Here is a 72,089-nt window from a genome sequence, read left to right as displayed (position 1 = left end):
TATTATCCTTAGAGAAATCAATTCTTTAGTTTGGGAAAGTACATTTTAATAAAACATTTATTTATACAAAAAACAAAGTGAAAATTCTATCCCTCTATGTAAAATGTGAAATATTAAGGAACTTATTTTATTATACAAGAATTTTCATATTAAAAATTAATAAACAAGTCATTTTTGCAGAGATTATTAGGTTGATTTATTGCTTGTTTACCAACCCTAAGACTTTTGGGGTGATAATAGTTACTGATATATTTAGTTATCATTCAGTGATCCCGAGAGAAAAATATTGAGACTTTAATAAAATTGACTTACATGCATGCATATAATCTTTATGTTATGTTCTCACACTGCTTTCACCAAAGAATTTCTTTGTAAAATAAAGGTCCCTTTCTTCTCCAACCTGCACACATAAGCACAACTAAGCCCACTTCACAACGGAAAGTTCTCTGTGCAGGTCTGAGAAGGAAACGTTGGGCCTGCCACTGAAAGCAGAGTATCCTGTGACAATTGCTCATTGATTGTCCTTTGGGACTTGCACTCTTTATGGGTCAAGATGTTATACGGGACCCAGTAGGACTGAACCTGTGAGAACAAAGACAGACCAAAGATACAGAATGCTCAGTACTCCTGGATCCTAGAAAATAGTGAATGATTGGTCATTTTGATTTATCTTGTTAAGGAACTCCTGGAAAACATATAGGGAGATCCTGTGTAGGGAAAATTTGGCTTTGTAACCAAGATACAAATACTACATGGAATCTGACAAAAATTGCAAATTCACTACACTAATGGAGTGTAGAGTGCTTCACAGGACAGCAGAGGAGCTGAGCTTGTGCTTGTGTTCGTATTTTTATTTCATAAACATCTATAAGTACATAAAATGCACATATTATTTCAAGGTAAAAGAGAATAGGTATCATGGAAGAAATGTAAAGAAGTTGCTATGAGATTTCAAGACATGGAGAGATAATTCTAGATTGTGGAATCAAGGTAAGGGTCACTTCAAAGGTCAAATTTATTTTGAACTTAAATGACAATCAAGAATTGAAAATATGATTATGGGGCGGAGGGTGGGAATATTGCAGACAACATTGGTCAATATACACACTCTCTTCCTTGCTCATTATGAAGGGCCAGTGTTTTCTTGGAGCAGAGGGCAGCAATGGACATTTTAAATACTTAGCTTCCTAGACGCCCTTACATGGATTACATATAGGAACTATTTCTGAATGGGCTTCTGGAAACTTTGTTGGATAAAATTTCTGGAAAAGCTATTATTTTCTTAGTAAAAAAAGACAAAGCCAACTAACATATACATTTTGCCTATTTCAGATATCCATAATAAATTAGAATAAATATGTAAATCCAAGATCAAACTGTGCTATATTTTTATACTAAATTCATTTATGCTCCACTATTAATGTGGACATCACAGCTACTTTAGATAGAAGTCAGTTTGCTTGACAACTACTGCTGATAAGCCTGCCTCTACATCTATATGAATTAATATTCTTAAATGAAAATAAAATATTTAGTTTCTGATTATTATAAATCTGTACTTAGCCAAAATTAGTGATTAGTGAATCAATATGCATCATTTTTTCTTTATTTTTTGTTCCTTTATATTTACTTTTAAAAATGTGTAAGCAATGTGATAGAAAGTCCACTTGGAAAAAAATAAATTCAGAATTCTGAAACAGAAATAAAAAATGTTGATAACTGCCCATACAATACACTTCTTAACTATGGGACTATGGAGAAACTTCCATCACAATAATTTTTCATTTTGCCACAAAAAGAGAGGTGGCTCCTACACAGACATGACCCAGAAGGTGCTTCATGAGAGAATACATTTCTTCTACACTGTCAGTCCAGATGGAGAATATCATCTGCTTACCCTTGAATATGTCTGCAGAGTGATTATAACTTTGCATGGCATTATTTTATATATATATATATATATTTTTTTTTTAAATCTTCAGATGATAGTGCTGGACATGCATGTCAATTAAAAATGATAGAAACAGCATCAACAATTATTAACTAAGAATATCACATATTATACTAATACTCAGTCAATTTCTCTAAATCATTAAATTTTAAAACAAAATGAGCCCTGGCAGGTGCATCTCAGTTGGTTTAGCATCATTCCATGCACCAAAGGACCACCATTTGGATTCCTGGTCAGGGCATACGCTCAGGTTTCGGGTTCGATCTCCAGCAGGGGGCATGCAGGAGACAGCTGATTGATGTTTCTCTTCCATGTTTCTCTCTCTCTCACCCTCTCCTTTCCTCCCTCTCTAAAATCAATAAAAACATTTTTAAAAAATTAAAAAATAAAAGAAAATGACTGTATTTATACAGAAATGCTTTTTTCTTAAGAAGATAAAACAAATACAGTTAAGAGATTATAAACCAGTAATCAGAAAATACATGCTCAAAAACCTATTTTCAAATTTAGGAAAGTAATCTACTTGTCCAGGTTAAATACATATCATTCATGACTTAACAAATGCTAGCAATTAAATAAATGTGAAAGTTGATAACATTTTAGTGAAAGTATTTTGAAACAAAAGTGTATGTTGTTATTGCCTCACAAAATAATAGAAACAGCATATTTCTGTGTTGTTCAAAAAAATCCTATTTAAGCAATATAAATATTTCAAAAATATTTTAATCCCTGCTACTGATGCAATAAATTAATAGACTGGCACAAGAGGTATAACAGATTAATAGTTTCTGTGCAAGAAGCCAAATTGAGACTGTTCTTTTCAGGGATGAATAATCCTGCTTGATTACTTCTATGTATTTCTGATGATCAATGGACTATATTCTTCAAGGTCATGATCAGATAATCCCAAACAATAGAAAATAAGTAATTATATGGATATATATATACACACACACACACACACACACACATATATCCCTATGTTTTTCCTTGTATTCCTGTTTTCTAAATAACTTTTTTATATACATTATATTATACCACTTCAGATTCAGTTTCTCTCATATTTTCATTTATCTTCTGAATGCAGTCTAAAATTTATATTTTTTTCTTTATCCATTTATTTCTTAAATATAAGCTTAAGGTCATCTGTTCCTTTAATTTCAGCTACTTTTTTTTATCATCACTAAGTATCTTGAAGGTCATTTGCGTTTTGGTTATGCCAATCAATACATTGCAGGGGCAAACGTAGCCATAAATTAATTACTACATATCTTGAATTTGATTATCTGAGGTCTAGCATGGTGTATTAGAGATGTCATAGTACTGAGAGTTAAATGACTCAGGTTTATGTCTTTTATAGCTTTATTGTCACATTCTAGGTATACTATTTGGGCATGACATTTAAGCTTCCTAAGCCCTAGATGTGCCAACTGATAATAATGCCTAGCTCAATGGGTTAGTATGAACATTATAACTGTCACCATATGTCTACGGGTTTAGCATAGAGTTTGATTCATTGAATTATTTATTCATTCATTAACTACATAAATTACTGTGAGTCAAACTGGGGAGTATTTTTTACTAAAGCTCCTTCCTATACATTCACAGTTTTGAATGGTAAATAACAGAATTAGCTTCTTTCTCTACATTATGAAAGTAAGAAAACTATATAATCAAGATACATAAGTTCTCTTTTTAAAGAATGTTCTTGTTTCACACTTCAAATAATCTATTTTTCATAGTCACATTTGATAGAAATCAAAGCAGTGCATAGGTCAAATATATTTTTTAAGCTTTTCAGTGTTTTAAAACAGTAAACTGTTTCTTATTTAGCTAGGTGAGCTTGACATGAAACAATGCATTTATGAGAAATATTATTATAATAAAATAAAATAAAAACTTCTAGTAACCTCAGGAAAATATTTTCCCACCTATTGGAAAATGAAATTATTTTTAAAAACCATCATGCATACAGAGAATACAATGCTATCTAGTTATTTTATTATTAGAAATTAAAATTTAAATAATAGAAATAAATCTAGAAATGTGAAAAAATTCATTAAAGAATAATTTACCAAACAAACTTGTTTAAAAAGTCACATCAGGCATATAAACTGCATTTAGCTTGAATGCTCTGACTGCTTAAAATAGACCATAGAAAAGTAAAAAAAAAAAACAAAAAAAAAAGTTGAAACCAGATTTTAAAGAAATCTCACTTAACCCATTAATCCATGGGAGCTGAAGAAAAAGTTTCTTTGAATTTGTTTTCTACTATTGTAGACATATTGTAGGCATTGATTCACATCAAGTTTATAAAAGTTCCATACAGTTGAAGAATTAACAGGTTGGGCATAAAAAAATACAATTTATTTAGAGAAGATATGCTGAAAATGATTATTACACTGGTTTCAAATTTACAAATCTACCTGTGACACTTTAAAGTGATAAATTTAAAAGTTACTACATTGAGAAAGAAGTAATCCTATGTCTTCAAAACATAATTTCCTGGTATTATCCTTGACCTAGTCATATGCAAAGTAAAATTATTTTATTATATCTTTTTTTCCCACCCCACCTCCAGGCTTTCCCCATACCAATGTCTGTGCCCATGGGTTATGCATATAAGCATATAAGTTCTTTGATTAATCTCTCCCCACGCCCTCCCCCGTCCCCGCCTTCCCTCTGAGATCCCTCAGTCTGCTCCATGCTTCTATGTCTCTGGATTCATTTTGTTCATCAGTTTATTTTGTTTATTATATTCCACATATCAGTGAGATCATGTGGTATTTGTCTTTGATGTGATGTTTTGGACATTTTGGAGAAGATATTCTTTTTTGCTAATCACAAATGAGAAAAATTGGCCAAGAAGTGTTGTTAAAACTATGATCCTCTCAAAACATATTTGTAATTCTTGTGTTCTCCAAATATAACTTATCAAAACTGACAAATACCACGAGACACAAACACTCCCATACTGAAGATATAACTATAAATTAATCCAAGAACTCTGGGTATACATAATGTGTATAAAATCTTCTCAATGAGAATAGTAAACAAATTTTTATATTTTCCTCCCTAAAAGAAATAATTAGAAATAGAAAAGGAACTCAGATAAAGATACTCATTATAGCACTATTCATAACAGAAATTAAATTAAAAACCCTGCAAAAATCAGGGAATGCTAAATAAGTAATTGTGACACTTAAAATGGGATTGTATACAAATTAAAATTGTCCTCTTTGGCTTTTATAAATATAGGGAATTAGGCTGTTACATCTACTGTGAAGATATATTCAGTATCTTCTGTTATCAGAAAACATTAGATATAAACTCATCTCTAAGTGAAAAAGAAAATTTTAAAAACCTAGAAAATTCCCAGTGATGCAGAAATGATATAGAAAAAAATGGAAATGACATGCACTGTTGATGAAAGTATAAACTGATGCAGCCATTTTAAAAGTTCGAGACAGTCAATAATAAAATTAAATATGTTAAAATTCCATATATTGGTACCATAACCCCACTTGTGATTATATGTCAATGTAACTCTCAGGCACAGAAAGAAAGCTGCATAAAAATGTTTTCAAAATTGTTATGAAGGAATTGGAGGTAACATTGGTGCTTAATACTGGATATATAAAATTAGCAATGATTAAGTAAATTGAAGGAGTATTAAGCTTTTAAAAGTTGTAAATTGGTTGTATAATTTAATAAAATAAGTAGACTTTAATATAGCTTTGAGTGTAAAAGTAACAAATAGAATTATATCTACAGAACAATAACATTTTTGTAACTTAAAAACATATCCCCACAAAAAGCATTTTATATTTTCAAATATAACATTTATTTTTTTCATTAATCCTCACTAGAGGATATTTTTTCCGTTGTTTTTCAGAGAGAGTAGAAGGGAGGGAGAGAAGGGAGGAGAAAGAGAGAAAGAGAGAGAGAGAGAGAGAGAGAGAGAGAGAAACATTGATGTAAAAGAGACACATGGACTGGTTGCCTCCTGCAAGGGCCCAGACAAGGCAGGGAGGGAACCTGCAGCCAAGGTACTTGCGCTTAACTGGGAGTCCAACCTTCAAGGACATTCTAACCACTGAGCCACATTGGCCAGGGCTATAATGTAACACACTTTGAATGACAGGTAATACGCACGGCTGTTAAAGAAAATAAACCCCGGTCCCAGTCAGGGTGTGTGCCCGAGGCAACTGGTGGATGTTTCTTTCTCTCTCTCTCTCTCTCTTTTCCACTCTCTCTAAAAATCAATGGAAAAAAGTCCTTCTGTGAGGATTTAAAAAACGGAAGGAAAAAAAGAAAAGAAAATATAAAGAACCCTACTTTTAGTTATAATATTAATTTTAAAGAAATAAATTATACTTTCTGAAAAGTGGCAGATACAAAAGATAAACATCATACCTCTAGTTATAAATCCTTGCTCTGAGGGTCACCTAAAGTTCATATGCAATAAGTCTTCATCTACTATCTAACTATACATGGAACTTTGTAATTCTTTTAACAGCACTTCATTTAAGCTTCATCATTCTGAGTTAGATTTATGTTGCCCCACTCTTGGTAATACAAATCTAATTGTTTGTAAATGTTGGGATTCTTGCCAATGCTGAGAACAATTAGGTTAATTAAACTAAGTGATGGTTTTCTAATTAATTCAATTAAATACTCATTTAAGTGTATTTGGCTTGGGGAAGGATAATGCTAAAAATCTATAGCTGGACTTGTAATCTGGCTGTGTGCCTAGAAACACTGAACTGTTATATTAAGTAGTCACATGAGGGACTGGGAACAAATGGTAAGAATTGAGCTGTTATGTCTAAGAGCAAAAAAGCTTACCCATTGAGGAGGAGAGTATAAATTTTCCTCTAACTCACAGTTTAAAAGTATAACAGATCTGTGAGTACTGAGGCAAAAGAATTGAGATTTGGAGCTTTTCTTGCAGAATGGAATTTGTTTTAGATCAGGTTTGCTGGGTGTCAAACTTGGAGTTAGAGACTTGCATGTTTATTGGGGCAGTTTTTTTAGAGTTGACACCCATGGGGGAAGGAAGGTAGCTGAGGAAGCTCTGGAGCTCGCATGACCCAACCGAATTGTCCTGCACTGTATGGAGGAGGCCGGACGCCTATATCCCCACACCGAGCAGTCACTGGTGTGGATCATTAGCCCAGGGCATTTCTTGGAGAGGGACTCAGCTGGGGTCCAGCAGCAGTCAGCCTTTCCAGCAGCTAGGGGAATGACTGCTGGAAATCTAGCCTCTAAATACACGTTTTGAAAAGCCTCTAGGAGATGTTGAGCATAATGATAACTGTTAACAATTACTGGTGCATTAAATCAAAATCTACTTTATCAATTTTCAAATTTAAAAACTAGTTTTCCTCAAGCATTATCCTTTTACCTTTACTTATTTTATTTCCAGTTATAACCAGCTAATTAAGCAAAAAAAAATTCTTTATGCAACAGTTTATTTAACACATTCAGAAGGAAAAATAGAGTATTAATATTTTGCAACTTACAATGGAACAATGAATCTAAGAGATGATAAAAATGATAGTCCATGATTAGGTGAAAATTTGGTAAAGAATTTTATAGCGGAGTGAGTAGGTTGACTGCACTCCATCCAGGGATCAAGGTTTGCATTCGTAAAAGTGGAACAATGGACAGTCTGAGTTTTGTAATTTAATACAACAGGAAGCACACAGAGTCATTATTATTCTTGTCCCCAAAATTGACTATATAGCTAATCAGACCTCTAGTTATAATTTCCATTTTACGGGAAATATGGTAAATAGAGAAATCAAGTAAATGACAGCATAAAAACACAATTTGACAAGCCAAATTTTAGTAAATCTGTACGACAAAAAACATGGTATTTCCAACAAGTGAATGGTATTTAATAAAAGCATGGTTGAAAGAGTTTCTCTGTAACTATTTGTAATATATTTAAAGAGTCTGCAGGAAAGTCTTTAGTACTTAAACGACCTTATCTAACAAACGTATGCATTATCAAGAACCCTTGATGTTTTCATGTTAGCAACCACAGTCATGAAAAAAAGGCAAGTGGAAAAGTCACTCTAAAATCAGAAAAAAAATTTAAAACTGCATAGTTTATTTTTACTGCTACAATTTTTAAAGTTCTATAAAACATTCTTGTTTATGAATCAAACAGAAAGACTCATAAAAGCTGAGTGTTCAGAAGTCTTCAAAACCAGTGCTGGAATATAAGTTGTTGGATGGCAGACTTTAAAATCATCATAAGTGTAAGTTTCTATTTCTTGTTTTCTTATAGATTCTGTCCTTTTGGAAACTAATTTTTGATATTTTTTCCGTTGCTATTCAGAGAGTAGGAGAATCATTAATTCGAGAGACACACATTGATTGGTTCCACCCCAACCAGGGCGGGGGATGGATCCTGCAACTGAGGTACATACCCTTGACCACAATCGAACCCAGGACCCTTCAGTCCCAAGGGCTGACACTCTAACCACTGAGCCAAACTGGCCAGGGCAATTTTCGATCTATTATATAATAGATTCAAAGCCACAAATTTGAAACTATAATGGGGAAATAATTGGAACGGATACAATGCAGTGTTTGCATGCTCAGAAACATACAAAAAGTATAGAGTGCTTCTCCATGATAATTTCTGTGGAAAACCAGTCCAAACAATGATATCTCTTCTTTTACGTTGGTTTTAAAACCCAGTTCAGGTTCTGCCAGATCAATGACAAGAGCAATGTGGAAGAAAATATGTTGTTTCCTGGGGATAGATAGAGTAATACAGAAAATAGAAGTTGTTCTTTCTCTATATTAGTGGGTAAAAGTCAAATTCTGCTTTTATACAAATTTCAGGGTACCCAGAAATATAACATTTTGTAAAAGAAAGTTTTTGTAAGACATCCATAGTCTAGTCAGTGTGAATGTACAGCAAATGCTATGTGTTGTCCTTTATGTAAATGAAATGAGTCAAGGGAGATTGTGGCTTGACTCAGATCACAAATATACCACTATATTTTATAAGCATATTTGTGATGTGAAATGCATTCCTCACATTTGAAATATTTTAGGGAATATTCCATGTCATGAGAAAGTGATATTTTCAGGTCATCCGTGATGGAAGGATAAATGTGGACCTCTCTGAACTGTGCCACAGTGTATGAATAATACTGAGCAGCCAGAGATTAAACTTATGCAGTAGAGGTGCTGAGTCACAGTAAAAAGTGATATACGAAACTATTAATGGCCCTCAGCAAGACGATCTCTTTTTCCTTGTGCCAATAACCCAAAAGATGAAATGTAACTCACTGTGAAGGACAGAAATAAATGTGTCAGATATGATATGTTAGTCCTGAGAACGAGGGAAAAGTTCACTTTCTTTGAATATCGTATTAATAAAAATGATTAATTTCTCTCATTCTTTCCCCACCATATCTAGAACAGTAATTTCAATGCATACAAATTCAGAGGTTTGGGATGGTGTCAGTCATTTTTCTTCACATAATGAATTCATTGTCACTGAGTTATTCAGTTCTGGAGGCACTGATGATTCACTGAATTGAGTTTTGTTTGCAAAATGGTATTTTCATCACTGAAAAGAACAGTGACAACCTATTTCTTGTTCATCTTAGGTACTACAAATGGCAAAATGACAAAGAAATATCATTGTGCGACCTTGGAGAAAGCATTCTTCCTTCTGCAAAATATACCTGACTTACAGTTTCCAAATTTAAAAGAAATATAGCTATATAGCTTCTAAACTTAATTATATAGTCATACAATATAGTGATATAGTTCCATAGTTATACAGGTTTCAAATTTAAAGGAACTATAGTCATATAAAATTGATCGAAAGTCATACAGCTAAATAAGATGTATCAATGCTTTTCCTGGGTTGAAGAAGTTTTAACACTACACGAGTGAGTTTGGGGTGGCTAAGGGTGGAATTTCTGTTTGTTTTTTAAGAATATATTTATTTATTTATTAAATTTTATTTTTGTTTAAAGTAGTTAGACTCAAAAGTGTGGGAGAAAGCAAAGCGCAATGGGGAACCCTTCAAAGGAGATGCAAATATTTAAATGCTCCTTTAATACCAATTTACATAATTTATACTAATAATAAATGCTAAAATACACTTAGTGCTTATGGGCAAGGAATTATGTGAATTAATTTCTTTCTTTTTAAAAATCCTAACCAGAGATATGTTTTTATTGGTTTTAGAGAGAGAGAGTAGGAGAAAGAAGAGGAAGCATTGATCGGTTGCTTCCCATACATGCCCTGTCTGAAGATGGAACACAACCTAGGGATGTGCCTTGACCGAGAAATCAACCCCAACATTGTGGTGTATGGGACAATGCTCCAACCAACTGAGCCACCTGGCCAGGACAAGCCATTTGTTTATATTAACTTATTTCATCTTTCAATATCCCTATAAAGGCGGCACTAAATTATCCATGTTTTATAGACAAGAAAATTGAGGCACAGATAAGTGGCTTGACCAAAATCATCTATCTAATCATTGATGGCGCTCAAATTCAACCGTAGGCAAACTCGTTCAAAATGCTGTGCTCTGCATCATTACACTAATTCTATCTGGTATGAGGACAAAACTCCATGAAAAGATAAATTATATTTAGAGAAGGAAGCAGATATAACATAAAAGACCAGGAAAAAACCTTTTTCAGACCAGGTTGCTTAATAGGAAGAAGAAAACAGAGTTAGGGGAGATAGATCATATCAGCCTGTCCTAGTTTCCTCACTTGGAATTTTAGAAAAGATACACGGAAAGCTCAGCAACATTGGGATTTATGCACATAGAATAAGGAACTCTAAGTGTGTAGCTCCTCGCTTGTGTCATGTGGATTTGCCAAGCTTTCTGGAGACCCCTTTAGGAAACAATCAGCCTGAGGGAGTGAGAATTGTGTCTCGCGCTGCGGGGAGACGGATGCACAGAAAAGACAGAGGCAGCGAACCCAGCTTGCCAAAGGGCTGTGTGAAACAAAAGAATTCAGAAACCCCTGCAGCCCTGGTGAGGGAGGGTATAAAGAGATGCTGGCAGAGTCAGGGGCCAGTAAAACCCGTAATGCATAATGAATATGTCATAATGAATATGTAGGGAAACCAAGATGAAGGCAATTTTCAAAGCCAGGGTTTCCAGTGACAGAGGTTAATGTAACACTCCAAAGATTAGATGAGATGAGTCACAAGTCAGAGATCACCAGTCCAAAAGGTGATCATAGTGGCCATTTTGTAACAAAGACTGAACTGGTCAGAAGATACCACAGGGATGCATGGTCTTTGTCTCCTTCCACTGCCAGATGCCTGACCAGTCCATCAAAAAAAAAAATGTGGAGGAAAATGATTAAATCTTAAGTGACAGAGCTCTTACCTAAAAGATGAATCCATCAATAAAAAATGACTTACTCTAGGAGGCGCTAAGATCCTGTTGTTGCAAAGTTAAAGGATTGTATTTACTGTTTCCATGTTCTGAATAGCCACACATTGCTTCATAAGAAAATTAGCACAGCTACAGGCGCAGAGAAGTTATATTTATTTTACACACCTGAGTGCAGTGTGAACTACGGTTTCAGTTGTGCTCTCTATATCTTAGAGAGCTTAACTAGTTAGGTAAATAAATAATTTGAAGCCAGTATGCTTAGCAACTCAAAGCCATTGTTTTCTTCATCTGCCCGAAAGTTGATCTAAACAAACACTAGTACCCTAAGCCTTCAAATTTTAACATTTCGAATTCTTTATTCTAGAAAATTAATAAAAATGATTTCTGTATTTTCATACCAGAATGACCAGCAACCATGAGAAGTAACCCCGTCTGGAAAGTGCTCATCTCTATCCCAAGCAACTGGGAAATAAGTGTGTTTCTCATATTCAGCCCAAGCGGGCATAAAGCACTTCTGGGACTTGATGTGTAAGTATGTGTTCATTTCCGCACACAGCAGGTAGAAAAGGCCGCAAATAAGACAAGATAAGGGAGTAAGGCGTGCTATCACGGCAGGCTCGCATCTGCCATGTCTGGGTCTCTCTACAGGCTGTGTTCATCAGAGGGGGGCAAACGCCGCCTCAGTCCACCAGGCGCGGGCGTGGAGCAGGCTCTGCGCTGAAGCAGGGCCGAGGGGGCACGAGGCATGTGTCAGCGAGGCCTTACCCTCCCACAGACAGGCACTCGCACGCCGGGACACCCTGGACTCACTACGGGGGTTGTCCCAAAAGACAAACCCTGTGTTTCACATTTCTAATTGCTTAAAGCACAAACGGATGCAAAGAGCCGGGGGGGTGACATATTTGAATGGGCTGCATGAAGAACCCTGTTGCAGTCTGGGACTGTGTGCTGCAGGCCCTCCCCACGGGGGAGAGACTCACCTGTCACCATTCAGAGAGCGAGTGCTCGGCTTCATCTGATGGACGTTCCATCCGTATGAATACCAAGTCTTATTCTGCACGTTCGCCAAAGCATTATGAGGACCTCGTATTTCTTACCCTAAGTATAGACAGAAAATAGTCACCTGCATTGCAACAATGATTAGAAATGAGACTAGTAAGTTCCACTCAGGTAATGGAAAAGGTTACTGCATCACTTTTCCTAATTAAAACAAAACCAAAAAAACTACTTAAATTGTACTGCAGTTGAGTAGCAAGAATCTAAGCTCCTAAAAACTAATCTTGAGGGAAAAAGTTTGATTTCTATATTTCAGTCATGGGTTTTCAAATCAAACAGACCCACCTAAGAATGGATATTTTCACTTAGAATTATTAGTTATGTTTATTTAAGCATGATTTTGATCAATTACAAATTAAGGACAGTAATGCTCTTTCAGTATTGTGTTGTGAAATATGAGGTAATTTGCAGGAAGTTTTTAACATGAGAACGTCATTAATGCATTCAATATATGTTGCCTATGAATTCAGAAACTTATCTTCATCTGTCTATATCATTGAAGTATTTTTTTCCCTCTGGATTTTGAGAAAATGTGAATTCACAATCTCACATTGTCTTTCTTAGATTTGATAAAGAATTTACTTTTAGGTCCATCCTATAGGTAAACTATTTTTATTCATAATGTTTCCAAAAAAATATGTTATTTCATCCTGTAATTTTTTTTCCTTGATAACCACCACTTCTTCCCAGACTCATATATCTAGAGGGGAAAATAACTTATTTTCACACTATGAAAAATAATTTCAGGATGTTTTACTTATTAACACATTTGTATATTCACTTAGTCAATAATTTCATGTTAGCCACTTTGTGCCAAGAGCAGAGCTAGATTCCACAATTAGTAGAGAGAAAGGTAGAAGAATTCCTTTTTCAATGTAACTCAAATTTGGGGTTCAAAACAGACATTAAAATAAATTAACAGTTATAATCATGAATATTACAGAATGCTATGGGAATATTAATAAGAGACTTTGTATCTAAATTCTCCTTAAAAAAATAAAATACATTCAAGGTGTGACTTGGAATATGCATGAAAGCTGACTACATAAAAAGAGAATGGGAAAGAGTTTCTCTGGCATAGTGGGGAAGGACCCATGGGCTAAGAACTGGTATTCATTGGTACTTTAGAGATCTAAAGGGTCCCAGGATTTATAAAATAGAAGCGAAGAGGTGGTAGGGATGTTAAAGATGTAGCTGGGAAAGTAGGCAGGGTTTTAACAACTTTTTAAGGAATTTGAATTTGCATTAAGAAAAATATGAAAATTTTGAGGGAATCTGACATGAAGATAGTTACATTCTATAAGGTTATTCTCAACTTGGAGCAAAAGTTGAATCACAGAAGAAGAGCATGCATTTTTTATAGACGAGGCCAGACTTAATTGTGCATTGGAAACAGTGACAGTATAGAGAACTGGAGGTTCTCAAGAGAGATAAGAGGCAGTATTTATAGGATCAATTATATGTGAAGTTTCAGAGCAAGTGTGGGAGCAGTTTCTCAATTTTGAAATAAGGAATGAATGAGAAGTGGCTTAAGGACGGTAAGGACTATGACAAGAAACAACAACATCAACGAAACGACTGGCAAGACCGCAAGGCTGCATCGGCCACCGCTGCACAGAATTTATCGGCCTGTCAAATGTAAAACAATTGCGGCAAAGAGAAATAAGGCTTCATTTCCCGGGAAAGGGTCTTTAAAGTCACCAAGCCTCTAGGAAATACGACTCTGCTTGCGATGTAACAGTCTACAGAAGGGCCAAGCAATGAGGAAGAACCCCGATTACAAAAGGAGGCAGGAGATTCAGCGGCAGCAGTTCTGGAGGAAGCTAGCTTGTTAGGGTGGCCCGAGAGGCCAGCTGGGCTTCTTCACATCTTCCGCTGGAATACCTTAAGGATGCACACACAGTAGAAGCCAGGCCATGGCTCGGCATTACTAAGCACAAGAAATAGCCCCACTAATATATTAATGATAATAGCAATAATAATACCTGTGTGAGGAGAATACATGGCTCTGAGAATATAAAAATGAAAATATAAATCACCGGGGTTGAGGGAATAGTAGGTGGTTCATACACCCACATTTGTCCACTGCACCAAAATAAGAGCCTGTATTTGAGTGTTGGTGTGTTTTTGAGTGTAAGTCAACCCTAGTGTGTCAGTGGGGCTATGGGAAGAAGCTATGTACCCTTGTCCACTTTCTGTCTACACCTACTGAAAAAACAAAGTCAGCCTCAAACAAATCTCCTTTGATCCGATATTGCCCCTCGGCTACCATCCCAATCTGTGCTAAACTTTGAAATCAAAATTTACAAATATTTGCCCACCCTTTTTGTTAATAATTTATTTCAGCAGCTTCTCTCTTGAATACATTTGAATCTGTATTTTATCGATCTCTCTTCACAAAATCTGAAGTTGTGCTGTTTTGTTCTCGTCAGCAGTGGCGCTGACTACCCTCCTCAGAGGTTTCCTTGGTTAGATCTTTATATTCTTTAGAACTTCTGAACATTGGACTACCCTAGACATTTGTCACAAAATAGATGTTCTGTATGTTTTTTATGATTTCATGAATAAAACATGAAAAGATGAATGCATGCATAAATGAGCAAACAAACTCGGTGGTAAATTAGAATAGCCCAACATATACTGTGTTCTATGCAAGATACAGAATTTAATTGTCAACATAAACATGTAAAAGAAATGCTATTATTATTTGTCTTTAAGGTCTGCCATTATAATTTGGTACTTGGTTCAGAACATTAGAATGCCTAAACTTTACCTTAGTCCAATTATACCCATTTTTTATATTCTCTGATAAGATATACCTGCAAAAAGCAATACCAACTTTAAACAAGATACATTTTTTGTTAAACCTGGGATTATACTGGTAATGCAGAATTAAGTTAGAGACTCTGTCATAGATTAGAGCATGGCTGATAGGCCAAGTGAAAGCCAAAAAATGTAAGGCAGGACCACTCCTGCTTTTGCATATATATAAAAACAAGGTGAACAAAAATCCAACCTGCTGGACTTTGTCTTCCTTTAGAAAGGAGTATGTGGAAAGGAAAGTCGTCTGTGAGCTTAGTGCTCCAACTCATACATAGGCATGGTCTAGGTATTGTCTTAGAATCTGATCAGATGCAGATTATTGGATTTTTCTGTAAGGAAAGAGAAAGAGATTTTTCTCTTACAAGAAAAATTTTTGTTTCTGTTTTTTTTACTTAGGAGGTTAAGCAAATCAACTCACATACTTAGTGATTTAGTAACTGCACTCAAATCTGGCTGATTCCAGACCCTGGTTCTCTAACACCTTACAAGAGAAAAATGGCTCATAAAACAAATATTTAAACATCTGAGAGTAGATAATACTCACCATAGAGACATTGTTAACTGAGTGAAGAAGAGGACCTAGAATAGAATCCTAAAGGTGTACAAAAATTTGACAACCGGGTAGAAAGAGAATTGGAACAGAGTAAGTGGTCTGAGGTGTGGGAGAAATACCAAGAGGGCGTGAGGCCCGGGAGACCGGGAAGAGAGATTTTTGAGAAGAGACACTAGTCAAGGCAAATAACACGAGCCAAGTAAGGTAAAGTACCAGAGGTTTGGGTTTTTTTGGTTATTTGTTTTTTGCAAACATAAGAAATATGGAAAAAATATGGTTATAGCAAGTATTGGTTATACAAAACCTTATTAAGTTAAAATTCCTATTCCCATATACTTTAAAATTCTAGTTAATAGTATCATTGTGTCTAAAACAATGCCAATATCTGATACTTTACTAAAGACATATTAATTATTTAATGTATTTATATTAGTATTCTTGTCAGCATTTTAATATACTTTATAGAAAAAAAGTTTGAAAATCGGTTGATTCGAAACTTAACAATAAACTACTCTTTTACACTGTTTCACTTTGAAATTCCAGCCTGGAACTGTTTGTTTGCTCACTGCATTACACTCTTAACCATGGCAGCACAGCATTATCACCTCTCCCACTGATTCTCTCTTATTTATTCTGCTTAAAATATCACCTTACTGTCCTGGAGCTTATGTTAATCTTTTTACACACTTTGCTTACTTTTATAGTCCTCAGGTGTGTATGCATTTTCACATATGTTCAATTGTTACAATATGTTCCCTATAACCTCCCCCCCCCCCCAATAAAAACAATAGGAACAAACACAGAGATTTATTTACTATCTCAAATAAATCTGTCCCAAAATGGAATGTCAAGGGATGGTACAAAGGTGCATGATCACCAGTTATGGTGGGCACTATCTTAAAATTTACTTGCGGCCCGACCGGGCGGGGCTCAGCGGCTGAGCACCGACTTAGGATCCGGGAGATCGGGGTTTCAAGTCCCAGTCAGGGCACATGCCTGGGTTGTGGGCTCGATCCCCAGTGACTCTCTCATCATTGATGTTTCTGTCTGTCTCTCCTTCTCCTTTCCTCTCTCTGAAATCAATAAAGATATATTTTAAAAAATAAAATAAAATTTCCATGGGAGCTGTTGGTTATGTTCTTTTCTAATTATGTGATTCTATTAATTTCTATTTGTGTCATCTATATTAAAATGTGTTCTGCAAAAATTGTTTACTGCTAGAGTTTATGTCCATAATTTTAATAATAAGTTAAATATTCAAAATTCAAAAACACTTTATAGTTACAGAACAAAATATATTAAGGCTTGAAGAAGTAAATATTAATTAGCACCTTTATAAATTTAATTTTTATTTACGTCTTTGATACCAAATTGTTTTCCATTTATTTTAACTTAATCTGAGAAGCATTGAAGTATATGTGCAGATTACAGAGATAGCTGTCACTAATTCTACTTGTGCCATTTTCAACAACTTATGTGACCTCTCTGGGCCTCAGGGTTCACAGCTATAACATGAAAGTAATATTTTTAACTTATAGTGTATTTAGAAAGCTTATACTAGGTCATTTGTATAAAACATGATTCTCAGCATTTTTGATGAATCTTAATACAGAGAGAGTGACCAAAAAACTAGGCAGAGAGTTTTATCTAATACTCACAGAAGCCAGTGGAACATTTGGAAACATGGAGCTTAAAAAAAAGAAAAGAAAATTCGTTTGAGGCAGCTAAGGTAGCCAGAGCCTGCATGGCCAAAATCCCAGGGAGAAGGGAGACACAGGGAAGTGAGCTCAATGCATTCTTAAATCCTTAAACTGTGCAGGTAAAAAAGCAAAGAAAGGAGCAGAAAGTGAATGAAAATTAGAATGAAGTCTTCAATGGCATCTTGGTCTGATGTCAGACTGTCAAAGGAGGAGCACAGTAAACACCCTCAAGCTCTCAACTGGAGGGCTACATGTTAAGGCCCAGGTAAACAGCCTTATAAAAACTTAAGGCAAATGCCCCCTCAGTTCATCTTAATAACTGTAAGTTTGTTGCAAGGATTAGATAACTGCAAAGCATCTAATAACTGGATCTGGTAAACAAAAGCTTGAATAACTTTCTTGTTTTGTTTTAACATTATTCTCAACTTCATGTACCTTTCAGATAAATTGCTCAGAAATTAATGGATGCCCTATTGAATGTCATTAATATCGCCCTTAGGAAAATTCACCTTTCCTTCCTCAAGTTATCACTTTAGCGGAAAGACAAGTTTATTCAAAAAAGAGTTGGCCATGTTGTATATGAGTGATTTATTGTTACATTATAATACCATATAAAATTTCAAAAATATATGTGTTAGGTTATTGAGTATAGATTTATATATTTTTTAATTCCATATTGTTAAATACTATATATTTGACTCTCATTTTTTTCAATGATATATTTCCTGAAGTTTTAGAAAAAGTGACAAAGGTCACATATGATAGTAACTAGGATTCCAGCTAATAAATGGCAGAACTGGGGTTATAGTCCAAGCATTATGGCTTTGCTGTTGTGCTCTTACCTATTCTCAATAACATTGTGTCCTAAATCCTGAATATAAACTAAAAATAATAAAAAGTCTCCATATAACTCAGGGTATTATAAAAATCAGTCACTGTCCTGAGCTTTAACCCAAGACAGTATCAAGTAGCTAAATCTGTAATGGAGACAGAGCTGGACTCCTGGTTGCTCTTTCCCAAAGGTGGCCTGGTTTCATTCTTAACTGGTGTTTATAAAGAAAGTATAATTGGGCTTTTTTGCATAGAAGAATCACTAAAGAGGGCATCAAATACTCAATAATAAAATATCTAAAATCAAGTTAAAGTACATGGTTTTCAACCCAGCTTTACTTAGGAAAATTCTTTTTTGCTTCCTTAAAGTCAACTAACAATTATTTAAATATCTATCATAGTCACTACAATTTAAAATGCTATGCATATGACAGATGTAGTCATTAACCATGGTGATGTCAAGCCATGTATATGAAAGTAAATTTAAGTCAACAAATATAAATGGATGTTTCTGCTATAACACAATATATGCATATCAGAAAACCTTTCATTCTGTGGAATTTTGTACTAAAAATGATAGAAGAAGAGTAGTGCTAAAAGACACTTCTTAAAACTCTACAACTAATTACAGAAGCATTAACAATCTCAGCAAAATAATTTTCAAGTTTTTTTTTAAACATGTATATCAGATTCTTAATAAATAAATTCCACAAAATAGAAGTATATCTTTTAAAAAATGTGAAGGAAACTTGATAAAAGGGAACGTAAGAAATGCTTACATATATTGAGATAGATACAAAGGCATACACTGAAAAGAGCCACCTAGAAAACCCTTCTAAGACAGTGACTCCCTGAGCCAGAAGGGAGACCATAGGGTGCATAGCTTTTATACCATAAGGCATTTTGTCCTGTAAACATTTTATTTCTTATTTGTTACTCAGTATTTCATGACACTGAATTCAGTATTTCAAAGTGGTATATTGTGGAAATAAAGGTTTTAAAACTCTACCCATACTAAATACCTTTCTGATTCCATGTACTTGTACTTGCTGTGCTGATTTTATGTTCAAGACCAGCTTTGGCATCAGTCCCCTGCATCACTCAGCCAGACCGCTCTAACCTCTGACATTGGATTCTGCAGGGAGTAACTCGCAAAGCAAACAAAACAAAAGAACTACAACAAAAACATTTTACAATTATCCATTTCTTTAGAAACCTCTCTCTGGAATCTTTTAGAATGCTATCTATGAAGGCCTGACAGATAAAAGTGAGCAATATAAGTTTAAAACAGACCTCTTCAGCCTGGCTGGTGTGGCTCAGTAGGCTGTGTGACATCCCATGTACCTAAAGGTTGCTGGTTTTTACTCCCGCTCAGGGACATGCACATGCACATGCCAGGTTGGGGGCCTGATCCCCGGCAGAGGCCGCCGATAGATGTTCCGCTCTCACGTGGATGTTCTCTCTCTCCCTCTCCTTTCCTCTCTTTCTAAAAATCAATTGAAAATCTTAACAAAAAATAGACCTTTTTTGTTAGGCTACTTGTGGGCAAATTGTTCCAATGACTCTACCATAAGGCCACATATGGTTGGTACAAGGTTAAAAGTCGACCCCAGTTGGGATAAGAGATCCCTGCCTAAAACTTTGGGGATATGAGATACCTAATCCTCTTTTTCACAGACATCTAAATCTTTTTTCTTTTTTTAAAAAATATATCTTTATTGATTTCAGAGAGAGGAAATGAGTAGGAGAGAGAGAGAGAAACATCAATGATGAGAGAGTCATTGATCGAGCCCGCAACCCGGGCATGTGCCCTGACTGGGAATCGAACCCCGATCGCCTGGATCCTAGGTTGATGCTCAACCACTGAGCCACGCCCGGCCGGGCCAGACATCTAAATCTTTAGGCTGCACATTTAAAAACTTTTGGCAGTCTTTACCAGCCATGTGGAGAGCGCTAAGTTATATTATTTTTTAAAAATGTTTTACCATGAAAAGAGAAAGTGAGAGAAGTATTGAGATCCCCATAATATTTGATTAGTTTTCTCTAGACTTCAGATTCTATAGTAAAGCTTGGTCTTCTAAACCTGCACTGGATTCTGTAGATCAGAGTATTTTTCATTAACCTATATTAGTTGAGTTTCCCTTCTTCTCACAAGTTTGTTCTAAAAGTTAATGGAAGGAAAATTTTATTACATCTCTGAAAAAATCTGAACTTTTGCTCTTCTATATTTTTGATGGAAATCAAATGTCTTTGAGATGAGAAACAAGAAGTATTATTGTGGACCTTAAAGAAAAGACCTTGAATTGTTATTTAATGAGAGTCCAGCTTGGCACCAAAATTCATGGGTAACATCAGGAAAAATCAATTTTTCACAAGATACTTTTGAATATTTTGCTTTGGCAATAAATAAATAAATATCAATGTGACAATTGCATACTGTCTCTCTTTACAAAGCTCTGCAGTTTATATTTTCACAATTTTATTATGTAAAAATGAAGTCATTTGTCTAATATATATCTGTATATACATTTTGCATCCTAGGATTCATAATAACGATTACTGCTTTAAAGGAGAGAAAACAAACATGGTGGAGGCAGTTGGGAGTGGTGCAGTCCAGACATGTTTTTGTCTTGTTTTGTTTATTTCTTTGCAGATGGCTGATCTAAGTGCATGTTTGTATGCTGATGGGGGTGGATGTGTAAAGGGGGAAGGGTGATAGATACATGTAAAGAGGGTAGAATTTGGGGGAGGCATTGCCAGGAGGATGAGATCTGGTGGGCAAGAGGATATTTCCTAGCTTTGAAAACTGTGAGAAAATAACTTCTGCTTTCTGAGCCACTCAGTCTGCGATATTTTGTTATGGCAGCCTGAGCAAACTAATACACAGTTTACTGTTAAATTTAAAAAATGTTAACTATATCAATAGTATGATCACAATTTTCACAATGCATTAGTTACACTTTCCAACTATTTATCAGATGTCAGATTGATGTATAGATCAATGAGTGGAAAGAAGGAAGGAAAAAGGAAGGAAGGGAGGCAGGGAGGCAGGGAGGCAGGGAGGCAGGGAGAAAAGAGGGGGAAAAGGAGAGGTAAATAGATTTATAAACTATGTATTAAGATAGGGAGAATTAGAGGTGGGTTATACATTTGATTTTTCTTCTTCATTTTAATGCATTTCAAGTATAGTATCAATAAAACTATATTAAATCACTTTAGGGACAAAATATATATTTCTTGTGACACAATTTATTTTTTATTTTTTTTAGTAATGTCAGCCTCCACTATGCATCACGTTTGGGTGTGAGTGTGAAGAACTTAAGGGCGGATCACCACAATGATAAAACATAGCAAAACAGTGTTTTAGTTAAGATCATCTAGATGATACCTGGAAAGCATTAAAACCTTTATCATTCTGTGATATTAGCAGAAGGTAAGAATGGCATCATAATATGAGACCTAAACACACCTCCTTACGTTACATTTTGATTGGGGTGAAATATTCTAATCAATGACATTCATACTCCATTTCAGATGCTTCACTCAGCTCAGATTTATCATAATGTCAGTTAGCTCTAAAATATTTGCCTAAGAAAGTGCGAGTCTTTGTGTGTTCAAGCATTATAGCGAGTTTTCCATCAGAGCAAGCTGAGCAGTTTCTGTGTACACTTGGTAACTGAGTAGAACGGTGTTGCTGCCCAAGCCTTCAGTGAAAATGAGCATCTGCAAAGCATTTCTGGGCTGTGTGTCTTTAGCAACCTCTATTCTGACATTTATATTTGTTTTCAGGCAAACAGCTTTGACATAATAGTGAGGACATACTAAAGCACTAAAACTGTCACAAAACATCAAAGAAACAGTGCCATTTTAGAAATTAAAATTCATGTTTTGGAAAAAAGAGGGGAAAAATCATGATTCTTTCAGGGAAAGATCAGGGGAGAAACCAAGGAAATCAGGTGGAGATCTGCAGGTTATTAGATCCATATGTGAGTCTTAGGATGTTATTAATGCAGAAACATCATGCCTTCTAAGAGTACAGTCCAATAACTGAGTCAGTCCCAAGACACTGGCCAGAGACAGGTCATGATTAGAAGATTACTAATAAAGGGAAAAATTAATACCCCTGTAAAAATATCTAGAAATATCGTCTATGAAAATGATACTAACATTCTTGTGAGTATATGAAAATGCTTTCTGATATATGTATGGCTGATGACCATGTTTTTTAATGTGAGAACAGAATTAGGAAGACTTTTTTGTTTTCACTGAGATTCACTTCATTTAAAAAAAAAAATGAAAGAGAAATTTTAATCCTTCCCTGTATTTTGAGGAATCTGTTATTAACTTGAAATTGCCCATCCAATTTTGCATCCCAACTTATTTGAAAAAAAATGTAAAAATATATGGGGAAAGCAAATCACTGAAATAATCAAATTGCATTTCATTAGACATCAAGCAAACATTTCTCTTAATTAGAATAAAGTAAGCACCATAGCTTAATCTAAACTTCCTTTTGCAGAAGTAAGAAGGACTGGCTTCAAAAGTATAGATTGAAAATGTGGCACCTAACAGTCCCATTAGTCTAAAGCATTGTTTTATGATGTGCCTATATTTAATAATAGTTCTTTGGAGGCTCATAACCCTTTTTTGTGATTTACTGCGGTTATCCTTTACACCACCTGTGCATGATATTAATTAACAACCGGGGAGACAGTGTTATAAAAATGAAAAATTTTCTTTGTTATTGGGAAAAAGAAGCACTGGGTAAGTCTTTGTTCATCAAAGTTTGGTAATGCTTCAAATACTTGTCCCAAGGCTAGTGTTTTATATCTCCACATCTTGAAACAGTAGAGCAGATAAAAGATAAAGCTTGCAAGTTCAGTGGTCAGCTTGGATATATAATCATGGGTTTCTGTCCACTTGAATTAAATGTGCTTAGAGACCTGAATGGTGTTTGTGTATCCCTTTAAACCCAGGATCTAAATAAACAGCATGGACCTAGCAAGACACCACGCTAGCTGTTAATCTACTAAATAGTCCATTAGTATCTGTCATTTAGGATTAACTGAGTGTTTTTATGTTCATCATGTTTTTAAGCACACTGACTTATAGATGGATTTATAGATGGATTAAATGTTTCTTCTTAAACTAAATCCCAGAAAGCATCCATCTAGAGAATTTTATAAATTAAAAGTATTTTTCTCCACATTAACCCCCATAAAGTGGGCTTTTCCATGACAAACGTTACCTAGAATGAAGTAACAGGTTTAAATTTTCTAACTTTTTACTATTTAAGAAATAAAAAACTAAAGTAGGAAGTTATTTAGAGAAAATTTTATCAGTTATCTTTTTTTATTTACTAACACTGCTTTTATATGCTTCTGAGCATTTAAACTTCTTAATTCCCCCAACTAGAACACTGTTCACTGTATTCTATTGTTGTTTTAAAAAATTTAGAAAGTAAAAGAAGATTTTGCAACACTTATACATATTAAGCCAATGTATATAAAAATGTAAATAGCCTTTCTTTTCTCTCCTCTAATTTTCTACCATGAAGGTAATCAATGTTAACAATTTGAGGTATACTTTCCTACTTTTTCTATTTATATATAAAAGTAAGACATATATATAACACATATATTGGGCTTCTTTTATTTATAATTTTTTAAATGGGATCAAACTATATATAGTATCATAAAAAATTTTATAGGTAATCTATCTAATTTATTTATTTTAAGAGTATAAAATAGTCCATATCTGGAAACAGCCCAAGTGCCCATCAGTAGCTGAGTGGATGAAAAAGCTGTGGCACATTCACACCATGGAATACTATGCAGCTATAAAGAGGAAGGATCTCTTACCCTTTGGGACAGTATGCAGGGAACTAGAAAGTATTATACTAAGTGAAATAAGCCGGTCAAAGACAAGTACCAAAAATATATGTGGAATGTAATAAACAAAATAAACTGATGAACAAAATGGATCCAGAGACACAGAAGCATGGAACAGACTGAGGGACCTGAGAAGGAAAGTGGGAGTGGGGCAGTGGGTGGGGAGAGATTAATCAAAGAAAAAAAAAAATAGTCCATAAATTATTAATACATTTTCTATTAATATACTATCATATTTATAACAATGCTATAAAATAAGCATATATGTATGTATTTGTGTGTGTGTATACATACACACACACACATATATATATATATATTCATACTTTTATTTATTTCTGTAGGTTAGATTAACCAGGCAGCAATTACTTGGTCAAAAGTATAGACTTTTTTTTTAAAGTATTGATCTTAGAGAGAGAAAAGGAGAGAGAGGGGGAGAGAGACATCAGTTGGTTGCCTTTGGTACGTCCCTCAACTGGGAATTGAACCCATAACCTGGATATGTGCCCTGACCAGAAATTGAACCCACCACCTTTTGGTGTACAGGACAATATTCCAATCACTGAGCCACACTGGCCAGGGAAAAAGTATATACATTTTTAATAAATGCTATCAAAAATTTTCAAATTTACTGAGGCAATTTGCATTTCTACCAGAATTGTACAGGAAACTTAATTTCTTCACATGTATTTCAGTACAGGAAATATTTAAAAAATGTTTCTGCTCTTTAAAAAGTTGAAATGCATGGGTCTGAATTTATGGCAGGCTTGTCCCCCTGGGTCCCTCATAGTGCCTCGTGCCAGGGCGACTGTGGTCTTGAACCACTGCCTGGTCTATGCCTGTAGGCTGCAGGCACTGGTGGGTTACACAGTGTGGGGGAAAAAGTGAAATTATATGGCAGCATGGAACTTATTCTGGTTATAAGTTTAGAAATAATTTAAGAAAAAATATAATAGTTCAAATAATTTTGCATTTTAGAAATAATTTTGTCACACAATTTAAATTTCATCTAAATTTGAGAATTTTACCCTATATTAAAATTTAAGAAAATTAACAAGCAAACGTTGGGTAACTTTGATCACTCTCTGTCATGTGCTCTTGAAAAAAGGGTGGAAAACATTATCTATGATATAAAACGCATCTGAACTGAAAAACGGAAAGGAAAGTATTGATCTGTATCTTCTCACTGTCTAATAAGAGATAGACATAACAGGAGAGGTGGCATTTAAAAGCAGTAAGCACAGCGTTATGTCAGTTAGAGCAGACACTTGGTGAATGTCAATAGATAGCCCAGAAGCAGCTTTGCTGATGCCACTTACTTTATGGAATGATATAGTTCCTGTGGAGCAGCTTTTACAGTCTTTCTTTAAAATTCTACTAGACGGCTTAATTATAGAGCAGTTTGATCATAATTATAGAACTTTGGAACAGGAAAATTCAGACAGAGGTCATCAAACTTATAATTGGAAGATAATTGTATTTGACATTGCATTGAAGTCAATAAAGATAATTATTGCCTTTAAAATGCCATCAAAACCATTAAAACCTTGCAATTTTAAAGGCATAATTTTCAAAATTGAATATTTTGAGTATTTTTCCTGGATTTGAAAGTAACTATTTTCTTTTGAAATTGACATACATAGTAGTAGACACATATTTGTTTCAGGGTACTAAAACTATGCCAACTGTTTTATAAAATTTCAGGTTCCTGGAATCCTGATAGTCACTGGGACCCAAACATTCATTTCTCTACTACAACTTAAATAAATTTGACAGATGATTTTTGTCTTGCTAATAATCTTGCATGCTCTTTTATGTTTATGCTAGAATAGTTAGATTTTAACATAATTAAATCTTTATTTTCATGTGTTTGCTTCAATGTGAAACTCTTTTTCATAGAATGAGTGAATCTTTAAGATAATTAAAATGAGCTAAAATGATACTAGTAGGTATTCTTATGACATTTCTTGGTATGATAGTAATTAAACAGAGATGCTTCTCCAGATCCAATCTGAAATAATCTTCCACCCCTCTCTTTCTCTCCTCTATCTCAGTCCCTCACTCTCCCTCTCTCTGGTGTCCTGGTCCTCTCTTCCTTTGTGTAACGAAACTTTATGAACCATAGGTCTATACTCACTGTCTTCATTTTCGTTTGTGACTTGTGATTTTTGGATCGCAGACTCATGTTAACTAGAGTTCAGTTTTAAAAATCCTCACAGACCTACTTTGAGGCTATAGCTTTCCAGAGTGGATTTGCTTTTTTTAAGTAGCTATCAATTTAAACCCTACAATTCTTCATTTAATTCCATGGATGTGTCCTGACTACACAGCTAGTATATGTTCAAAGCCTATACCATTTCCATAATGTCTGTGATCAAAACTATTTGGGGTAGCATCTTTTATATTCTTTCTGACCTAAAAAAGATGTATAGGCATTTTACATAGATGCCTGTCTATTTAAAATTGAATTATGGTATTTTATAAAAATGCATGTGAAAGGAACAAGTAAAATCTGTCTGTGTGCACACGTGTATGTATATGTGTGCATGTATGAGAAAAAGAAAGTCTTAATATATTTTTACTACATAAAGCAATATATTTTTTTAATCCTCACCTGAAGATATGTGTTTTTTTTGTTTTGTTTTTTTTTCTTAGAGAGAGAGGAAGGGAAAGAGAGAGAAACATCAATGTGAGAGAGAAACACAGATCGGTTGCCTCCCCAATGTGCCCCAGGGGGGCATCAAACCTGCCCTGACCTTTTTTTGGTGCCAACCTTTTTTAAAAATATATATATCTTTATTGATTTCAGGGAGAGGAAAAGAGAGGGAGAGAGAGATAGAAATGTCAATGATGAGAGTCATTGATCGGCTGCCTCCTGCACGCCCCCGAATGGGGATGGAGCCCACAACCCAAGCACGTGCCCTGACCGGGAACCGAACCTCGATCTCCTGGATCCTAGGTCGATGCTCAACCACTGAGCCACATCTGGCCAGGCTGTGCCAATTTTAGATAGTTTTATTTAAGACACTGCATTTTCCACTTTACAATACTGTTATAAAGTGCATTATTTCCTTTCCCTGTGCACGTAGTCCATATTCAAGTATCAGTGCTGCAGGAATAGAACCTGTGCAGGGCAATGGTACAACCAACTGAGCCACCCATCTGGGGCCATAAAGTAATCTTATTTTAATTGAAGTAATAAGCAATGAGTTAAAAACAAATTAATAATATTATTTTTACATAGATTTGAATTTTTGGTGTTATGTGGTCATTTCCTAAATTCTAAATTGCAGTTGTACTGGATCAGGATTAGATGTTTCAATTACTTCATATAAATTAAGGAGAAAAATTATGACTTTATAAAAGCTAGAGATAAAATATTCATGAAGCACTGCTACCTTATCAGATATGAACTGCCTTTTTGTGTCATAATTTTACAGTTAGAATATTTGTTACTAAAATATGGTTAAATAGTGCTGGTATTAAACTGTTATTGATGTAAATTACTTGCTCTCTATGAACTAGGAATTTTAGAGTAATAGAGTTTTTGTGAGATTGCTACTATATTTCAATAATATATGAGACAAAAATGTGTTCTTTGAAAATTTTTGATTCCAAGAATAATAAATATGTGAACCAGATTTCTCTAGACCTTATCTGTCTAGGGTACAAACATGGTCACAATAATATTAATACACAGCTGAAGGTGTAGTAATGGAGTTCTGTCAACAGGAACAATGAAAAAATTAAGTCTTGCAGCTATGGATTTTGAGAAAGTTGTCATAACACACTTCCCTAAAAGACAGGGAAACCAGAAGGTCAAGATACAGTAGCCTTGAGGCAAGTTATTAGTTGAAGTAAATTGAAGATTTCACAAAAATGCCCATACCAAATTCTGCTGAAATTATAGGTAAAGCTTACTGAATGTGACAGGACACAGGTGGCCAATCAAGAAAGGCACCTCCAGGTCACTAGAACAGGATCTTGGGTGTTCTATCAGTGCCAGATATAAATGCTTCATTTGTTGTACTAAGGGCGGTGGGGGTGTACCAGGGCTTGGAAGGACAGAGTGGTGAAGGCAGGCCAGCTCCTGGAGAAACTGAAGGCATGCACTATACTTAAGCTGAAGTAGTGGGAAGGGTTCCAATATTTTCACCCATTATATAGCCTTTCCAGGGCTTACCAGCTGAATATATGTGATTGTAAAAGCTTAACTATCTATGGAAGGACCTGTAAGAAACAGGTAAATGGTTGCTTCTGGGAAAAGGAGATGGCTGGGAAAGAGGGCTTGAAAAGAATATTACTTTTACAATCTGGAAAATTTTAAGGATATTTTATATTACCTATTCAAAATTAAATAACTTTAAAATAAAATAAAGTGAAATACTCGACCCTTTACAAATTAACGTAGAGCAGGAGCCCCCAGACTTTGCAAATAGATACCTTCTTAAAGTCAAAATATATAGTCCATCCCCAAATTGATAGATTTCTTTATTCTGTCTTCATAGATAAAAAAAATTATTGCAGATTTAGAATATTTTAAGTGTATTAAAATTAACATATATTATTTATATGATTATGTGATGTATTATTAATGTAGTCATTCAAAAACACTACTCCTGTCTGGCTGGTGTGGTGCAGTGGCTGAGTGTCAACCCATGAACCAGGAGATCATAGTTTGATTCCCGGGTCAGGGCACATGCCTTGGTTGCTGGCTTGATCCCCAGTGGGGGGCGTGCAGGAGGCAGCCGATCAATGACTCTCTCATCACTGATGTTTTTATCTCTCTCTTTCTCCCTCTCCTTTCCTCTCTCTGAAATCAATAAAGACATATTTTTAAAATAAAAAATAAAAACACTACTCCTTCCTTTCCACTCCTAGGCCCTTGTAATAGATGCTAGAGGAATGGTAAAACAAATATCACTGCTTAACTTTAACTTATTTTCATTTATATAAGGTCACACTAATTTTTTATTCCATAAACTTTAATAGCCACATTTCACTTTGAGACAAAAATTTAATAATCTTAAGCATATAATAAAAATCCCTATTATGAGATGTGATGCTCAGCATTTTATTTCTTTTTTAACAATATGTTTCTTTTGTCATGGGATTTAATGTGCTTACAATCTAGCTAACCTATCTGTAAGGCAGAATTGATAAACTGGATTACTTACTTTTTACTTGTAATGGGCAAGAAATCTAAATCCAGGCATAGATACACTTCCGTTCTTAGGCATGCCTTCTGAATGCAAGGTAAATGCTAAGGAATATGACACACCTGAGGAAGGATCATCCCCCCAAAAGGTGTCACTAATAAAACCTGTGGTCACCATAGAAACATAACTACAATTACCTTTTAATAGACCTAGAAGTGGCAAATAGTCTGTTGTTGTCATGAACAAACCTGGTAGTGGAGGGAAAATAGAATAGAAGCAGAGGACAATGACAGATACTTTCCAACAAATGTATTATATAGAACTTCCACGCACTCAGTCACCAACAAATGCTCACATTTGTCTAAAGTCTGGTAGCATACAAATGCCTCATTATAAGATACTTGCCCAAATAATGCAAACATCAGACTAACCCAAATTGAGGAATCTTTTTAAAAAACTGACCTTGACTCTTAAAACATTTGGTATGACAGATTTTTTTTTTTTTTAAATGGAGGAGAAAAGACCTACATTAAAGCAGACCAAAGTCCGTAATGATTAAATGCTATGCATGAGACTTGATTGGAGGTTAGAGCAGGAAAACGAACACAGGTGAAAGCAAGTTAGAAAGAACATCTGAGAACAACTGGAGGATATTTAAGAAGTGTTATATATTTAGTAATAATATTAGATAATGTTAAATTTCAAGTGGATGATAATTATAACAATATATTTATAATATAGATTATGATGTATATATTAATATATGGGTAATTCAGTGATAATAGAATGTCCCTTCCTTCTACGGGATGTTGAAGTATTAGGAAGTGAACTGTCATGATTTTTACAGATTCATGTTCAAATCAAGCACAAGTGTGTGTGTGTGTGTGTAGTAAGAGGTGTACAACTTATAGGACATCATAAATAAGCCTGCCAAGTATGAATCTAGGTAAAGAGAATACCTATGTTCATCATACGATTCTTTGTACTATTCTGTGGGCTCAAAAATTTTCAAAATAAAATGTTGAGGAATAGATTTCCCCCAAAAAGTATGTGATGTTTCTGTATATTTATGGTCTTTTGCTGGTGTGTATATTTGATAAAAGTCTGTGCCATTCTTTTGTATGCACACAAAACATACAGAAAGTGGTACTGAGGGTTGATCATTTCCAAAAAAGTATTAAATAATTATTGATGGCTTTGTGGTGTGTTAATTTGACAGGATGTGTTAATTTGTACCAAACATTCCAGGATTCTCCTTTTGTCGTATGTTTCTGTTTGGGGTGAGCCACGAGGGAGAGTGTGTGCGATTAGGGAAGTGGAAGGAAAGCAGCAGCCATTCTCTAGCGTGTCAGTGTGGTTGCTGATGTTGGATGTGAAGCGGCAGCTGGGCCTGCACTTCTCTCTCTAACCCGATTCCTTTTGAGCTTCTCTGATTCCTACACCAGTAAGTGGGTTTAGATCCATTGTTCCAGTTGCCGCAAGTTTTCCTTATCACCAAGGTCAGACCAACAAGAATGGACACAGGCTTCAAGTCAATTCTGTTGGGGCATATTCTATAGGTTTCACCCCATGCAGGATCTTCCCTTCCTAACTGCCTTTCTGGAGAGTTCTGAGCTCCAGCATTAGGCAAGGAGACAACAGTCTCACAGAGACAAGTTCACTAGCTCCCATAGTTGGATAAGACAATTCTCTGTAGCATGTCTCTTTATAGAAGAATTATAGATAGATTATAGATAGATTGATGATAGATGATAGATGATAGATAGATATAGATAGATGATAGATAGATAGATAGATAGATAGATAGATAGATAGATAGATGATAGATAGACAGATGATAGATGATAGATAGATAGATAGATAGATAGATAGATAGATAGATAGATAGATGATAGATAGATAGATAGATAGATAGATAGATAGATAGATAGATAGATGATAGATGATAGAAGATATCAATATAGATGATTAGATTTAGATGATATAGATATATAGGTAGATAGATGATGTAGATATAGATGATATATAGATATAGATAATATGGATATATAGGTGACATAGATAGATAGATAAAGATATATAGATGAGATGATAGATATGATAGATGATAGAGATAGAGATGATAGAGATATAGAGATAATAGAGATAGAGATATAGAGCTAGGGATAGAAATATAGAGATAGAGATAGAGATGATAGAGATAGATAGAGATAGAGATAGAGATAGAGATAGAGATAGAGATAGAGATAGAGATAGAGATAGAGATAGAGATAGAGATAGAGATAGAGATAGAGATAGAGATAGAGATAGAGATAGAGATAGAGATAGGTAGGGACAATAGATACAGATAACAGATACATATCTCCTATTAGTTCTGCTTCTATGGTTGAACCCTAACTGATACAAAGGATTTTGAAAATAATAAAACATAACAATGTTGCTTTTATTTTAACTTATGTTTTGAGGATACATATAGCTTTTCCTGAAACATACATCTTGAAATGAAATGTAAAAGGTAGATTATAGTACCAAAATATCTATAGCAAACCCCAAGCCAGCAAAATACTTAGAAATGTTAAAATGCATAGTTGAAAGCCCAAAATTTAAAATTACTTTTGAAACCTGCCTTGCTGTTAATTAAATGGTTTGTGTGTGTGTGTGTGTGTGTGTGTGTGTGTGTGTGTGTGTGTGTGTCTGTGATAATTGCAATTCATCCCTTGCAATTATCTGAACACAAATTTGGCACACATTCGCATCTCTACCTTTTTATACAAAACTCCAAAAAGTTTAATAAATAAAATAATCAAAGGTGTGTTTTTTTACATTAGCTCTGTTCATTTTTTATTTCCATAACTAGTCTAACAGCCTAGACTGCAGTTGGCAGCAGACGTTGGTTAGAAGGATATAAGTCATCAAAGTTAAGCAGTATTTAACGAGATCTAAAGTCTTCTCCATTATCTTCTCACCAGGTATTAAAAGAGAGGTCAGGTGAGGTTTAAGTGAAAAAATTGATCATGCTTCCTAGAGTAAGTCAAAGATAATCTTTTATTTGGTCAGTTTATCTTTCAAATATTTGGAGTAAACAAATATTTAGACTCAGAGATTAAAGCAAAACATAATGTGTAGATATGTACTTCCATGGTAGATGGCTCTCCTGTGATTTTAATACCAGAGTCCTAACCTGTCATCACATTGATGAAATCTTTGCTTTGTGTGTATCATGGTTTGTGAACATAGTTTTATCCTACCCTCTCACATTTATCTCTCAGCATCCACTTTAATGTTTTATAATTTCTAAAATGCCAAAAAAGGGAAAAGTACTTATATTTATTTTGATAAGATGTTTGAGTAATTGAGGTACATTAGTAAAGTTTTAGAATAGACTATAATATTAATCTGATGATAAAAATAGTGCTACTTACGCTTATTTTTACTTGACTAGATTTGTTACTATGTTTTAGATGTTATAATAACTTTATCTATTTTGGAAGCTAAAAGTTTAGTAATCTTTTTTAAGTTTTGGTTCACAATTCATAAGGGCTTTCCTGCTTCTCTACTTTGCATGGTTGGGATAATTCAGATTAATTGTAAACAGAGAATACACATAAGCCATACAGACAAGGGGCTATACAATTACTAAACAGGAGTATAACCAAAAACTTCCCACTGCTCCAAACAATATAAATTAAATGTTAATGTTTATGGAAGAAGAAACACAAACCTAGAACTTAGAGGTGGAATAACTATAATTCAATAGCAAAAACATTGCAAAAAGAATTGTGAGTGATACAGACCTAATAATTCTTCTGAAATGTAGAACTGTGTATCTCTCTGACTCTAATTTCTCTGTTTGAATGCCCAGTAGGCATCTTTAACTGAACATCACACAAATGAATTCTTGATCATCTCTTCACCCCAGCCCACCCCTTCCACATGTTTTCTCTTTTAGTCTTTCCTATTTCAATAAGTGGCAACTCTCTCGAAAATGCTCAGGTCAAAAACACTGGATGGGGGTATTTTGACTCCTGTATTTTCTTTTACACTCACTATTGAATCCTACAGCAATTACTCTTGACTTAATTGATAAAATATATTCAGAATCCCACTAGTTTTTACCAAATAAAAAAATAGTATCTTAGCCCTAAAGCAAAGGCAATATAGATAGTCTTTTCAACAAACGGTGCTGGGACAACTGCAAAAAATTAATTCAGACACAGACCTTTTACCTTTTACAAAAATTGGCTCAGAATAAACCATAGACTAAATGTAAAAAAAAATCCAAAACTATAAAACTTCTAGAAAATAACAGAGGAGAGAATCTATAAAATATTGGGCATAGTGGTGACATTTCAGATACCACAATAAAGGCAAAACCCATGACAAAAAACAATCGATAAGTTGGACTTAATTAAAATTAAAAACTCCTGATCTGCAAAAGACACTATCAAGAAAATGAGAAAAAAAGCCACAGACTGGGAGAAAATGTTTGCAAAAGATACATCTGATAAAGAACTATTATTCAAAACATACAAAGAACTCTTAAAACTCAACAATAACAAAATAAGCAATTCAATTTTTAAAAACAGGCAAAAGATCATAATAGACACCTCACTGTAGAAGATATATAGATGACAAGTAAGCTTATGAAAACAGGGTCAACATCACATGTCATTAGTGAATTGTAAATTAAAGCAACAATGAGATATTACTACATTCCTATTAAAATGCCCAAAATCCAAAACACTGACACCACCAAATGCTGGTGAAGATGTGGAGCAAAAGAACTTTCATTCATTGCTAATCGAATTGCAAAATGGTATAGCCACTTTGGAAGAAAGTGTGTCAGTTTCTTACACACCTAAATATATTTTCACTATACAACCCAGCAATCACATTCCTTGATATTTACCCAAAAAGTTTAACATTTATATCCATGCAAAAGCTTGCACATGAATGCTTATAGTAATTTTATCCATAATTGACCAAACTTGGAAGTAACCAAGATGCCCTTCATAGATGAATGGGTGAATCAACTGTGGTACATCAGACAATGGAATATTATTCAACACTAAAAGGAAATGAGCTATCAAGCTGTAAAAAGACACAAAGGAACCTTAAATGCATATTATTAAGTGAAAGAAGGCAGTCTAAAAAGCCTACAGTGTAACTTCAATGGCCTGACATTCTAGAAAAGGCAAAGCCATGGAGACAAATAGATTAGCAGTTGCCAAGGGTTAGCAGGGAGGAAGGGATGGATAACTGGAATAGAGAGGATTTTTGGGGTAATGAAACTCTGCTGGTACTATCATGGTAGTAACACATTGCTATACATTTATTCTTCCCTTAGCATGGGCAATGCCAAGAGTGAACCTTAATGTCACCTATGGCCTTTGGGTAATGATGATGTGTCATGTAGGTTCACTGACTGTCACAACTGGACCACTGTGGTGAGGGACGTCAATAGTGGGGTGGTTGTGCATGTGCGAGGACAGAGGGTCGTGGGAACTCTGTCCTTTCCACTCAGTTTTCTGTGAGCCTAATACTGTTCTAAAAATAAAGCTTATTAATTGAAAAAATTATTAAGGATTTAGGCTGAATTAACCAGGCCTCTGTTTCTTTCCTATTGTCCTTCAGTGATTTGTTTGATGGGGAAACCAATTTATAAAACAAAAATAAACCTTGCCTCCTAACACCAAGGGCTTTTGTGGAGTAAGACATTTAGGCGCCTTAACGTCCTCACAAGTACAGAATTCTACACTGACACCTGCGGTTAAGACCTAACCAAACCAGGTCAGTATGAGTTGATGAAAAGAAATATTAAATCTAATAAACACAAACACCTTACCTGTAAAAGCTGTTTTTCTTTCTTATTGTTATGCTTTGGTGTAAGAGTCATTGACTTATTCATTCACACACACATTCACCTGTCACTTACTGAGCTGCGACTTTCAGTAAGACAGAGACACGGAGAAGGCAAAAGTGAACGCGCAGAAACGATCGTGCTTATGATGAGTACAGAACCCTCAACTGGGACCAGCTTGCCCAGAGGATGCACAGTTTATTGGGTGAGAGAGGGAAACATCAGAACTTCGATCGGCATATATTTTTCATTATCCTCTTTAAAGTCCACTTTTGTTTATGCTTCATAGGTAATATATATACCGTATATTATCATTCTGGCATATCTACATATTCATAGATAGGAATTCATTTTTTCCTCTGTGTGATCAAACAAGTTTGGTCTTATGTACATACTAGTAAACAGACTAGTAACTATTATTCTAAAAGTAATGATATTATCAGGTTTATTCGTGCATAAGGTACCTCTGACTGCTCTTTATTTTTTAAAATTTATCTTTCTTGTTGAAAGTATTACAGATGTGTCCCCCACATTTAGACCCTGAACCCTGCATCCATCCCCAGGCCTTCTCCACACTATTGTCTGTGTCCAAGGGTTACGCATATATGCATGTAAGTCCTTCGATTAATCTCTCTCTACCCACTCCCCCACCCCCACCTTCCCTCTGAGACCCCTCAGTCTGTTCCATGCTTCTTTCTCTGAATCTATTTTGTTCATCTGTTTATTTTGTTCATTAGATTCCACATATGAGTGAGATCATGTGGTACTTGTCTCTCTGACTGATTAATTTTGCTTGGCATAATGCTCTCCAGTTCCACCCATGCTGTGCCAAAGGACAAGAGTTCCTTCCTCTTCACAGCCTCATAGTACTCCATGGTGTAAATGTGCCACAGCGTTTTTGTCCACTCATCTGCTGATGGGCACTTGGGCTGTTTCCAGATCTTAGCTATTGTTAACTGCGCTGCTATGAACATAGGGGTGCATAAGTTCTTTCTGATTAGTGTTTCAGGATTCTTAGGATACATTCCTAGGAGTGGGATCACTGGGTCAAAAGGCAGCTCCATTTTTAATCTTTTGAGGAAACTCCACAGTGCTTTCCACAGTGGCTGCTCCAGTCTGCATTCCCACCGGCAGTGCACCAGGGTCCCCTTTCCCCACACCCTCTCCAGCGGGGAGTCGTTTGTTGATTTGCTGATGGAGCCATTCTGACAGGTGTGAAGTGATACCTCATTGTGGTTTGAACTTGCATCTCTGATGATTAGCAACATTGGACATTTTTTCATGTCTCAGCCATTTGTATGTCCTCTTTGGAGAAGTGTCTATTTAGGTCCTTTGCCCATTTTTAAATTGGATTGTTTGTCTTCCTTCTGTTAAGTTGTATGAGTTCTTTCCATATTTTGGATATTAGCCCTTTATCATATGTATCATTGGCAAATATGTTCTTTATGGTGTTTTTGAGGATCAATAGGAAAAGCCTGGGAGTTTGGCAGACACAATAATTTTTTTTAAATTTTACTATAAAATGTTTCCCTCAAAACATGATGAAAAATTAGGTGATCTAAATTGTGACATGAAAATAAAGCCTGGATTGGCCTTCTTAGGCTCTTTAAGTCTTTGAGGCCTGTCATATCAGCTATAATTAATAAGTGGCACCATTGACTAGGTCTTTGAATATGTCTAAAGTAATTAAATTGCCTTCAAACTATGGATCATATCTTATGTCTTTTTTTCCCCCCAAAAAAAAACAAAGGAGAAGGAGGAGGAGGCAGAGGAAAGGAAAGGGGAGGAGAGGGAAATAGCAAGCTAAAGCCAATTAAATCCTTACAAAAATTTTGCATCAACAGTAAAAATGCGCCACCTTACCTATTGTAATATAAACGATCTCTCCCATCAGATGTAGTAGGTCTTAACATTACCTGACCAGTTGGCCTGTAGATTACAGGACAAACAGCCTTGAGTGGGGCCTACATATCTCAAAGCCTTGCTTTGACCTGAAGAATCTCTTTCCATAATTTAACCAACTTATTTCATTAAAGCCAGACAGTGTATCTGTAAGCATTTTATTGAATGGTCTGGATACAGCAAGATGAAATCATGGCATAGTTTTATTTTTCCTGTGTTAGTGGTTATTTCATTTTTCTGCTCCTTAATGTCATCTCTACTAAACCAAATAACATTTATTTTTACTTTATGCAATTAACAGATTTGTTTTAAGCATGAAAGAATCCAGGATAATATAAAACAAGTTCCAATAGCTTATTAGGTTTAGATATTTACTCTTCCTGCTTAACTAGGTTTAGAAGCCTGCATTGAAAAAGATGGATTGTGGTCAGAGATTTCTCTTCTTTCTCTACTTTCTCTCCTATGCCCTCTACAAAGAGAATTTGAGGCAAGGAGTAGAAATAAGGGAGCTATAAACCTTTATTTAAAGTTTGAAGCTGTAGTTTGGATGGTAAGTGTTTTGAAGATTATAAAATTATTTTCTCCATTTAACGTACATACACACACACACGATCACACCAATCTCCTGTTTATTTTTAAAATAATAAACATAAAAGCTTACCACCTCAGTCTGCTCCATCTGCCATGCAATCCATCCTCAGTCATGTTTGATTTAAAGCCTTAGCAAAGACCTCTCCTCATATGATGTTTGTTACAGTTTCTCGGTTTTTGGAGTTTACAGAAGAAAGTAACTTTCTACACTGCTTTCATTCTCAGTCTTTGTTTCCTGCTTTTGCTTACAATTAGATCTGATATTTTAAAACTCCTAAACAGAAAAGATCAGTCATGGCAGGTCTTTTTTGGTTTGAAAGACTCAGCAAGCCTGATCCCTAATTATTTTCCAGCCTTAATTATTTTGACTAAGGCATGATATTAACCCTCTCATCCCTAAAGCACTCTTAAATTGTCAGTGAGTACACACAAAATTTTATCTTCATCAATCTTTGATTCTTTTGCTGACAATTTAAAAGGTGCTAGTTTTTTGTTTTTGCTGTAAACATTCTGAATACAACCAGAATCCAGAAAATACAGGGTTATTTATTGGCTTGCTTTGCTTTGGCATGCAAGAAAACTTATCTCCCAAAGGGATTTAATTGGTAAACAATTTTAGAAAAAAGCTGGAAAAGGCAGAAGAAAAACTTCAAAAAACTTTTTCACAAATTTTTGAATTTTATGTAGGGTTAGCATATATCCTGTCATCACGTGAGGAAACCAGAGCCCTTTCAACACCGTTTTTGATTGTTCAGCGTTTCTAGGTTTACACCACACTGTTTGGTGGAAAGAATGCAGGCTTTGGGTTTGGGCAGTTTCTAATCCTGGTCCAGTAATATTACAGCTTTGTAATCCAAGGAAAATTCTCTCTCTCCAGGTCTCAGTTTCTATTGTGTAAATAGCCTACATTTCGGAGCTGGTAGGAAGATTGGAAGAATTGATGGGACTGTTAATTACTGCAGCAGGTTCCCGTGACAGCACCTCCACCGTTTCCATGCTGTTCCTCTTTGCAACAAAGCCCAGTATCGCGCAGATATCCGCACTCCACAAAGCAATGTGAAGCCTTAGTCCAGCATCAAGGTTATTCCTAACTGGTCTAATCCAGTCACGGCGCTCCCATTTTGCTAGCCAGCAATCGGTACAGGCCTAAGCATCTGACCCAATTCTGGGAAGCAAATAGGAGGGCCCATTTGCAGAGGAGCAGAGGAGTCAAAGGAGTTTCTTAACCACTTGAGGTGAAGCTCTGTAAATTATATTCTCTTTCCAGATATGTTTTAATGTCTGGATATAATGCCCAGAGATACTGCAGTCATTTTGCTAGGAGTCTACAGATAAAATAAAACTGAAAATGGTAGAAAGATACTATGATTATTTCTGTTATCATTGATTATCTAATTAACTTGCTGGAACCCCAATAACTCTCAATTTTTGTTATAGACATAAAAAATGTTTTTTTTAGTTTAAATAGAATTAAAATTTTCCATTATTTACAAACAAAACCATCCTAACCACTATACTGTACAGTGATTACCACAATATGTGGTAGTGATAACTGTTCAATAAATGATATTTTCCTACTTTCATCCACTTATCCCTAGAAGTGTTACACCATGTATATCTGAATTTATTCTGTTTTACACTAACCTAAACACTGAATAGAAAAAACAATTGATTGATCAACTGCTTAACCTGTTGAATCCATAGGGAAAATTTATAAACAGTCCTAATTCTGTGCTAAATTCATCTTCACTTAGAAATAAAATTTCATAATTTTGCTGTATATCTCAGAGTGTAGAAATGAAGTGAGAAGCCATTTTATTTTGCACTTAAAAATATAATTTTGTTTTTGGAAAGTTGTTATTTGTTAGTTCAAACTAAAAATTAAATATTTTATTACATTACATTAAAATCAATAGAATATTAATAAAATGCCGTGCGGGTTGGGGGAGGTGGAGGAGGGTATAGGGGCGATAGATGGTGGTAGAAGGAGGCTTGACCTGGGGTGACGAGCACACAATACAGTGTACAAATGATGTGTTGTGGAATTGTGCACCTGAGACTTGCATAATTTTGTTAACCGGTGTCACCCAAATAAATTCAATTAAAAAGGAAAAAGAGTCAACTGCTCTCTTTTTCCAGTTTTGTTCAGCTCTGTAAACAGTATTATAATTAAAATATTGAGTTCCAAAAATATATATACATATAAATATATATAATTTTATATTTTTAAAGGTTGTTATTTGTTAGTTCAAACTAAAGTTTAAATATTTGATTACATTATATTAAAATCAATAGAATATTAATAAAATAGAAAGCACACTGAGCATCTAGCATGCTAAGGGGTGGTAAGTTGAATAGTTTATTCTTGTAATAGGAAAAGCTAAAGGAAATATTTAAAGTGAATGAAGGCAAGAGTGTATCTGCAGCCTTCATTTCTCATCTAAAAAAATATACTCAAAGTGCTTGTTCTGTTTGTATAAATAAACTGTATAAATAAAATCTGAGGTGTTTCTGTAAGTAAAGAGAAAAATAAAGACGAGAAACTTAACCATAGATGGAAACTCTAAGCTTTCTTTTGATTAAATTGGTAACATTCAAAAAGGACGAAAGAACACTCTCTAAAGGAAAGAAGCCCTTGACAGATGAGAAAATTCACTTACGTGGATTTCTGACACTAGGCTACCCCAAATAGGTCCTGGGAAGAAGTTATTTTTTACTTTGTAAAGAAAAATAGGATGCGTTATAAAAGAGCATTATAATTAGGAACTGGGAACAAAGCAAAAGATTTAGAAAAATTGATGACAGTTAAGAGCCTTATTCTCTTTTGAATTATTTTAACAATTACTGTCTGGACCATATTTATGGCATTTATTTTTAACTTTATTCTTTTGCATTTTTTTGTGTGTACATCTTTTATCAATTCTAGTGCATTATAATTTTAAATAGCTAAGATATAGCCTCTATCTTTTCCTTTCTTATTTTTTCTCAGCATTGAGAAAGGTTGATGAATACTAAGCTTTTGATAAATTTCTTGGATGAGTGAAGGAAAAAAATAGAACTATAATCTATAATTGTGGGTACTTTAAGACAGTTTCTTTATAGCTTTTTCTTTTGTTCTTATGCTGACATATTTTATAAGAAAAATATTATAACTGAAAAATCAACCTAGTACCCTATAATTAGCATGTTATATTATAAATATATATTCAAAGCACAGGTTATTATGAAGTCACAACCTGGTAGCACTGAATCTTATTTGCTAGTAAATTTTTTAAAGAAAATAACTTCTAATTTACTGAATTGGAATGTTATATCAGTGGACAGATTATTTCCACTTTCATGACTTCCCAAAATTCAATGAGAAGAACCTTAATTTTGATCCAAAAGCATGTTATTATCCATTCTCAGGTCTAATGAAAACAACTGCTAAATAACCAATACACACATACACACATTACACTGCTAGTCACATCTCTTAGTTGACATAAGGCATCAGGTCTCTAGGCATAATCTAGCAAGTAGAAACCTGAATGATTACCCTTAAGAGCAAGGATTAGGCATTACTTATTTCTGTTTCCTCCAAAATGTATCCCACACATGATAGTTATTTCTTAATTTTTTTAAGTGAATGAATGGCTGAATAAATGGTAAGACACTTTTTAAGTAATGATTGTTTCTTAAACAAAAATTAAAAGATATGAAGCAGTGCCAACATATAGATATAATTCTGATTTAAAAATATTTAAATCACTGAGAAATAATACTTTATCAACTATTGTCGCTAAGTCAAGATTCAATCAAATTCTACACACTTAATACATTACTCCAGTGTATAAGTAATAGCATGTAAATCCCATCAAGAGCAGCTGGGATAATTTAGAACAGATTTTCAAGTAAATTGAAAAGTTTCAGACAATATCAGTCAGAACAACGAGTGGAAAATTTTAAGCAAGTTAACTAGCAAATAAAACAGGAAAGAACAGATTTGAATTCTGGGAAGAACAAAGGTGAGGTAGGCAACTATTGGCCTCTAAAAAATTTAACAAAGTCTGTTAGGTTAAAGAATCTTCGGTGGTGATATTAGTAATCAGGTTCAACTTTAACTTAAAGAAGGTAATTTTTATTGTCCTGATCTGTTTTAAATTCCCTCCTGGGATAGAGCTATGATCATAAATGTAGGTTTCTAGGCAAATTTTGATGTTGATTTGAGAAAGACAGACTTTAAATTCTGGGAAGATGATGGAGTAGGAATGACACGGACTCTAGACAATAATTGCACTCACAGAATCTGTCTGTTTTACTATTTTGAAACTCTGGAGTCTACTAAAAGCTTGCAACTTTCAGAGGAAGGGTTGGAAAGAAAATTGAGGCTAATTTTAGTCAATTTTAGGTAGCAGATAGCTGTGCACTTATTCCTACAGAAGCTTGCTTACAGATTGTGGGAGCCAAAGGAAGCAAAACGGACCTGTCCTGAAAGTATATAGGAACGTGTGCTCTGTTCACGGTTGCTGATTCTGACCTCAGAAGTAGACTGAGGGTCTGGTGGCCATTGTTATTGCACCTCCCCCCACTGCTGCAAGCCCCTCTTCCCACTGAAGTGGCTCCCAAGGGCTTTAAAGTAGAAACAATGTCTTTCTCTTCCTTCATTTTTCTATTTTTCTCCTTTGGGGAGCCAGACATTAAAGACTAGAGCATTCAAAGCAACTTCATATATGAGGAAATTAGAAAATCACCAGGCATGCCCAGGGAAAGATACAGACCAGGCAAAGAGCTGAAAGAACTGTTAGTTTATACTTCAAGCCAACAACTTCTTGGCACAGAGACAGCCTACAAAACAATAATAAAATAAACAAAAACAACAACTGCAAAACCCGGCAAACCTGGGGAAATGGGGAGAATCTGATTTCAATAATTACTATGTTATGCAATTCAAATGTCCAGTTTTCAAAAACAACAACAGCAAAAACTCATGAGATATACAAATAAAGAGAACAGTATGCTAATTCAAAGGGAAAACAATTAATCACAAACACTGTCCTTGAAAAGTGATGTGATGGCAAGTGTAATAGATAAAGATTTTTAAACACTTGTCTTAAAGATGCTCAGAAAACTAGAGTAAGTGGAATAAGTTAAAAAAAAAAATAAAAAATGTGTACGAACACAATGGAAATATTAATAAAGACACAGAAAATCCAAAAAGAAAAACAAAAAAATTTTGGAGCTGAGAAATACAATAACTAAAATTTTAAAAAAATCACTAAAGACAGATTTAAGCAGGATGGAGAAAGAACCGGCAAACTTAAAGATAAAGGAGTAGAAATGATTCAGTCTGAGGAATAAAAATGAAAGAAGATTGAAGGAAAATTAACAGAGCCTAAGGGACTTGTGAGACACCATTACATGTACTGTGAGAGCCACAGAAGAACAGAGAGAGGTTCAAGAAGAATATTTGAAAAAATAATGGCTTAAACTTTCCAAATTGGCTGAGAGAAATGAATATAAACAACTAAGTAGCTGAATGGACCCAGAGTAGGATGAATTCAGTGAAACCCATATCGAGAGTCATTATAATTAAACTTTTGAAAGTCAAAGGCAAAAAGAGAATCTTGAGAGTAGCAACAGAAAAACGACTTTTCATATGAAAGGAATCTTGAATAAGATTAGATACAGATATCTTATCAGAAACTTTGGAGCCAAAAGGATGTGAGCAGATATATTCAAAGTGCAAAAAGTTAAAAACAGGTTAACCAAGAATTCTATATCCAACAAAACTGTCCTTCAAAAGTGAAAAGAAAGTAAAGACATTCTCAGTCAAATAAAAGCTGAAGGCACCTGTTTTTATTAGACCTGACCTGCAATGAATGCTAAAGGGAGTCAGGCAAGTTAAAATCAAAGGACACTAGACAGTAACTAAAAGCTATATAAATAAATAAATAAATAAATAAATAAATAAATAAATAAATAAATAAAATAAATAAATAAATAAATAACTCAAGGTAAATATATAGGGAGTTATAAAAACTAGTATTATTGTAACAACAGTTTTTAATTCCACTTTTTGTTTTCTACATGTTTTAAGGACTAATACATTAACAACGACAACAAAAAGCTAGTACTATTGTAAATTGGGTTTGTGATTCCACATTTTATTTTTTATATAATTTAAGATACTAATGTATTTTTTAAATTATTAGTTTATGATTCTGGGTACATAATGTATAAAGATGTAATTTTATGATATCATAATGTATAAAGATGTAATTTTATGATATCATATCAATCTTTATGTATAAAGATGTAATTTTATGATATCAAATTTTATGTAATTTTATGATATGACACTGAAAAGGGATGTACTTGTAAAAGAATAGAGTTTTCATATATTATTGAAGTTCAGCTGGTGTAAATTCAAGTTAGAGTTTTATAACTTTAGGATCTTAAGTTAGTCCCCATGGTAACCACAACAATGCAGCTATAGAATATACACAAAAGAAAATGAGAAATTAATTTAAAAATTTCACTGCAAAAAAAATCAACCTAACACAAAATAAGATAATAATGCAGAAAATGCAGGACAAAAAAAGCTATGACATGAAAATCAATAAAATAATAGAAGTAAATCCACATTCAACAAACTAGAAATAAACTACCATAACAAAATAAAAGCCACATAGGGTGGGGCAAAAGTAGTTTACAGTTGTGACTATGTGAAACAGAGAGTTTATTCTTGTATTATTATTTATTAAATATTGTATTATTTTCCACATGAACAACCATAAACCTACTTTTGCCCAACCCTGTATATGAAAAACCCACAGCAAACATCATACTCAGTGATGAAAATCTGAGTAATTTTCCCTAAGATCAAGAACAAAGCAAGGATTCCTGCTTTCACATTTCTATTCCACATAGTACTGGAAGTTCAATTAGACAAGAAAAAGAAAAATAAAGTCACTGAAATTGGAAAGAAGAAAGTGAAATTATTACTGTTCACAAATGATATGCTCTTATATGTAGAAAACCCTAAAGATACAATACCCCCCAAAAAATTGTTAGACTATGTGAATTCAGAAAAGTAGCAGGACAGAAAGTCAATACACAAAATTGTTTGCATTTTTATACACTAAAAAATTATGAAAAGGAAGTTAATAAAATTCCATTTATATAGGTGACATGGTTATTAGTGCCATCTGTACAAGAAATTTATTTATGCCATCTGAGCTTCGATTGAAAATGTGCATTCACTCCTATAACATGGTGGATTGGTTCCCTACTCACCCAAACTTGTGTTTTGTGGAGTTGATAACACCCAGTTAAGGATGGGCAGCTCCAGTCATGCTCATTGTCACCTAGATTTCAGAGATGCTCAATGTCACCTAGATTTCAGTAGTATACCAGGAATGATTTTTTAAAAATGACTTGATGCAGAGAGCATGGCCTTAATTTCTAACACTAAGGATTGGTTCAGAGCCTTCTCCTACTCAGGGCTACACTTCAGTCTGGCAGTTTCTGAGTTAATAAGTCTTAGAAATAGTGCAGCTTAGTAAATGTTGCTTCCAAATTTCGGAGGCCCCATAATCACTGTGAATCTTTCTCATTGGTAACGGGTACTAGATATATTAACTTGCCTTTTATTTCATAGGGGACATCCTGTCAACCCACAGGTTTTGAGAGTCCTAAAACTTTACCAGTGTGGCAAGGGTCCGCTGGATCGCACAGCACAAAGGCAGAGCAACTTGTACTGAAGTGTGTACATTTTTGCTGCCCTCTCTTTCATCTGATCTCCATAAAAAATGACAGCCCTTTGCGTTGCCCACTGTGGTAGGCTGCATAATGGCTTCCCAAGGATGTCCTGCCCTCATTCTTAGAACCTGTGACTGTGTTACATTATAGGCCTAAAGGACATTTCCAGATCCTTCCCACTTAGAATCTTGAGATGAAAGGATTATTCTGGGCTATCTAAGGTCACAGAGTCAGGAGACAGGAAGATCAAAATAAGTAGTTGTGACAATAGAATCAAAATGCTGAAGTGATGTCAGGAATGGGTCTGGAGCCATGGAACGCAGGTGGTTTTGAAAAGCTGAAAAAGGTAAGGAAGCAGATGAGCATCATCTGCCCGGAAGTTACAGAAGGAACCAGTCCTACCAACACCCTGACTTGAGCCCAGTGAGAATGGTTTTGAACAGCTAACTGTATGATAATAAATTTGTGTCGTTAAGCCACTAATTTGGTGGTAATTTGCAACAGCAGCAATAGGAAAGTAATATGCCCTCCTCATGGTCTGGAGCTGTATTTCTAAGTATAGCAGAAATTAGCAAAACCCTAAGAGACCTAACAGAAGCGGTCTTTCCCTTCTAGTGTTAGGAAAGGCATCCATTCTTTACCTTGGAGAGAATATCTCAGAATGTCCAGATCTTTGAGCACCTAAAATTATATTTAAAATGAAATATCTCTAAGCTTCCTGGTGTATATTTTATTCTTTTTCTATTTTTTTTTTTTAATCCTCACCTGAGGATATCTTTTTCCATTGCTCTTCAGAGAGAAAGAGAGAGAGAGAGAGAGAGAGAGAAACATCGATGTGAGAGTGACGCATGGATTGGTTGCCTCCCTCACAGGCCCCAACCAAGGCCCGGGATCAAGCCTGCAACCTACGTAAGTGCCCTTGGCAGGAATTGAACCCAGGACCCTTCCATCCAAGGGCCGACACTCTAACCACTGAGCCAAACCAGCTAGGGCTTCCTTGGGTATATTTTAGAACATCCATAGTGCTTACCATTTTCTGCCATCAGTATACTAGACCAGAGTAATGCTCCTGGGAAATGTCAAAACAACTAAGGTTCCTTTGCACTCTATCATGACAGAAAACAGGCCACAGCTTGCCCTTGGCACAGTGTAAATACACACACGTGCACCACTCTTCACCCCAATGAATGTTAACTGCTTTCTGACCTTCTTTACTGAAGAAGAACCACATTCACCAGAGAAAGGGCCACAGATTCGACCTAGGAGACCTGCGATCTGTTAAAATAAAGTGACTACCTTCTCTACGAGACTGTGATTGGAACTACTCCTTGGTATGTTATAGTTGTTTGGCAGCATCCACTCTGATTACCTACCCTTTGCAGTAGTAGGAACAGAGAGTTTAAAATGATCATGGGATCCCCTCAGCCCGATTTATTAAAACTCTGAGGTTGTAACAAATACCTGGCATGCATTGGGGATATATTTTTGGTTCTGACTTACTATCTCAGCCATGTGAGGAGTACAGATTCAGCACTTCTACTAAGCCTCCCCTACCCTTTACTGTTCAGCTCAAGGATTTATGGGAGGGTTCTGCCAGCTGCTAAGAATATCCATGCCAAATATAATCTCCTACAGAGGGGATATAATCCCTAGAGACAAAATTGTTTTAAGAATCAATTTATCACCTGGTCTCCAACCACTTCAGTACTCACAGGGGACTATAATAGCTTTTTCTGTTTCCTGATATCAGTGTTAAACCAGACGGTATACCCCACTCTTATAAATCTGGATATTCGTCTTTTCCCAGTGCCCTCTAGTGGAAAGAATAGGTTACCTGTTGTACATACTTGCACTGGTTTCTCAGAGTATTTTCCCTTGGGGGTTGCCCTAGTCTTTACATCACAGCCCCCAGAAGTGAGAATTGGCTTAGACTAAAAAACCTCATGTGGTAATATGTTGGTGTTTTTTTAAATTATGGCATCCAATAACAACTCTTAGTTCATCACAAATAAGTTATTTATCTAAGGTTGCTGATCTATTAAGTAGCATGTCCAAGATTTGTACTTGAGCAGTCTAGAAAGCAGAGCTTCTGTCCAAAGCACTATACCATGCTGCTTTTCCAATAGGGGGGGAAATCAAAAGCAGGAAAAATATAGTATATTCACTAAGGTACTGGGGAATTACAGTACCATAGTTATGCAGTGATGAAAAATGATACAGCTCTCAGTTGCTGACCTGTAAAGATGTGCACACAAATAATCCAGTGAAGAGAATCAAGGCAGAAACATTAAAGATATATAAGCTCATATTTATAAATATGTATATTTATGTGTATATATGAAAATATATGGAATCAATGATGATTGGTGATAAAAACTGTAAATTATTTTTTAAGAAGTTTTTCTGTAAAAGAAAAAATAGAGAGAATGAGACATTCTGAAGGTCATAGCTTCAGGATGGCTTTAGGATAAATACATTTATCCTAAAGATTGTAAGGAAAGGAGAATGAATCAGTGCAGAGGGAGTGATCAAAGTTCCAATGACCATAATAAAAGGAGTTATTATATGTGAAGCAGTTTTTCACAATATTGTACATATAATAATTTATCTTCATAATAATCCTATTAAAGAAGAGCTTATCTTTATCTGTTAGAAACATGAGGTTCATAAGGAATGAGTAACTCACTCACTTTACTTCATAATGCCATGTTCTTCTCTACTCTATCATAACATACTGCTTCCTCCACCTGTAGAAGTCAGACTGAAAAAAGGTACTTATGCTGACATACTTCAACAACGTCAATTCCTTACCCTCAAAATCCAAATCTATCATTTATATCTGCAACATATACATCATTGCCAAAATTATTATAGGCTCTTTTTAGTATTGTCATTTTTGCATTGAAATTATTTTGAATATCCAGATAACTTGGAATATCAGACATATCATATCAAAGGCCATTAATAATTTAAAAATACCTTATGTTGAAATTAATTACAAAATGGTATTTATAACTGCCTTAAAAACAGTTTTAAGTGCAGTGCTTTAGATGTGATATTTAAAAGTGAACCATCGTTGGAAAGATCAAACACATACTATCACAGGAAGGAGTTCTAAAATTACACACTTTGGAAATCAATGCTGGATCTCACTTTGCTTCCTAGATTCAAGAACAGCAGTTTCTGTCTTCAGATTGCTGTAATTAGCTCTAGTCTCAGATGCTCATTTACACCTTTGGCAGTTAAGGATGGGAAACTTGACTTTCGCTGATGGTGTATTATAATCACACCAGCTTGAAGATTTTTCTTTCCTCTGATTTCAGTTGATAACATTCACAGCAACCTTTAAAAAAAAAAAATCAAAGTATACTTCTCTTGAGTTAAATGCTTTAACTCAGAGAACTTCAGGAGTACATGAATAATTCAAAATGAGATTTTAATTGATTGCCTTTTGTTTCTTTACTTTGTGTTGGTCCTACATAGGTGTATACTAAGAAAAAAATAATAAAGCAAAACAAAAAATAACTCATGGCTGAAGAACAGTTTTATCATATGTATATAACCTAATAATTCCCCATGAATGAGGATTATTATAAAATAGAAAGTATTGAGATTTGCAGCAAAGATCAAAAAGTCTTCCTGTGACATGGAAGCATGGATGAGACTGACGAATCTCAGAGGGATAGACGGGGCTGGGGGGGTGGAGGGGGAGAAAATAACCAAAGAATTTATATGCATATATGCACAACCCAAGGACAGGGACAATGGTGGGGAGAGGGACTGGGGAGAGGGGTGGGACAGGGTGGAACAGGTCAATGGGGAGAAAAAGGGACATCTGTAATATTTTGAACAAAAAATTTAAAAAATAAAAAAAAATAAAGTCTTCCTATACTATGATGAATATAGAATTTAGAATTGCATGTTAATATTATACTTTGTACAAAAGAATTCAGTTATCCAACTCCAGTTTCAATTACCCAAGGTACTGGGTATTTATACTCTGAAATTTGGGGTAAATGAAATGTTAATGCACAGGGAAGCCTTCAATAGAACCATTCACTGAAAACTGTGTTTATCTGTTTTATACTCAAGTCCCTACTCCCTTCTAAAGTCCACAACCATACGCACTTTTTAAATGTTAAGATTAACGCCTGTAGTTTTTATATAACTGTGAAAGCCTTGTATAAATGCGTATATTTATCTGCTTCACATCCATATAATGATATCACTTAATAAGCATGTTCATTAACTTTGTTTTGGAATGTACTGTGTACACCCAAGGTGGTTTTGGCAGGAGTATATCATTGTAGCTGCTGATTCTCAAGAACAAAATAGTACTTGGTGTTTTGAAGAGCAGTAGATGATCGAGAGAACATTAGAATACCAGAAGAAAGAACAGAAGTGACATCTTTAGTACATAATATACTGCAGGCCCATTTGCAAGGTGCAGGGAATAGATGACATTTTTCTGCCATGGATCATAAAGGCTCTCAAACCTGAAATGCAAGGAAAGTGTAATAATGATTTCCGATATATGCAAAGCTTCAGGGCAACTCATTCACCAAAAGATCATTTAACTGATGAGCCTTTTACTTGCCCTTTGATAACTGAGTCTCCTGATGGGAATGGGACAATGCTTTACTTACATAAAGCGAGAAAGAACAACATAGGCTCCAATGGTGATCATTTGCCCCCATGGCAGACGGGCAATTCCAGACCTGACACAGGGCAATTGGCCTAAGCAAACCCACCCCTCTTGTGTGATGCCTGAGGGACTGTGTCCCCTCCCTGCAGAGTACAGATAGAGTTGTGAGGTTTTATGACACAAAATTGCACTCACTGAACACAACAGGCAATGATAGGCCCGTACAAGGTGATAAGCCCATAGGCTCTGTGGGTTATTTCTTGGTAAGTGTTCTAGTCCCAATTTATTCTTATGTGGCTAAGTGGGTCTAAAGACTGAATGCATAAGACTGCATTTCCCAACACTGAATATTATAATTTTGGCAATAGTCTAGTTACTAAATCATTTTCTAGGAAAAGTATGTCTGAGATATTTCTAAAAAATATTTTCATCATAAAATGCTCTTCCCCAGACCACAATATTAATTCCATCATATATGTGTATGGTATGGCATTCTACATGTCTTTAACAAAACCTTACAAATAGGACATGCAGAGATGATACACTGTATTTCTCAAAAATTACATAGCAATACTCTGCAATATTCTTAAAGAAATGTATTCATACTTTCAAAATCATACATGGATATATAGATATATGCTTTTTCTTCCAATAAATTATAAAGTCTTTGAGGGCATGGCTGAGAATTGTTTATTATTGTATCTTAAGTATTAACATGCTACTTATATAATGTGTGTGATGTTCCTAAGTAGAAATAACAGTAAGAAGACATTCTACCCAGGGTGTTCTCTTTATCAAGTTTGCCATCAATGCATATCAGATGCTTAATATTAATTGTCCAGCAGAATTCACTTGTTCAGTGAACCCCAGGAAACTCTATCTGAAGGAACTTTTTAAGGCATAATATTTAAGTGACTACCCAAAATTGATTTACTGAAAATATCACAATTTTTAATGAGAAGCATAATATATATAGTTTAATAAACAAACAAGTGAATGAATAAAAATTTGAACAACTGTAACTTTGCTTATCCTAAATGATAATATTTTAGGATATGCCCCAAATCAGACAGGACCCTCTTTTTTTTCCTACATCAGCTTTGATTCCTTAATATAAGTAATGACTCAGAAGTTTCAATACATCAAGAAATATAGATCAAAGTTTGTTGTTTTTCCTCTGCTCCCCTCCATTATATTTTATAGAAGGCAGCCTTGGTCAACATTCAGATATTGTACACATAGTTTTCATGCCATTCTAGTGCGATTTTTCTTATTAAAGAGTAGTTCAGGAAACAAGCTCTGTTGATCGATGGATTGAAACAAAGTGCTTTAAACTGAACCTACAGCTAAGCTCCAAGGTACAAGTGATTGCTCTAAAGAGGTGGTCTCTCTTATCTATTGCTCCTTTTGAGGCCAAAATGACATCTTTGTTAATGTATACTCATAACTATGTTGCTTTATTTGAGACAGTTTCACTGGACAGGCTACCTCTAATAGAAATATTAACCAGCAAGTAAGAGTAATTTCTGTACAGAGCAATATTTCCCCACCAATTACACAAACATTACATGCTCAATGTTTGTGATAGCTATAGGTTGTTATCTGGAGAAAGGTATACAACAAATCTTACTGTGGTTTATAAGAGTCAAAGCACTCTGCTTATACTATTTATTCCCATAAGAAAAGGAAATAATGCAGGCATTATGCTGTGAGTATAAAGAAGGAGCCAGGCTCATAAACGGGAATTGAAAGAATATTTTTCTAGGATCTAGATATACAGCAATGCCACTTTGCTTCATTCTGTATTTATTTTCTTCTAGGTTTCAGATACATTTTTTTTCATAGCTGGGTTTTTTGTTTGTTTGTTTATGTTTTTATTGTATGGCAGTAAGTTCCTAATTATTAAATGCAGAAAGTTTTTATCCTTGAGTCAGAAAATGTTCAAATTTCTTTAAGTAGAATTTTTATTACTTTAATTTTCCAGAAAAATTTCTCCCAGATTCCTGGCTAACAACGTGATTTGCTAAACTGGCATTGATTTTTTACTGTAATATGAACTTTTTTTATCTGATATATGTTTGCTGCTATGTTATACTTCTTCATGGCATTTTAGTAATTATATAGATTAATATTATCTTATTTTAAATTACCTTTTTATTGGTATCTCAGAGGAAAACAGTCTTTATAGTGGGTAGCAAAGTTTTCTTTTTGTTTTTTACCATTAAACTTCCCATCAACCCACCATAGTTCCATTGTGCTACGATTTCATCATTTTACACCCATGATTGTGGGAAGCACAGTGGAATATAATAGTACTTCAATAAATAATGATGAATGAAATAAATTTTAATATGACTAAAAATAATATTTGTCAGCTATATCCCCAAAATTTTAATTAATGAAAAATTATAACTAACTATGGTACTGTGGACTTTTTATGTGAATTAAATATAGTGGTGAAGTAAAATAATCACATTTATAGTAAAAGTTACAGTAACTAAGTCTCGCAATTTAAAATGAAAAGAGTGTACCCAGCAAATCTACTTCTGGGTATATGTCCAAAGAATTGGAAGCAGGATCTTAAAGAGATTTGCACACACACAGCTGGCCCCATTCTAATGGAAGCACTCGCTAGAATCAAGAGGTCAAGGGGTAGAAGCAACCCAGGCTTCCACTGATGGATGAATGGATAAACAAAATGTGGTATATCCATATAATGAAATATCATTCACCCTTAAAATGGAAGGAAATTGAGAAATGATAGAACATAGATGAAACTTGGAAATATTTTGCTAAGTGAATCAAGCCAGTCACAAAAAGACACATATTGTATTATCCCACTTACATAATGTATCTGGAGTAGTCAAATTCATAGAAACAGATAGCAGAATGGTGGTTACCAGGTACTAGGGAGAGGGCAAAATGGGGAGTTACTGTTTAATGGATACAGAGTTTCAGTTTTGCCAAATGAAAAATATTTACAGATTGATTCCAGAACAATATGAACATATTTAACACTGCTGAATTGCACAGGTAGAAATAGCTAAGATATTAAATTTTATGTTGTGTTTTTTTACCACAATTTAAAAAATGAAAAAAGTGAGAATCTATAGGTTTAAAAGGTTAGAAGTCTTAATTGTGTAGCATAAGTTTACAACACCTCAGATGTGTTTGTACTTTTAAAATACATATATCTTTTTTAGAATTCTGTAATGTCAACTTTTTATAATCAATTCTCATTGAATTCTGAATTAGTTTTCAAGTTTTTTGTGGTTTCAATTATTTTCCCCAATACATATTAAACATTAAACTTAAAAGATGCCTTAAACATTCCCTGCAGTAAAGTTTTAAGATTTTATTGAGGGTAATTCAAAAATTTCCAAAGTATTAAAAATAGAATATTGAAAATGTTATGATAAAATATAATATTAAAGCACAAAAGAAGTAGCTAAACTACTTTTAAAATTTCAACTTTTAAAATGATTGTTATATTTCAGTGTATTTTTTTCTCAGCCAATTACACAAAGAGTAAACTTTTTTATAGGATCTGAGATTTACTTAGTATATAACTCTAGGGAATTAATGCAATGTGTTGAGAGTGATTTTTTAAAAGCTAAAGGCTAAATTGCTGAAAGTAGTTCATCAGGACAGCTCTTGCAATTATGAATATTCGTGAATAAATATGTTAAATGAGAAATAACATGAACAATTGCTTAGTTATTTAAACTTGTTCCAAATTTCTCCCTATTAATAGTTGTCATTAAATAGGTCATGTAACATTTGTTCACCTGTGAAATACATACATTTTACTTAGTGATAATTTAACTTGCATCAGCATTGAATAGAATGCCATGTGATGCTTTCAGAATATTTCCTTACACAGGGGAATGAAAGCTATATGAATAAAATGACATACACTAAATGAGTAAAAAAATAATGATGAACATTTTAAATACTTGAAAACTACTTTGAACTCATTTAAAAAATGAATTTGGAAACAGTTTTCTTTTGTAATTCCCATATCTTTTAGATAGACAACTGAAAATGATTGAGAAAGTAATCAAGTGCCTTCAATATTTCAACAATGATAATTATGTGTACCACAATAACTGTCCCTATTAAAATATGGCCTTTACAGAAGGACCAATCATTAACATGAGAGAGAAAGCCTAGCAATCACTAATCACCAGCTTTATGCAATTATATTGTAAGTAGTATAATACATTTATATTATTAAGAGTTTTAAGAAAGCTTCATAGAAAAAAATTGCTACATACACTACATATCTATTTCTTCCTTAATTATTACCAAAGATAAAATGATTTCATAAGTTTTATATCTACAATTGTTCACTTTACTAAGCTAGAATACACTAGTTTTTTAAAAAGGTCATAGAAATGCAAGATAGTTGGATTGTTTTTATTTATTACAAATAGAAAAGAGATAAACATGTCTGCTTCCTAAAATGTTAATTAACCTTTTTCCTTAACTCAGCTTCTCTAATTATTTTGCATATTTGGCTAGGTTGCATGATTTCTTTTTCAAAACCTTTTGATCTTATTTTTTAAAAGAAGCAAATTAAGAAAACCCCCAAAAATCTTTCTCTCAAAAGGAAACATATTAGAACACTAAAATTAGAGTTTGTTTAATCTAACTTAAGGTCACTAAATTGTTTATGAAAGGAACCATCTCAAAAGACTCTTCTTTGAAGGTAAATTAATAAGTGCATAGCACAGTACACATAGCCAACTTCTGAAAATTCTTAAGATGACCACCAAAAGTGAAGCTACAGTTACAAAATTATAAGTGCATGGCTTTTGCAAGGAAGACTAAAGCACAATAATTTGATTAGACAAGTAAGTCAATGGAGAACACTTTTAATATTTTGGCACAAATTCTAGGATTTTGGGAACCACAATGACAATACAACAATCTGCAACTAGAATAAAAAACGGTTGTGGAAGAAGAAAACTACAGATGAAAAATTAACAGCTGATTGTGCAAACGATATTTATAAACTGAAGAATGGTCTCATTTAGAGGAGATACTCTGCACACATTAGTTCTTCATGCATGCAGCATACTTGGAGAAATATAAAATTACACATAATTTCAACATTATTTTTACATTTTTAAAAATAACATTTAATAGCATCCTGTTTTTTCTCCTCATTTATGTATACTCACAGTACTACCACCTCACCAGGAAAGGAAAAGACAAATACAATTTATATTCCTAATGTTCTTACTTCTAGCTGGTGAGCTCATGCGTAGCATCTCTAAGACTTTTTCCCCCTTAAATTCAAATTACAAATTCCAATCCTTCACCACTTTCTCATGTGGTAGAGATAACAAACCAGTTCTTCCACCTCTTCCACTGCTTACTCCTCTCCTAGTTTTCTTCACTGATAACTGTGCTCAGTGTTGACAACAGGTTATCAAAAGTCTTCATCCTCAAGGTCTCCACAGCAACCCCCCCGCCACCCCAACTCCTTCCTCTTCTTTAGTATCAAGTCTCCTTTTGTGGCTCAGTTTTCCCTGTGCTGTTTGTCCTTTGGCCTCCTGGTTTTCTACTGGATGCCACTATAACCTGGCTTCTGGAGATTTGGGAAGGTATGGGGTAAGAAGAAAAAATATGCCATCCCAATGGTTAGGTATCCCAGGAAAGTATTTCTTTAAGATAATCATTTGTTCATTATAAGCCAGGCGCTGTTCTAACCACTTTACACAAAGTGGCTCCTTTAACCTTCACAACTCTGTGATAGGTACCTTATTTTCAACCCCATTTTTAGAGGTAAAAATATTGAGGCTCCAAGAAACTAATCAAATAGCCCAAGGTCACACAATAAATGGTAGATTCAGTATTTGAACCTGACAAGTCTATCTTTGCTATGTAAATTCTTAATTACTATTTTACACTACTTCTAATTATGACTTTTCACACCACTTTTGCTAACAAACATGTGGGTATTTTCTGTAATTTTATAATGAAAAATTGCTTATCAGCAGCTTTCGTGATGACCTGATGTTTGCAGGACTGCCAAGAGAAGGGCAAAGAACATGTCTGCTACATAGGTCTATGTTTTTTTTTGTTTTTTGTTTTTTTTTTTTAAAAATACATCGTTATTGATTTCAGGGAGAGGCAGAGAGAAAGAAAGATAGAAACATCAATGATAAAAGAGTCATTGATTGGCTGGCTCCTGCATGCCCCCCCACTGGGGATCTAACCGACAACCCCAAGCCCAGGAATCGAACCTGGATCTCCTGGATCACAGGTCGATGCTCAACCACTGAGCCACACCCGGCCCGGCCATAGGTCTATCTTTTAATGAGAAGATCTGTTCAACCGTTGCCATGTTTCTGTGTTATTTGATTTTTAACACTACACAATTAACTAATGAAGGAAGATAAATACCTGGTCAAAGACGTCCTTCAAATAGAATATTAGTTAAGGGATTGTTTACTCTTACTATTTTAGTGAATTTATTACTTACTTATTTCTATACAACAAATAACCCTAAAACTTAGTGGTTTAGAATAACACATTTACTATCTGATAATTTGGAAGGCTTAAGTATCTTGGCATAGGAACAGAAATGCACAAATAATACATAAAAGCAAATCTTTATATGTCAGTTATAATAAATATAAATCAACTCAATTTTTGCAGTTAAAAAACAAAAAGTACCAATGAATAATAAAGAAGATAACTAATTCAATTCAAGGGTCTGAATAAAAAGAAAAAGAGTCTGAATAAAAAGAAATAATGAATATAATAAAACAGTGAATATACATTCACTGATATGGACTAATACCTAATAATATAATATTGAGTAAAGAATCATTTATGAATATACACAGGATGATTCCAGCTTATAAAACCTGAGAAATTTTACAAGTGCACAATGCATTTTTCAGGGACATACCGAATCAATGCAAGGAATCAGTGATGGAAACATGATTAACAGAGTACAGACTAAACCTAGAATTTCACTAAATTAATTGTTTTTAAATTGATCAATTGAAGAAATGCAGTGTTAAATCATAGAAGGCTGGTGTGCAATATTATATATAAGATTTCAGGGCTTAATACAAACAGGGGAGTCAAACTCTATCTGGCAGACACAAGCCATAATAAAGACACATTCCTTCTGGAGGAGAGTTAATTCATCAGAGCCTTACTCTATTGAAACACTGTCGATTCTGGTTCTGACTGTGAGTCAACAAAACAAAAATTCTAATCGAACACTAAAAAGAGGCCTATCACACTCAAATATTGTCATGTAATGAACCAGTGTTTACATATTCGTCTAGTTCTTGTTTGTCTTTTTTGTCTTTTTCTTTACCAGCAATCCCAGTCTCCCCTGTTAAATTAATTTGTACACTCTACACATTTCTGTCCGCATACATAATATTTTCATCTTCTGTTTTTGACTAGGTTCTAGTTGTATGTTGTCCTTTCCCTGTTTTTCACTCCACATACCAACATTAGGAGAGCTGTTCATAACCACCACAATATCTGACTTCACCCAATAACATATTCAGGTTGTGTGATCCTATATTATGATGACAAATAAAAAATATTCTCCCCTGCTAAGCAGTCCAAAGTGTGCTGCTTTTTTTTTTAAATTGAGATTCTTCTTTAGTGAAGTGTAATATATGATTTATCATTTAATTGTTGCATTTAACATTGACATTATCCACAGTCATCATTATCTGATACCCTGTGAACAACATTTATAAATGTGATATATTCTTATATCGATTAACATTTTTAAATAGGTACATTTAAAATCAAATATATTATTCAAAATAGGTCACAATAAAACTCCTTAATTATCAAGAATTAAGATTACTATCATACAATATCATCATTATAAAAGTATCTTTAAAATGGTTTGTCTTAAAATGTCACTCTTATTTCTGTTTTTGTTGTTTATTATCACTTGCCCTATGTGAAAAATCACAAGACCACAGAACACTGGGCAGGCAGTGGTGTTAAAATGCTTCCTGACAATTTTCAGTTAGCTAAGGTTGTCTAGTTCAGAGTCAGTCCAATAAAATGCTGGCTCCTTGGGACTTCATAGATATAAATAAAGAACTGCATCTCCTCTAATACCGTCAGACACCAGTATCTACCAAAACAATGACTCTCTTCATGTAAAGAATATAGCAGATCCTTGACTAGGGCGACAGAGCAATACCTGCCCTATCCAGAACACTACATTCTGAAACTACTTTAGTTATTTCTGGTATTTCTCTCCCTCACTAGATCAATGATAAGTTAAAGACACTATTAAAATCTTTCCCACCCTCAGCTGGATGTGGTTCTAACACTCCAGGCCTATAGATCGCTAGTTGATTATTGAGAAAGTAAATTTTGAAGTGGGGAGAAAAGCAAATAGAGCATATTTATGATTCATTCTTTGAAAAGGAATTCTTTAGCTTCTTTTGTTTTGCTTAGTAATTTACAACAAATTTAGGAGAAAAATATTTTAAATGTCCACTTTCTTTCCTTCCAAGCATTTTCTTAAATATCCTTTTATGCTCATAAACAACTTTTCGTTCAATCTGCCTTACCTTTTGTCCTTGGTACCTTCTTCATGTATCATTAGATGTGTTTTTCTGTAGTAAAACATGATCAGGATGCTGAGCTGCTCTTCACAGAAGGGAAAGAAAAAGAAAAATGCAATCACATTAGCAAGGAAATATTTATAACCTCATATATATTCTTGAGAAACTGTTATCTGTTCTAAGGATCACACACAAAAACATCTGTCAGTCTAGAATTTACAAAACAAATGAGCATATTTTAATGTCTGTTTTGAATAAATATGATACAGCATGTACTTACAATATCTTACAGTATCCTGCAACTGAGAACATAGAAAGTAATAAATTACATGTTGAAAATTGAATTTTGTTAAGAACATAGAAAGCCAAGCTCACTGGAGGTGAAAGAGCAAAGTTGTTATGCCCTTGTGGTTTTGTACTTTACTCTCAAGTCCCAATATTATCTTCAGAGGTAAAAGTTAGTTTGGAAAATGCATTAGTACTTTTATATGACATATTTCACTTTCTATTATGTCATATAGCTATTTATATGCATAATTTAGCTGCCTTTTAGCGTAGAGCCCAGGCCTGGGATCATTACAAAAATTTAACAAAATGTTCATTTTTTTAAGAAGACAGTCTTCTCAAATGTTGTCTCTTAAATTTGGCTTGAATGTGTATCTGAATAGCCAGAAAATATTTGATGTTTTGAGATAAGGTTTTGAATCCTTTCTCTTTTACTCCATACTTAGACACATGGCACCAGCCACTTCACCCTGCTGAGTCTTGATGTCCTCAACAATAAAGGTGTACTGATTTGCAATAACATAGGGTAATAACTCTTTTCTCAAGGGAGATGGGAGATCAGCAAGCAATCAATAATAGACATAAATATAAAAGAGCCTATGATGTCAAATAAAAGCAAAGAATAAATTAGCAGGTTAAATTAAGTTCATGTGTGTTCACTACACTTTCTAAAGCCTAGTGGGTTATACTGAGACCAAAATAAGAAATTATGAGATAGACTAAAAAGACATTTTAGATTGAGATGAGCACTGAAGTTTTTACCTTGACACATCATAGCTATATTGATAAAGTGTTCTATAATAAGTTTGGGATTATGTGCTATAACTCACTAGAAATTAGAAATAAATGTATCACCAACCAATGTATCCAATAAGAATAGAAGAACGAATTAGCTGAAGGCATAATTTGGGTGTATAATGCAACTCAGTCTCCCACCAAAGAGCATTTAAGGGTGAACTGGAGCAACAAACCTTCATTATCAACTAATAATGTGTGCTCAAGAAGCTGTTGGATATTGGAGATGAGAGGGAAAAGTACTATCAGCTATTCTTGGAATAGTTTCAGATGGAGAATATATCAGACATAAATCCCACGTCAAGACTGTATCTCACTGAGAGTTTATGTCTTTCTTTTCTGGAATCGTGTTAATTAGAAGACAAGGCTACTTTGACTTGAAAACATGTAACAAATCCTTTTTCTCCCTTCCAACAAGTTCTTTGGAAGGAAAGCATTTATTAATATCAGCAAGACTGCATCTAGTTTATTATGTGTGAGTAGACTAGGTAAGCATCTGCTCTTCCATATCCCTTTATAAACACAGGAGTGAGGATGATGTTCTTAATTCGTATGTTCAACTCTCTCCTTATATTCAGAATAGTCATAATTAATGGCCTGAATGAAGGTCTTCTCAATACCCACACACTTGGTGCTGTGGCTTTGTAGCCCTCTCCCACTGTGACTTGGTGATTAGCCATGTGACTTGCTTTGGTGAATGGGGTGTCAGCGCCAACATGATGCATAGGCTTGTAAAGGGAATTTTTAAAAAATTGATTTTAGAGAGAGGAAGAGAGAGGGAGAGAGAGAGAAACATTGATGTGAGAGAGAAACATCAATGGATTGCATCCCATACACACCCAGACTAAGGGTCACCTGCCACATTTTTTTTGTACCAAATGACACTCCAACTAACTGAGCCACACTGGCCAGGATGAAAAGAGAGTTTTTAAAGCGAAAAATAAAAGTTATTATTACTTAATAATAAGAAAACATACAAAAGTAAAAACCATATTGGGAGAGTTATTACCTATTCATCTTAAATTATTCCCAAAAAATTGAAAGGGAAGAGATACTTCTAAACTCACTTTGTGAGAACAGCTTTACTGTGATACCAAACCAGAAAAAAAAATACAAAAACAAACAAACAAACAAACAGTATAGGCCAATATCCCTGATAAGTACAGATACAAAAATCCTCAATAAAATATTAGCAAATCAAATTCAACAATACATTAAAAGGATCATACACCAACTAAGATTTAAGTAGAATTTATTCCAAAGATGAAAAGTGGTTTAGCATCTGCAAATCAATCCAAGTGATACACCACATTAACAAAATGAAAGAAAATAATCATATGGTCATGTCAATAAATGAAGAAAAATCATTTGACAAAATTTAACATCCATTTGTAATAAAAAGTCTAAACAAAGTAGGTATAAAGGGAATATATCGCAACATAATAATGTCCATATATGACAAACACATAGCTAACATTGTAGTCCAAGGTGAAAAGCTGAAAGCCTTTTCTCTAAGATCAGGGACAAGACAAGAATACCCATTTTCACCACTTTTATTCAATACAGTATTAAAAGTCCAAGCCACATCAGTTAGGTTAAAAAAAAATCCATTTAAATTGCAAAGGACAAAGTGGAACTTTCATTATTTGTGATGACATGATACTTCATATAAAAACCCTACAGATTTCTCCAAAAAATTACTAGAACTAATAAATTCAACAAAATGGCATCATACAAATTAATATAGATAAATATGCTGCATTCCTATACACTAATAACAAAATATCAGAATGAGAAATTGAGAAAAAAATGTCATTTCCAATTGCATCCAAAACTAACTAACTAAATAAAATACCTAAAATTAACTTAACCAAGAAAGTAAAAGACCTGTACTCTGAAAACTATAAGGCATTCATTTAAAAGAAATGAAGAAAACACAAATAAATGGAAGGATATTTTGTGTTCATGGATTGAAAGAACTAATATTGTCAAAATAATTATACAACCTAAAGCAATCTACAGATTCAATACAATCTCTATCCAAATAACAATGGCTTCTTTTTCACATAACTAGAACAAACAATCATAAAGTTTGTATAGAACCACAAAAGACCCCAGAGAACCAAAGCAGTCTTGGGAAAGATGTACAAACTTGGAGGAATCATTCTTCCTGATTTCAATCTATATAAAAAAGTCATATAATCAAAACAGTGTGGTGAAGTCCTGGGTTGGGGAGTGGGTGCGGGGTGGAAGGGGTCAATGGGGAAAAAGGGGGACATCTGTAATACTTTCAATAGTAAAGATAAATTTTTCAAAAACTCAAAAAAAAAAAAAGAATGGATGAGAAACTAACTATATAATGAATGTTCGAACATGTTCCCCCAGTAAATTCCATTATATTAAAATACTTCACAGAAGATATGAGCATTCTACACAGTAATTCACCTGTGTATTACTTCAAAGATTGAAACATATTCCAAAGAAGTGTAATGCGTGGGTTAGTCTATGCAATAACCTAAAATAAATACATTAGTAGGAAAAAACCATAACAATATGGTACTGGCAAAAACAAACAAACAAACAGAAAAAATAGACACATAGATCAATGGAACAGAACAGAATTGCTCAGAAATGAGTCCACACATATACAGACAATTAATCTAAAACATAGAAGACAAGCATACACAATAAGGGAAAGAATACACATGTGCAATAATGCAGCTGAACCAATATCTTACACCAAATGCAAGAATAAACTGAAAACAGATGAAAAACTTGAACATAAGACCTGAAATCATAAAACTCCTTGAAGAAAACATAGACTACACTTTTGGACATCAGTCTTTGCAATATATTTTGTCTCCAGAGGCAAGGATAACAAAAGCACAAATAAACAATTGGGACCACATCAAACTAAAATGCTTTTGCACAGCAAATCAGGTCATCAACAAAATGAAAATGTAACCTGCTGAACTGGAGAAGTTATTTTACAAATCGTAAACCGGATAGGCAGTTAGTATTGAAAACATATAAAGAACTCATACATCTAAATATCAAAAAATAAATAATCTGATCTTAAAAAGAACAGAGGACCTAGGTAGACAATTTTTCAGAGAAGACTTACAGATGAAAAACAGTTACATAAAAAGATGCTCAATATCATGAATCATCAGGGAAATAAAATCAAAACCACAGTGTGATACCACCTCACACCCGTTAGAATGGCTATTATAAAAAAAGACAACAAATAAGTGTTAGTGAGGCTGTGGAGAAAAAGGAACCTTTTATACACTGTTGGGGGATAAACTGGGGTAGCCACTGTGGAAAAATGTATGCAGGTTCCTCAAAACAAACAATCAGCCAAACAAACAAAAACAATTACTCTACAACCCAGCAATTCCATGTCTTGGTATATATCCAGAGAAAATAATAATTTATATATATCCTTATGTTTATTGTGGCACCATTTACAACAGCCAATCTAAGGAAGCAAGCCAGGTGTCCATCAATATAGGATAAAGATGATGTGATATATACAGATATATAGATAGAGATATATAATATATATAATAGAAATTACTCAGTCATTAAAAAGAATGAAATCTTGCCATTTCCAACATGAGTGAAATTGGAGGTTATTATGCTAGATGAAATAAATCAAAGACAAATACGATATGATTTCACTTACTTGTGGAATCCATTAAGACAAAACAAATGAACAAACAAAACGTAACAGAATGGATTCATAGATACAGAGAATAAATTGGTGGTTGCCAGAGGAACAAAGGTTGAGGGGGTAGGTGAAATAGGTGAAGGGGATTGGGGACTACAAGCGTTAAGGTATAAAACAAGTCATGAGAATGCAATGAACAGCATAGAGAATAGAGTCAATGATACTGGAATTACTTTATATTACTTTATATGGTGACAAAAGGTAACTAAATTTGTCATGGTGATGACTTTGTAATCTATGTAGATAGTATATGACCATGCTGTACACCTGAAAATAATATAATATTGTAAGTCAATTATACTTTAATTTTTTTTAAAAGCAACTTACTTCCCCTGGTAGATTGCTTGAGGAATCTGAGCTCTGAAAACATTTTGCTACTTGAGGAGAGCATGGAGAATGAAGAATGCTGCTCAACAAATGTTAGATGGTAATAATGTTTATGAGCGACTCTCCTCCCTAGTCTTCCACATCTGCCCTTGTGCTGCTCAGTTTAACTTTATGAACCATCCTGAAAACTAATGATTCCTAAAGGTTAAGGTTTTTCAATAAATATAAAGTCATGAATATTAGTTTTCTATTTTATAGGTTCCTGGTCGATAATGAATTCCAGCTTAAGCATTTTCCTTTACTTAATGACAAGGAAGGTTAAAGGATCTTCACTTCTTGTCAAGGCCTTATCAATAGCAGTATAATAAAGACCAATCCCGACCCATCAAAGGTTAGGCATAGAGTATTGGTGATTCTGCAGGGGCACTCTCTCCTGAAGGTTTATTTGAACATAAAGGAAGTGCAGTTATAATTGATAGTCTATGTGATATAATTGAAAGTGTTCCATAATTCTTAATTGAAAGGCCAGGTTACCTAGCACAGGTTAAGCATCTATGCTCAATTACTTAAATTGTCTTCTCAGGTAAATAGTCTGAGAAATTCTAGTCTTGTTAAACTGGACTTTAAAACTCTTATTTTTGAAAGAGAGGAATCATTGGGATGTATTTCCATTCATTACCTCTTTATATTCTTACAATAAACTGTAAGGCAGATGTGTATTTCTCCCCTAAGGACAAAGGAATTGTGTCTCAGAACTGTCAAATGATATGCTCAAGATAATGAAGTCAATGGAGACAGAACTATGTATGATACACCATTTTGCCTTTGGGTCCCAAAACTTTCTTTTTGCATGACAACATATTGCAAACTCACACGTTCTTTATGTCTAAATAAAATATTTTTTATAATTTACAAACCTAAATCTGTGGTTGATTTATAGTGGTGCAAAATTTCATTGATTAGCTTAACTATGTGTTTTAGAACTGTGAGCTCTGCCATTAAGACTTTGAGAAAACAGGGGAAAGAATTTAATATCCCAAACTGACCAATTACACCCTAAATATATAACACCATTTTTTCAATTTTTTTTTTTTTTTTTTGCTTTGAATTTGAAGGCAGACTGCTAAGTCATTTTAAAAAGACTAGGTTTGGAATTTTAAGAATTAGAATGAAATCCTCTCTCTGCCACTTAGCGGCTTAGTGACCTAAAACAAATCACTCAACTTCTTTAATAATCACGGGTGTTTTATTTGTAAGTTGAGGACAATAATGATACTATTTCACAAATTGCCCTAAGGAATAGATGAAAAGTACATGTAAAGTTACCATCACACTGCCTGACTCCTAGTAAGTATTCAATAAATGGCAAGTTTATTGTTTCTATTGCTGTTACCAATCTTGACATTATGCTCAGCGTAGCTGCAATAAACACAGGTTAAGATTTCACTTTTAGCTTATTGTTGGCAGATAAGAAAGTTTCCTATCAATTAAACTTCAGTAGCCAATTTTTTTTCTCTCAAAATTTTATTTCCACCTTCTCTCTCTCTCTCTCTCTCTCTCAAGACCCAGGAATTTTGCTCATATTACATATATGTTCATGTAAAATGAAGTGTGCTTTATTAATAATAATATGCCTTGTTAACCCTAAGGAAATACATAATATTAATTAAACATGATCAATGGGTAACAAGTGTTCACACCACAGTGGATTTGGGAAGTAATACAAGCTCAGCCCAGGTATTTGAGAGTTGATATGACTATCATTCTTGCTCTTGAATCTTCCTGCTGCATGTTCTTGCATGGATACCTACTCTCTTGGTAATCCTTAGCAGTCATTGATCCTGAAAATTCTCCAAAATAAAATATTAAAGCTATTTTTTCCGTCGCTGCCCCCAAATCCTACTCTAGCCTTCAGTCCCTCCAGCACTGACATTGAAAATGCTCCACTATGTTTTCTGGAGACCTTAGTAATTGAACTCTGGAAATCCTGTTCCCTCTTTTATTCATTGATCTCCCTCTTATTTTGTTTTGAAATTTTCTTATTGTTTATTAAGGTAGGTAGTAGCCATTGAAGAATTTTTACTTCTCCTTTTATTATTCTAAGATAGGATTTTCTAATGTATAGGGCTCTATTTCTACATTTTACTTGAAGTTTCCATGCTTAAGCAAAACTTAATGCTTCATTATCACAGTGCTCAATAAAGAATTAAGAGTTCTGAAAGGTCATGAGGAATGTATGTATGTAAATATATTTAAATTCTAATATGTCACAAGTTTATATATTAATAAATTTACACGTTAGAGGAACATAAACATGTATGTTCATGTTCATATACATACATGTTTATGTTTCAGACTTACTCGAATTTATTCAAACTCAGAACTTTTTTTTATGTCAATTATTACATCATCGACTGCCTTCCTATTTCAAAGATTACATATTATTTTGTATCATCCCTACTGTTCTCTTAGAAGGGAACCAGCTTCTCTCAGTTCATATGCACAGATGTGGCTCTACCATGTATAGCAAACAAGCAGGACGTTTTCTAAATTTTCAAATTATTTTACAGGTCTTCTGTCTCATCAACTTAGTGAAGACCTCCTCTGCTTCCAATTTACCTGGGAGCTGTTATCTAATAGTCTGTTCTGGTTTTGTTCTGTGTTGTTTGTTTGTGAAGTTTTTATTTATTTATTTATATTTTGCTTTGGATCTCTTTGACAGTCTTGTTTAGCCTAAAGTCTCTTTCTTAGAATATTGTTTTTAAATATTTATCAGAAAAAAATATTTAAAGAAACAAATGTTTTAAAATAAACGAATGTTTTAAATAACATATATATATATTATAATGAAGGAAATAAATTATAATGAAATGTATTTAGAAATTAGAAACATACTGTGATATTGTAATTTATAATAAGTATATTTGGTTTTCATCCCTGTTTCTGGCATAGAACTTTTAAAATCTTTGGAATTTTTTAAGTAATGAGAGCAACAAAGGTGTCTCTTGTTATGTTAATGAGGTGACTTTTGGACCACCTAAGGATGGGGGCTGGTTGCCAGAAGAACCAATCACTCAATTAGAGGGTTGGCACTCAGTCTCAACCCCTGTCCCTCATCCTCTGGGGAAGAAAGAGGGTACTGAGATTGATCCAATTACCAATGGCCAATGATTTAATTAATCAAGACTTTGTAATGAAGCCTCCATAAAAACCCAAAGGACGTGGTTTTGAGAGCATCTGAGCACATGAACACATGGAGATGCTATATGCATCCAGGTTAAAATATTAAATAATAATTTTATTGAGAGATCTAATAATTGTTATAATTTTAAAATAATTGAGAATAAACAATATTAGGAAATATTTGCAATTACTGAAATGGAACATGTAAAGAGATCTGTGACTTCTCCCAGTAAAAAGTTACAGGCATTGCTAATGTTATACTTTATTGCCTGACATATATAATTGAAGAAAATGTAAATTTCAGTTGGAGGCTAGTGGGGAAAAATATATAATGTTCTTTATCTAAATGGATGGTCTCCCAGAATTTTCTCTGTTGTTACCAGATTTAGTACTCCAACCTTATAGGAAAATTTTTATTATTATGTTTGCATGGATGTTTTAAGGAGGTAGTCTTTCCTTTTTTTAATGTAAACCTTATGGTTCTCTTGGGCTATGCTGACATTTGGTGCAGCACTAGTTTACTGTAAGTAATTTTTTAATTGAAATATCCATGATTGAATTACCTGAAGCAGTTTCATTCCCTTATGTTAATTAACTGTGGACAACATTAAATACCTTCAAATTGCAGTTTATTCCTAAATAGTGGTAGGCTAAAGTGAATCAGATGATGTATCTTTACACTTTACAGATATAAAAAGGCATAAGTTAATGCCTAATTATCATATTTATATCCCATTTATATGTATTCATTTCTCTCTTTATGCAAGTTGACTGCAATTATGTAACTTGATAACCACCACAAAATGCAGTTTTCTTTCTTTTTTTCAGCATACAGAAGAATTATGTACTAATTGCTTTTGCTTTTGTAAGATTTAGAGCTTTATTTAAGTGTAGTGGACAAAAAAATTAAACATTAGTTGCTAGATCAAAGTTAATGCTTCAGAAAGAACATCAATAGCCTATATTTCAATATGTTATGGAATGAACATTTTTAATGTTTTTCATGTAATTAGTTAAAACTTCATCTTTTAAGTCATAATCATGTATCTTAAAACATTACAACTCAATAAATCTAAAACCTGAAAGTTTATGCATTCAATATTATAATACATTAAAGAAATTTTGCAATATATGTTTACCTTTGACTTCATTGAATTTAGCTTCTTCTAATATACCTGGAAAGTGGGATCACATAACATTTTTAAAGACCCAAATTAGAGAAAACTAATTTTTACAAAGTGACAATGAAGTATATGGAACCGTTGTAGGTTCACAAACACTGCACTTATTCTTAGTGTTTTTCTTCAAACAGAGCTGAGTGTAAAATAAGATTGTCACATTTTCTTTTTATTTGCCCTTATGCTTTTCAGTTTTAGATGAATAGTAAATTAAAAGTAACAGAAAGGCATATTAACCAATGTAAATACACTAAATAAGTTTAAAAAATAACTGAGATGGTAAAATAGGCAAAAATATATATACATATAGGCCTCTTTGGCAAGGTTTGCCCCAACATTTCTATGACACAACTAATTGGCCATAAAAGATAAAAGAATAAAAAGAGACATTAGAAAGAACAAAATGAAATATAAAGTGAACAATAAAATTTAAAAGACTTTACTGTGAAAAATGAAAATACATTGTTTTCAAAGTCTTTTATTCACACTTTTTTCTCTTTTGTCTAAATTTCTTTCTTTGTAAAGAGAGGTATGGATTTCCAACAAAAGAACTGATAATTAAATGTTCTTGAAGACTGTTGTGAATCTATTCTATATTTGTCATAGGTTGGTAAATTTATAGTGTTTATGGGTGGGAGGGATGATTGTGCTCACTGATGAATTTGGAAAAATGGATAAGCTACCATTTTCTCTTGTACACGATCTGGTAAGATTTATATAACACAAAAACGGGAGTACTGTGAGAACTTTGTCAATGAAGGAATCAAAGAAAGCTTACAACCAACTTAAATACACTCAGCATGCTGTAGATGGTTGATTTGTCAATGAAAAAATTAAATCAAACTGCCAACCAGCTTTTACCTTTTATGGCAAAGTTGATTTTATGGCCAATTAGTTGTGTGGGAAAAACATTTGCAGAAAAAATGTTTGCAGCAAAGATATCAAAACAAAACTATGGAATATGGGCCTAGTTAGTACATGGAATAATTTACATGAAATATTTGTTAGCAATTTCATAGTAGTTTGCCATTCAGAAAAAAATTTTACATATATGTATATGAAGAGAGACCAAAATTGATGTCATCAGTATATTAGGCATTATATGTTATATCAACCTTATCAAGGTGCTTTCAGACCAAACTTTGATGGGCAGTCATGAAATTACTTAGTCTGGTACCAGATGATATGTGTACTTCTGTTTTCCTCATGTAAATGCAAACTGTTTTGAATACTACTTATTGATGCAGGTTAAAAAGACTTTCCTAGATTATTAAGTTCATTACCAGACCCAAAGGCTTTGCTCATCTGTTTTAGAAATGATACTAGGAGTTTAACTATGTTTGGAACTACATCTTGTTTAAGTGGCACTGACTATTCTATTAGAAGTAGTCTACCAGTCAGTAACTGCCACAATACTTCTGCGTGTTAGACACTGTGCTGCACCACCCAGAAACCCTTAAGAAATGAAGGCCTTATGACATAGCTATTGGAATTTCTCCTGGCAGGTGGTTCTTGGTTGTCACTCCTTTTTGGGAATTGCCTCAGTTGAGCACAGCCTCACCATTGGTCATAACCCCTTCCCAGGGCAGCCCGCATCCAAAGACTTATTGACATGACTGTGAAAAGTTTTGCCCTTTGATTCAATTTTTCCAAATCTGAAGGACAATTCATGTTCCAGATATGTCTGTGGGGTTGCCTGAGCATCCTTTTAGAGTTGCAAAGAAGCTCAATTCTTCCTTTGCTCAATCTAGCTTTCTTCCTCTCATTTCTGCAGATGTTAATCCTAAAGCTGCTCCATAAAATTCTTCTTACATAGTTACCCTATGCATGGTGAAATTAGGCTTCAAAACAAGAGTTTTGGTGAGAAAGAGTTGACATATCCAAGCATAGTTCAAGAGATGTTGCTCTCTTTTAAGGGTTCAGTCTTCCAAACTTGTATAAATGTTTTTCCCCTTTTGAGGATGTCATTAATTGTCATAAAAGAAAGTCCTCTTTCTTCAAGACTACGATTACCAATAACTCTTCTGATTTTCATTATTTTCCCCAATATATTTCTTTTTAAGGAGAGATTTTACTCACCAGAAGATATGAAGCACTAATTTTCTAAGCAGTAATGGTTGTAATTACAAATTAATAAATTGCCTTCTAGTTATTTATAGTTTTCTTATGAGCTTGGTTAATTATAGTGAGAATTATTATATTTACAAATTTATTATTTTCTTACTATGTGCCATGAACTATTCTAGGTGCTTTACATATGTTATTTTAGTTATTCCTCACAAATACTCTCATGAAAACAAAGAAGATATAATTATCCCTGTTTTGCAAATAAGGTTGATAAGATTCAGTGATTTTTCTGAAGGACACACAGCTAAGAAGTAAAATCAAATCTTAAACTCAGGTCCACAGCTTGCTCAAATCTGTATGAAGAACTAATCTTGTTCTAAGTACAGCCTTGTTAAGCTTCTCTGTTGACAAAACAAACAAATTAACTAACAACAAAAAACACCAGAATGTGCCTGGCAACAACTTTAAAATTCATGTACTTATTTTTAGCTAGGATTAACTTTTATCTTCACATCAGAGACAGCACATGTCATTAAATCCCTGTGAACTAGAGGTGTATTCATCTGATCTGATGAACTGAGAATAACTAAAATAGTTCTTTAAATACACACTTTATTTTTATACTGAATGTGTCCTCTATTGCTTGTTTTAGTAGTCCTGAAAAGGGAAGAAAAAGGCACAAAGATAATAATTAATACTACTATTAATATTTGCCAACATAATTTAAACACAACATCTATGAAGCACTAGTCTTAGCATTTTAATGTGTTGAGCCAATTAATACTCACAGCAAGCCTACCAGATACTTACTATTACTATCCCCACTTCACGTGGGGCTGGTAACCAATTTACCAATGGTTACAAAGCTATTGTATGGAAAAGCCAGAGGAGAGAGGGGTCAGTTAAAAAATTAGAGCATCTCACAGAGATAAGGCAGAAAATAGGTGACAGGACCTAAAAATAACATCCTTTTAACAAGCTTCCCATTACCATCTTTTCTCACATACATACCCCTTTTCTACTTCTTTATCTCTTCACTCGTCTAATCTCTAGGTTTCAGGTGAACTATACATGTAACTGGAATGAAAGATATCTGTGTATTGTGATTTAAGCACTCTAGAAAATCAGGTACGTTCAAGTTATTTTCTTCCTGATATAATAGGAACATTTTTACTATCAAGATAACTTCTATGGGTTAAGGTGTTATAAGTACATTTCTGAAAACACATTCTTCATATTTTGACTTGAGGATGAAAGCCACATGATGTGGGGTCCAGGGCAGAACATAGGAAGAACCTGAGCACTCAATGACTTTTTTGCTGTGTTAGCGTTCTATGAGGGTTTTCGGGACAGAGATGTTGATCATGTTCTATTGACAGCGATTATGTAAGGGGGAGAGGGCATCTAATAGGAGTAGGACCATGGTTGTTTAATGATTATGTTAACCTTACTAACTATAGATAAGAAGTTTTCCTACAGACCCTGGGAAACTGGTGGATGTGCTGCAAGAAGAAAGACAGAGCTGTAAAAAGATGAAACACCTTGGGGCCTGGATGGGTCCATTGCTAAGAAAAGAAAATGCATTTTGAGAATAAGCAAAAGACAGGAAGTGCTTTAACTTGGTTGCTGTGCCTGGAGCCTGATGCCCCCCTTCTGGAGTTTGCCTCAGGAATGCTGACCATTCTCAGGTCCCAGGATTTGTGGAAGTGGGTTTTAATGCCATTGAAAATTAACTACTTTGTTATTGGACCTCAAGATCCTAGAATGAGACACACAGACCACAGATCTCATCCCCCTTACCCCTTGCATGCAGCCTTTCTTCCTTACCCCTATATAATGA

Source organism: Miniopterus schreibersii, assembly GCF_964146895.1.
Source record: "Miniopterus schreibersii genome assembly, chromosome: 1".
NCBI classification, from domain to species: domain Eukaryota; kingdom Metazoa; phylum Chordata; class Mammalia; order Chiroptera; family Miniopteridae; genus Miniopterus; species Miniopterus schreibersii.
This window is presented reverse-complemented; position numbering follows the sequence as displayed.